Source organism: Lepeophtheirus salmonis, chromosome 13 (assembly GCF_016086655.4).
Source record: "Lepeophtheirus salmonis chromosome 13, UVic_Lsal_1.4, whole genome shotgun sequence".
In the NCBI taxonomy this organism is placed as follows: Eukaryota; Metazoa; Arthropoda; class Copepoda; order Siphonostomatoida; family Caligidae; genus Lepeophtheirus; species Lepeophtheirus salmonis.
In genome coordinates this window covers 12,737,643-12,809,731 of record NC_052143.2, presented here as the reverse complement: position 1 = coordinate 12,809,731, position 72,089 = coordinate 12,737,643, and the positions used below count along the sequence as shown (strand labels likewise).

The following is a 72,089-nucleotide window of genomic DNA, read 5'->3' as shown; positions in this document are numbered from 1 at the left end:
TATTTTGAAAATCCTTGCCTGCCAATTATTTTTTTTTTGAAAAAAAGTTCAAAAATCCAAAGTTGTTGACAAAAAAATGAATTTTATCTGAAATTTAATTTCAAAAATAACTTTTTTTGGATAAAAGAATCCAAATATTAAATTTTTGGAAAAAAAATTCCAAAATTTAATTAAATTTCAAGTGTTAAATTTTAGGAAAAAAAAATCAAAAATTTAATTAAATTTCAAATGTTAAATCTTCAAATAAGAATCAAAAATTTCTTGATTTTGGAACTGCGAGCTACAGCCCCTGCAGATGCCCCTGCCAATTCCTTTGAAGGTCAGATGAATGCGTATATATTATATAGTGCAATTAGTAGATATGAAGGCAACAGGGATGATGCTAGTCGTCTGATTATACATTATATATGTATACATGCATATATTATGTGTACTTACGAGTATTCTATGTATATACCTATCCAGGAAGGAATGATTTCTCTCTTTCATTCCCCATTTTGGCTCCCTTATTTAGCATTTTCATAATTACAGCATAAACATACTACTCGTACACATATATATGTACGTATAAATCTGCAAGATAAAAAAAAATATATTTATATATATATGAAATAATGGAATTTGGCGCTATATGTGTATAATTTTTTGTTTTTTGAAAATCTATGCGCCAAAATCATGATCAAGATTTGGATTTAAGCCAAATGGGGGGAAGGGGGGGGGGGAGTCTACATTAATTTTTTTAATATTTTTTTTGGCTCATTGACAGATTTTCTCTCTCTTTTTTTCTTCTTCTTTTTTTTCATTTGGCACACGGACAGAGAATTGTCAGTCTTAATCTAAACGTCGAAAAGATGACGGGAGTTGTTGAGAGCGAGTATATTTTGAGGTGGAATGATTATTCTAATAATTTTTTCTCATGTGCTGAGGAGTTGTACCTACGAGAGTCATTAACGGATGTGACTCTATGTGTAGAGGATCGGTATTTTGATGCACATCGATTTATTCTGTCTGTGTCGAGTCCTTTTTTTAGGGATCTTCTCACAAAGATACCTCGTGATCGTCATCCTGTTGTGTTTCTTAAGGTAAGAGAAAACATTGTGTTTAAGCAACTCGTGGATTGCGTTGAACTTGAAATATTCTAGATTGTTGTTATCGCTACTGCTGTTCTTGTGATAGAATTCCTGGAATATTTAAACATTTCAAACTTTATTTATTTACTGATTTAATTTATTTTGTAAGTTGATCAAATGTCTAGAATGAATAGGTTACAAAGGAGCAAAGTCACTTTAAATTACCCGTAAATTAAAATATCATTAAAGGAAGTTGAATGATATTTCTTTCAACTCATGGGAATTTCTAAAACAAAGAGACTTGTACAACTCAAAGTCTATAGACTAAAAAAAAAAAAATAATAATAATACTTTAATATACTTTAGAGAAGAATGATTAAGAATTCTCAATTTGTTATTTTCCAGGATACCCCTGCTTCGGACATTGAACGACTCCTTCGCTTCATGTATCGAGGAGAAATGAGACTTCCGCATTCAGAACTCGAATCCTTACTTGAAACGGCTACAAGTCTTCAAATAAGAGGCCTCACGAAACATCAACACTCTCCTAATGACAATAATAGCACGTCTCGAGTCGGATCTTCACCCAATAGAACAATCAATGGAGGGGAGGAAAGAGGAGAAGATATGTCTACTGAGGATCAACACTCTTCATCAGGAATAAGCGAATCAAACGCAGCAGCAATAATCAAGAGCACTCCTCATAAAAAACGACGAACTGCCTGCAAGTCTCCGTCGCCTCCTCTCCCCGTAGTCGTTTCATCATCACGACATCCCGCATCATCAGGCTCCATGATTCACTCGGATGATGAGTTACCTGAAAGACACTTTCTGGAGTTTAAAAACGTCCTTCCCCCTCGTTCAGAGGTCTTTGCTCGAAATGAATCTGCAGGCGCCGTCTCCCCTCCTCGACAAACAGAGTCAGTGCCGATTTTGTCGGAAAGGAGTGAGCAGATGGGGATAATACCTAATCAAGGAGCACTGGCAGAATGTCGTAATACAGGGACTTGCTATTTCTGTAAGAAATCTTTTATGAAGAACAAACAACTCATGAATCATGTCTGTCCCATCAAACCAAAGATCCTTTTACAAAAGAAGAGTTCTACCTCACTTCGATGAAAGAGGGAGAGAGGAAGAAGGATCCACAGTTAATCGGCATACCACAACTCTTTTTTAGCATTTGGGTTTTATTTTTAAATATATTTTCCAAACACTATGTAATTATAATTCATAATATTTTTAATAGCAAAGTTGAAATTTTCTTTTTTTCTTTAAATTATATTAAAGACACGCATACATTGGCTTTAATTTATCAATACATATTTTGTGCAAAAAAAAAAAAAAAAAAAAAAAACAAATGCATTCTTGTGCTTTTAGCTCATTTGATGTTAAAATATATATTGCTTCATATTTTATGATATCTATTTATACGATCTAAAAACCAAAATATATATTTTTATAAATTGATTCAATAATTTTGTGACTAAGATAATATTTTTTAGAATGCTTGTTGACATTAGGTATAAGAAAATAAGAAAACTATCTCTGCCTCTATACAGATTAGAGTTTTTTTCGCCTTTCCAAAAATATTTTATTTATAATTTTTTTAAATTAAAATGTCTATTTTGTCATTTTTCTTTTAAAAGAAAAGATAGATCTATATTTAGAGTCAGATATATACATCGATATTTAGGAACGTAATAATTTTATGTCAAAGAATATGTTCTTTTAAAATAATATATGTATATGTTGTTCAGGATGATTAAAAAAGATCAAATCTGTAACTAAAAAATAGTCGATTTAATCGATCAACTTTAGCCCTTTCTAAAATTCAACTTTTTATCGCTAGTCTATTTCGTTTTTAAGGTATAAAATGTATGTTTCCATTCAACTCTACAGTTATGGAGACATAACAATTGATGGAAAGATTGTTTAAATTCTCATGTGTGTAAATAAAAAAAAAGTCGGCTTGAAAAAAAAAAAATCCATAGATATTCCAAAAATTTAATTTTTTGGAAGAAATGTCAATAATTCACAGCTGTTCACAAAATATTAAAATTAAAAAAAAAATTAATTTCAAATATTCCATTTCTTCGAAAAAAATTCAAAAATCCCCAGCTGTTCACAAGAAATTAAATTTTTCGGAGGAAAATTTCAATAATTTATAGCTTTTTACAGAAAACTCATCCTTTTGGAAATATTAAAATTTCTTGTCAAAAGCAAATATCCTTTTTTTTAGGGGGGGGAGAGGGGTACATTCACATCAGTCCAATCCCTGTGAACACCCCTGATTATCTACTGAAAAAGTTGACAAAATAAAGTATAGTACTTTTTACTCGCTTAAAATTTTTGAAATCAGGAAAAATAATTACTCAGAGCATCTTGCAGATTACCAACATATGTATACAATTTTTTATATGTAAGCTCATGGGGATTTGTACAATTTTCACATACTTAGTTACTCATAACCCAGTATCTATATAATTATTATTATTAATTTTTTTCTAGACGCAAATAAGAATTTATTTCAACTCACGAATAATGTTAGTTTAATTTTTAAACTACAAAGAGAGTCGTATCAATGCTTAATTATTGTTTTTGGAGTAGGTGTTATATTGACTGAACTTATTTTAATCATAGTTTCTTCAAATTTTGGAATTTACATATTATTTTTTAGTCACAAATATCAAGGTAGCTTGGACAGTTATTTTTGCCCAGATGTCATTCTAATGTAAATTTTATAAGAAATCATCAAGTTTATTAATCAACAATAGTTTTATGTTTTGCAAAGGTTATAGCTTCGATATTTGATTGTAGTGGCGCTAAAGATACACGCTCATCACGAATCAATATGTATATATATATATGTATTTTGTAGGGTTTTCAAGCACCTTCGATTCCAACTTTTTTTTTTAAATCTGACTTGTAAATACGATATACTTTTTAATTATGAAAAAATACAGAAAAAACAATTAAAAATAAAATTATGTCATGCAAAGTTTAAATTATGGATTCATATTTTATGAGAAATCATTCACTAATGAGAAAAAACCGTGGTAAGAATAATATAAAAAAGTTTTGAAATTATTTCGAGCGAATTATTTTTATAGAGATTCATTTTCAAACCTTTGCGCGCACCTCCATGCACTGATTCATGTCCAGACGTGTATAAAATATGTCATGCCAGTATGTAAGAATAAAAAAACCCTGAAGATTATCGCGGTAATCCTGACAATTTCAATAATGTTCGGCAGGAGAGCAACTTAGCTGTCATGATGTATTATTAGATCAGCTGCAAACAGCCGTGATATGAAATAAATAAATATATATCCGACTCCTTATATAGTGAAGACAAAGGCTGGAATTACTCCGATGTCGATTCTCAATTCTACTCCGAGCCCAACAAGTACAAACGCTTATAACTCATGAGCAAAACCTCTTGCTATTCTCTGTCTTTAATGAGTACACACAGTAGTTATTAGCTTTTATCTCCTCAGTCATAATCAATTTAAAAATTGAATTGTTTCAGGGATCATAAATATTCCATGGAACTAAATTTAATTTATATGGAATGAAGTAGAAGTACGTCGTCAAACTTGTACTAAGCGGTCAGTTAAAGGAAACTTATAAAGTAACCGCTTAATGCAGGTGATCTCTTAAGCTAGGTTTCGTATTTTAGAGTCATTCAAATGTTGAAATTATATAAATATAAAAGAATACAATAAAGCAGGGGTCAGCATACTTCTGGAGAGTAGGAGCCAAACAGATATGTAGTGTCATGGCAGAGGCCTATACAGCTATCCATGTAGAGGGTAGATTAGTATGCCTATATTTAGATGATTGTCTTTTTTTATGATAAGATGGCGGGCCGGTCAAAATTTACTCGCAGGGCGGTGGTAGCCTACCTCTCCAATAAAGGATAAAATTTACGGCAGGACAACAATGTAATAACATTCAGACATAGAGAGGGAAGGAAATACGGAAATATATGGAAAAAACATTCATTTATGTGCATGCAATACACATTTTTTACTCTTTAAGAAAGGGTATAAGTAATGATGAAAATCCTGTGTGTTTTTTATCAGGCCTGTTGTTTTGGAACTGGAAATCTTTGGGAAATGAATTTTCTTTTCCTTAGCAGTTGTCATTATTATTTAATTCCTGAATAGTGAACATCCTTTTCCAAATAGATTCAATTATATTCAAAACCTGATTGAAGATTCGTGTGCCCTCATAAAAGACCATGAGGATTTATAATTGTATATTATTTTTTTTTACTCAGAGTATAATTGGGGATCGACATCGAAGTAATAATATCAAATGTCTTTGTTTACATCCTTTTCTCCTTCCTCCCTTGCCACAACTTATGTTTTCTCTCCTTCAAATTTTCAGGGTCACCATGTTGATTTTTGGTTTCTTTTTTTTTAAACATACCCATTCTACATTGAACTTTCATATTTGAACCTATCTAATATTTATGTGACTACAGGCTGAAGATTAATTAACAGGTTTATTATAGTTTTTTTATGGTATGAAATACCTGCGTGGGAACTGGATATAGCCACTTAGTGCAGTGAGACTCTTAAATCCTTTGACCGTTAGACGACGTTTAACTATTAGCATAACTATAAATTTAATTAGACGCACTATTCAATTTCACGTGCAGTACTTAAATCCTACATTATATTATAAATGTAAAAAGGTAATGTTGAATAAATCTACAGTATCATGATTTATTTTGCCAAAATCAAATATAAAATCTCTGGCAATCCTCCTTATTTTTTCTCCCTTTTTTCTCCTTGCATCTAATTACATACAAATAAACTCAGAAATGATCTAAAATTGCAAAAATATAAGGCTTTATCCATAGTATAATGGTAAGAGGTTTCTTTTGATTTTCAATTGATTCAATAAAGAGAGAGAGAGTGAAATGGATTTAGTCCAAGATGTATGGTTGACATGTAACAAAAAATTTCAAATTCTATTTTTTCCCCTTTTAAACCTGATTTATCTACTAGATAATAGTAAAAAAGACATTTTGATACCAAAATCTCGTCTCTAGCTTCAATAATAAGGAAATTTTATTCAAGGAAGTTTTATTTTTGTAAGTTATGCTCAATTTATCTTCGAAATTTCACGCCTTTTTTTCTTAGTGCATATACATACACCAAAATCTGTGATCTAATAAAATATAATATTTCATAAAACACCACAACTTTCTTAAACATCAAGATAATTGAATGAAATTTTCAGGAATTAAAAAAGAATTATTGTGCAAAAGATGATCCTTTTAAATACCTGTAATTGAATTCCTTTAATATGAAATTTGAGTATATGAATTTCTTCCCATACTCTCCAAACAGTTAATAATAGTTATGGAAAAAAAGGAGAGGTTAAAAATTAAGACAAAGACCATCCATTTTGCGGAGTAATAAAGATTGAAGGTGCAAATATCGGAATCAAATTTATGTACGTTGCATAAACAATTTTTTTTTTAAATTTACAAAATACTAGATAAACAGTTTTCTTTCAATCCATTAACGTTAATATTTGATCCATTAGACTTTATTTGTAATTTTAAAGGCTATTTTGAAATGACTTATTTTCCAACAAAAGATGCAATTAAACGAAGCAACGGATTGAAAAAAAAAAACTGGACGAAAGATTAAGAATTTATCAATATTAAATATAATTGATGTCAAATTGATTTCTCCAATGTAAGTAATACACATCCAGTATTTTTGCCAAAGTCTCCAAAACACTTCTAGACTTTCGCACACGCCTTCTGCTAGATTTTTTCTCTTCGTAAATCCGTATTTTGGTACATATGGACTTATGTGTTGGTGGGGACTTTGTTAAATATATTTTATTAGAAATTGAAATTTACCAAATGATTGATTTAAAAACCAATTAAGCCAATAAAATGGACTAATATTTAAAAAAATTATATGGATAGTTGTGTTCGTAAGAGTTGATTTATTAGAATAAATTGGAAAAAAATCAATTATTTTTTTAATGTTATATATTCAATTCAATATCAAAGTCGAGCAATAATGCATAATATATTTGTATTGATTAAAATATTATCGTAAAAAAGTTGATATTCTCAGTCTTACTTGAGCACACACATTAGTTATTATTTTATACTTAGTAGATCATCTTCTCAATAATTAAGTACTAATAATAACAGCTCCTACAGCAATGATAATGAAATAAGGAAGTATAAATCGCTTAGACGAAGAGGGCGTTTTAGGTAGAGTAATATGACTTGTAAGATATATAACGATGAAGATCTGTTTCCTGGCTGTGACTCATGCTCTTAAAAGAAAATTAGTTGTTTTTGGACGAAGACTCAAAGTACAAAAAGAAAAGGACAATTGTTTTATTAAAACATATAAAAATATATTTGAAGTGTGGGATTTTCAAATTTTTGTTCCAAGGATTGAATCCAAAGTGTTTTATTTAAGTACATATTGTTTTTATTGTAGTACAAAATGATTTTTGAAGCCAAAAAATGCATTCAATGTAGAGGAGCACTTAAAAATGATAGTTACAATACACAATTATTATGGTGAACCATGTACACAATATGAACATTTTTTCAAAATGAATCAAGTTACCCAATAGATATTAGATCTTAAACGAGTATCCAGTATAATACTCATATCAATATGATTAATTCATAACATTAAAGATTCATTATGCTATTTTTTTGTGTAATTGTATCCCATAACTAATCTCCTAGGAGGTAGATTAACAATAATTAAGATCATGTGAATTACGACAGGTTGTGCTCTTGGCGATACTTCGGCTTCGGTTCTTGAACCGTTAGGACTAGAACCGACAAAGTCGAACTGAGGCCGCTATATATTGCTTATTGGTCTCAGTACTTGTGCTATTGTACCAGTTCCTATATTGAATATACAAATAAAATAAAATATATAGTATAAAAAATAAATTAACTTGAATCAATAAGACAATTTTTAACTTTTTTTTTGTGCAATTACAGCCTTTTCTTATGATTTTTTTTACGTTCCAAATAGCTAAAGGCTTCTTATGGATCTGAAAAAGTGGTTTTAGGTACCAGACAGTGTAAATACAAGAGAGAAGATGTGGGGTAGATTATGAAACCAGATCCGCTACTAAGCTTGTCGGGACTCTATAATATGATAGCTGTACATTTCTTAAGCCAGTGTTTCCCAAACTTCACTAAACCCAGCTCTCTCTACAGTTACACATTTTAAACAGAGGCCCTATTTATACTAGTTTTCGGAAACCCTGCTGGAGTTCTCTTCATTTTGTATCATCCTTCATATTGTTAGGTTGCGTTATAAATATTAAGCTGTTTCTTCCGTGTATTTAATCCGTTTTTCAAATAATAATATGTACCTTTTCATATTTTATTCGTATACCGTAACATCTCTTTAAAGACTATAGTAAATGAGTAGGGATATGCTATTTCTCCCATTTTATTTCGTATTCAATCATACAAAAATAATGGGACTTAATTTGCCATCTCATATCTTTCAATGCTTAATGGAAAAAATAACAGAAAAAAAAAATTACTTAAATTAATATTTATGTGCTTAGACATCAAAAAATATTTTTTTTACATAAGTATTATTTAAATATATAATATTTATTTACATCCCCCATTTCAATTTATTCAAAATACAGCTAGACGTTATAAAATCCTCTACGCTGATACATAAAACAAAAGAATAATTAATTTTAGTCCATACATTTTGAACTTTTGGATTGGGATGGTGTACGCCTGATTAATTTTAACTCGAAAAAAATAAAATTAATCTTTAACACACAATTTTTTTTTTTTGTGGCCTACAGAGAGCAACATTTCATATACTATCAATAAGCCTTGATACTTAATAAATATATCAAAGTATATCTGCGAGCAATAAATTTTAATAGATTTTAATTTTTTATTATTTTGAAGTTGTATGTCTTCACGACGAACTATAATTGTTGTCATAGTGACAAAAAATGAGGGATTTTTTGACATTTAACGAGATTTTTGTCATTTTTTCTCCGATTCAGAAATATATACAGGAATAAATAATATATTTTTTGAAGTGTCGGGTAAAATGATTGTGGTAAAAAGGTTGCGGACAAAAACGTTCCGCTAATTTCGTTGTGTTCATTATGATTATGAGACAAAAACGTTGTGGGTAATATCATCGTGAAGCAATATGATTTTGAGTAATTTCATTGGAAGGGGGAGGGCTATTTTTTTTCTTCATAACTTAGAAAAGTAATAATTAGTCGAATACCAGTAATAAATACATAAGAATTAGAATCGTAAATTAAATATTATTTTCGCCATGAGTATCTAGATTCTGATTCCAGAAAAGAAAACGATTCCCGATTCTGATTAATCTCCCCTTGGCTGAAATATATGGTTTGATTCAAGAGATGAATCAAAGAGATAATCCTTAATAGATTGAAAAACCTAATCCTTTGTCTTCAAAACTATATTTTTTACAAGGGCCATACTTATACTATAAAATTGTTAAAACTTATAGCGGGAAATACAATTATTTCAATTGTTTTGGTGAAATATCTTTTTTCTGTCGTTTTCTGTTGCAAATAATTTCCAGTATCATCATTCCATGTATTTTATCTCTATGATAGATTAATAATTCCTGTGTGTTTATGCTAAGATTTGAATAAAATATAAACGATGGTATGTAAAAATGAATTTTATTTGTTTTCCTAACATATTAATTAATTTTATTCAAACCACATATTATTAAAGAAAAATTTGTCTTTTAACCGGAGCCTAATTACTATGGGTCTTGGGCCTGTCTACTTTGTTGACACCAGCATGGCATCAACTTCCTCATTGTTATTATTATTTCTATGTATTGTAAATAATTGGTGTGCTTCCTGTAAAAGTAAAATAAGTGTTATAAAATAAAGTTCAATGCAACTTTAAAAGGAAATAGATAAAGATCTAACAACTGCAAATTGTTATGTCGGTCCTCATTTATTCTGTTCAGTCAAGTCTTAGAACCGGTCTTTAGGACAGCCTTGAGATTGGTACTTCATATCCATGGTCCTTCAGACATTCAGATCCTTTAGTCAATGGGACTGGCCCATAACAATCAGTCCTTGAAATCTTTCCTTTAAAATGTTGATGGTTTATTAAGCCAAATAATATGTATGAGATATTCATTAAGAGTAATGCACAATAAATCATGGACCAGATAATTTCCCGATGGAATGCTTTAAGAAATATTGTATCTTGTTGGCTCCTTTATTAGAAATAGTTCATAGAGAGGCATTAAAAGTAGGAAAATTTGAAAACAATCCTAGGGTATTTCCATTATATTTCAACAAATGATATTTACCCTTGGTTGAATTACGTAAAAAATATTTAAAAGTTGCATGTATGCAGTTAAATTTATACTTCCTAAAAAATAGTTATAAAATCGGCGAAACGCTTAGCGAGATATGTCCCTTTTAAAAAAATTTAACACTAGGTTTCGCTCACATATTGAAAAACTTTTATCACTGATTTTAGAGGTCATACTAATGATAAAATATTATTTTGGTATCAAATTATCTGTTTTTTGGGGTGAGGAGATTGAATTCGATATTATAATTGGTGTAAAACTAAGGGAAAACAATGTTTTTCAATGATCATATTTAATGATACTCCATGCATCAGTGTAGTTAAAATAAATTTTCAGCTTACTGGGTATAAAATTGTTTGAAAATTTGTTGAAATATAATGGAACTACCCATTACTGACGGACGATTAATCTTGATTCCTAAGCAAGGAAATGATCCTAGGTGGATCGAGAATTGAAGGTCCATCGCCCTGATGAACATTGCCTATAAAAAATATTGTGGAATTCTAGCTAAAATAATTCAAAAGATTTTGACATCAATCATACATCCTTCACAAAAAGCGCAAAATGACAGGAAACAGAGAACTTAACTCCCAGATCACCAAGATCCAAGCGACCGTTTAAGTGCCCAATAGATAAAGAATATAAAAGGACCAAATGTTCCAGCACAATTGCACCAGCGGGCTATAAAAAAGGTAACTTCCCTTCAAGGGGAATCCATCTTATGGTTAAGAAATCGCTAAAGCAGAAACTGGTAGTTTAAGATATCAAAGGTCAAGATATCAATTATCTTGCTGTTGCCATGAACTGGGGCAAATTTCGTGTAAAGATATTATCCATCTATGGACCTAATAAGGACAAACCAGGATTCTATTATTCTATTTTTGCTAAACTAATCGAGGAGGATGATAGGAATTATGGGGATATGATTGTAATGCGAGATTTTAATATGGTAATGGACCAAAGAAGAGATACAAATAATTACATGAATGAAAATAATCATAACGCAAAAAAAATAAAAAATCGATAAAGAATTTATGGGTACTATAGGTTTAAAATATGCTGCCACAAAATTTAAAGAAAAGCCAATGCATACTTTCGAAATTAGAAGGTGATATTACTTAGTTAAGAGTTCAAGGCTTGAATATTTTTTTGTGTCCTCTCACTGTTTCCCTCACTGGAAGATTATAATACATTACCAAAAATACTTTCCGATCACAACTCCATAAAAATTAAGTTGTCGAAACTGTAAATGTACTCATAAATCTTTTAAGGGATAAAACGGCTGACACCAAAATCAAAGATAACATACTTTACATTTGAGCTAGATTGAGGGGTAGAGAAATAAAGACATCTTCACATGCTTTGAAATTAATTTTAGATTCTTCAAGACGAGAATATATAAAACTTTGGGCAAGGCTCAGTAATAAAGGAAATTAATAGAAAATTGGTTGGTTGAAGATGGTGGTACTATTGAAAAAGCAAAATTCAGGGTGAAAATGTTTAAACACCAAGGATGTCTCTATCAAAAGTAAACGTAATTTTTGAGCAACTTAAGATAACACAAAGTAATCAAATGACCAGAAAGCAAGTACATTATGTGTTTGATGCAAATGGAAAACTTAAAGTAAATCCCAAGGAAATTTCTTCAGCTGTGGAAGAACATTTTCAAAATAAAAACAAGTCTATCGATTTTAGAGGAGAAGAAATGTGCGAGAAACATAATGTTCAATCGAAACATAAATCAAGGAATCATCTCTTAAAAACATGCCACAGAATCTTAAAGATATTAAAGATTCTCTTGATAAACTTTTAACCCAGAAAAACTTAGAAAACATAATGCAATATAACATAAGAATAAATCCTCCGGACCTGATGGTTTTCTGATGGTATACTTTAAAAAATATTGTATTTTGATGGCTCTTCTATTAGAAATAGTTTATAGGGGAAATTTGAAAAAATATTACTGACAGACGATTAATCTTGATACCTAAGCAAGGAAAGGATCCTAGGTTGATCGATAATCAAAAGCCCCTCACTATGCTGAACACTACCTATAAAATATATAGTAGAATTCTGGCTAAAAGAATTCAAAAAGTTTTGACATCAATAATACATCCTTCCCAAAAAGGTTTTTATATAGGTTCTATATATGGGGGATATTCCTCGAGGAATAAAAGATTCAATACAAACTGAGGAAAAAGGTAGCCTAGATTTAGCGGTTATGGCCATAGATTTCAAAAAAACCTTTGATTCAATATCACATCAATGGATAAGAGTATGTCTCCGGAATAATGGTTTGGGAGATCTTTTTTCGGAGATAGTAGATATTTGTCTAAGTAACCTCCAAATATTCTATGAAAAGAGTAACAATAGATTCTTAGTAAGTAAAGGGTGTCGCCCAGGCGACCCAATTTCATTTTGATCGGAATTTTTTTTTAAATCCATATATATATATATATATTTGTACAACTATATTACAACATAATTACGATATTTATTCAATAAGATTAAACACACGTGTTAACAAACAGGTACTCGTACTTCTAAATTTATATAAAATATGCTGTATTTTGGTTACAATGAAATTTATTTTTTCCGACCCAACACCAATATAAATAAAACAGAAATCCTTTTGTCTTAAAATCAAGTTGAATTTTTTTGGTACCATATGTTAATCATTTCAAAATAAAAATTGTTGGACGTCTCTATATATAATCTTCCCACAGAAAAAATAAATTATGTCTTCGATAGACCTTGCCTGAGTACTACCAAATGGTAGAGTGAATAAATAATATTAGTTACAAATATAATTGCAATTATTATTTTTGCTTTTTTAAATTAAATTTGATTCTATTAGTTGAGCTCTTATGTATGTTATGACATCCTGATAATAACAAATTTTTAAAGCCAAATTAAGTTTGATTTTTTCTACTTGGAATACGTCATGGCATCAGAGCACACAACAGAGCTATGATATTAGAATATTACTTATTTAAATTTTAGCAAAAGTGTGTACATATTGATAGTTTTTTGTTCTGTTTCCGATCTACAGAGTCCCCATTCTAGATTCTTTGTTTAAAAGCAGGATTACGGGAAAAATTACTCACCGATTTTGTTCAAACTTTGATGGTAAGATTAAATATGTTACTAGTAACAGGTGTATTTATTTTGGAAAGTCAAGGTCACAAAAAATGTTAAGCACGCATGGTCGAAAATAACTCATAAAAAGATTGAGAAATTGGAGCTTGATGCCTATAAATTAAAAATAATATATGTAGATCCATATGTCAAAACAAATTATGGTTGGTGGGTGTTGTTTTTTTATTTATTTGTTCATTCTTTAATAGATTGTTGTATGGATAACATTTCTCTCTGAATTATAATTTTTTTAGTCCATAATTATATATTTTTTGGACAATAGTACTATTACAATTACTCCCTCGCACCTATGAATTGTCTTTGAAGTTCCCTATACAGGATGAAGTACCGTAAATACTGTAAAATGAATAATTTTACCTAATATTTTTATTTATATTGTTAAATACCTACATTTTCATATGTGTACCACTGACTATCTTAGAAATAATTAGTAAAAAATTATTAAAAATGGTTTCCTTTTGCCGAAATTACAGCTTTGAGTCTGTTAGTGAAGGCATTGCATCAAGCACGGATCATTTTCATAATAATGTTGTTCCATTATCGAATTAAGGAGGCTTTCAGTGTATCCTATTTTGAATGAGGTTTCTTGCATGCATTGTGCTCCCAAATGTACCAGATTCGAAAATCTGTCGGATTCAAATCTGGACTGGATGGAGGCCAAAATTAACAGCTCCAAAAGGATACAGAGACTAAATGAAAACATACATATACCATCTTTTTGAAAGGTCTCTTCTTTGACGTAGGAATTTACCCATGGAGGAAAAACTTTCTCAAGGATGGTGTTTACCGACTCTAAGCTGTTAAATTTGACTCCAGATGGTACAAAGACTAAGGTGGCTTAACTCATGGCTCCCTAGACTGTTTTCTGTGTGTCTGATATATTCTACGGGATGTATTAGATCTATTTTGAGAGTTTCAATTAGCATCAACTGCAAAAAAATTGTAATCACTATAAATAATGTTGGGAGCTATGCCCGACTTCAACAGATTCAGGATTTTTTTACTTTAGTTGACTCCATTTTCTTAAGTTTAACCGAAAGAAGCTATCTCTTCAGATGACGGTAAGGGAAAGGTCATTTTTCAACAGTTTGTTCATAGTTGTGAGGCCCATGCTTAGCTCCATGTCCATTGTACGGAAGCAACTTTTTCGTTTTCACCGAATTCTCTCTCGTTAATGTTGTTCGTAATTATTGCTGTTTGTGGTTGACCACTTCGAGGACGACATTTGACTCTATTTGTGTTTTTATATCTAGGGTGAATGTTATGAAGGTTCTACTAATTTTCATGACCTTTAAGCCCTTCAAAATCTCTGGATTACTCTTCCCCAAGAACTGAAGCTTGACAACAGCATCATGTTTACAAATATTACTACAAAAAGTATCCCATTCGTTATAGGTAACATTTTTTCCAACTCTATCTATTTACTTAAATCTCTTGAAACCCCCATTGGTTACATCTGACTCAACAAGTCTGTTTGTTAGTTGTCTACTTTCCCCTAATCATCTTCAATTGTAAAAATAATTCAAATTAGGCATAGTAAGGCATTTATAGAAGCAACAAACAGTAAACCTCAAATTAGTTTCTTAATAGTTGCACTAATTAAACCATTAAGAATGTAATGATGGGATAATAATTCTTTCCTTATAAGACTCCTTCCATTATATTAATAATTTAATACAATCAAGTTTGATGACTCCTCATTAAATGCTTCTTAAGGTTCTTTATTCTGTATTTGTAAACATATTACGTTTTTCACATTTGACGTTACATTTTCCTTTCTTTGTCCGTTTTGCTTTTGTACTTCATATGGAAAATTTATGCAGAATAGCTACTGCGTTGTAAGAAACAAGACATTTCTGCAAAAAAAAAAACAACATATGTATGGTTAAGCCATATTTTTTTGTATTTTATAACATAATGAGACACTCAATTGATGATATACTTAAAATATTTTTTAATCGACTCTCCTTGTTAGCCAGTCCCTATAATGAGAATGATTATATCCACATATAAAAACATATCAACATGAAGATAAATCGTTCAGGGTAGGACATACGAAGGGCCAAAGGGCAAAAACAATTGAAAAAAATTTGCAAAGACTGTCACTCCCTATGGATTATGTTTAACAGAAAAGAAGGTAAAGATGAAAGAACACCCAGTTCACAATCGCACAAAGGTTAGGTACACTCTCTGGGACAAAAAGTGTCGGAACTGTCAACTTCCCAGTAAAGGGTACAAAGTGGAACAACCACAGAATCAGTCGAAACAGATCCTGAGGCAGAGTTACTGGATAGCAGCAGTTCCAATTCAGATATAGATGAAGTCGAACATGTTTTAGAAATTCAGTCAGATAACGATAATATCATGCAGAGACAGACGCAGCCTCAGCTGCATCAACGAGACAATCTGCGTCTTCGGATTAATCACCCAACATGTGAATTCCAAAAGATCAGGCGCCGATTTCAAAAAAATGGTATAATACATTCAAATGGGTCGAAGGAGACGGAGAGACAAATAACGGAAGTAATGCTGCATTTAGCCACACTTGGCGACAAGCTTAACTGCAAAATGTTCCAAGTAGTACCGAATGTGAAGAAATCTTCAGCAAAAATGGATTCAAAAACTGGATATATGCTATCTATAAATTTCTGGAACACGAAAAGGGTGAAGGCCCTCGACTGTTGAGCTATGTACAAGATGAGCAAACTCTGGCAGGGTGAGAATGTTACGGTAAGGAAAGACACTAAAATGCAAGAATAAAGTAAACAAAACACCCAGTATCTACTAACAATAATAACCACGTTGAAGTACTTGGTGAGGTAAGGACAAGCTATCAGAGGACACACTGATCAGAACAGTAAGCCCATGCCATTAATTCAACTTTGCTATAGATGACTCGAAAGGAACCCTTTTTGGACATCACATCAAATACAGAAAACAATCTTAACTTTATGTATTTGATAGTTATGCGTCGGCTAGCTGCAGACATAAATGTGATGTCATTTGCTATACTGCAGATGAAACTGTTGATATCTCAAGAATAGAGCAGCTCTGCATCTGTGTTCAGACTGCATGGGATAACATGGTACTGAAGGAAAACTTCTTAGGGCTATACTTACTAAACCAACAAAATACCAAATCGATTTTCAAAACAATAAAGGATGCCTTGACGAGGCACAATCTTCCACTGAGCCTATGTTGTGCAGCATGTTTTGACAGACCCACTTCGTTTCAAGGCAAACACACTGGTGTTACAAATAGACAGCAGGAAGGATAACTAAGAATCACAGCAACACACTGCTACATACATTCAGTCAATATTATTGTGCAAGAGATGGTCAAGCATGTTCCCAAGCTTAAAAAACTTCGTCACAAACTCTGGCCAACATCAAAGAGCAACTGCCGGCTGTGAAGGAATCCTTGATCACAATAGAAGACATCTAGACAAAGATACATCCATGAAGAAATTTTAAAAATTCTTCAGTGTTCTAGTGTGGATCGAATATTTAAAAAGTTCTTGTGTTTTTTTGAATTGTATCAGAAAGTGATGTATTGAAAAACAATTTAAATTATGATGAATATATTATAAATATAATATGTAAGAAATACAAAAAGTTACTTTAAAATTTCCATTCAGTGCTGGTTATAAAATAATTATATTCTTGGTATTTTGCAGAGAGAAGAGAGAGGGACAAAAGAATTGTTTTTACATCTAGAAATTTGTCCTCAGAGGAAACAACGAGATTGCGTTGTCTTGGTGGCCTAAAAGTTATATGTTTGTAAGGCAAGTGAATATAATAAGTTACGAATCGTCGTACGTTAAATAATTTCGTACATATAAAGATCAAGACTTCTAAATGTCCTTTGATATATGAATACAGTGAAGCATCATCTGTTTTTTTCATTTCTATACATACAATCATACATAGCTTAAAATCAAAATCCTTAGTTAATTAGGCTTGAATTTTTCTGGTATGAACAAAACAAATTCATAAGAAATTTTGAAAAAAAACATTTTATGCTAATAATTGTCATGTATTAAATATAACTATATTAATATTAGACCCTTATCCAATAGAACACAGCCAGACTAATCCTTAAATAATTTATCAAAACAAAGGCAATTCATACTCCAGTACTTCAGTAGGTCCTCAAGATCACCAAGAAGTCGGTCAAGGTGTCATACGTCTTCCAACAAGATAGGATACCCGCCCACACAGCCAATGCTGTGCAAGACTAGATGGAAGAGAACATGAAGTTTTGGTCCAAGAACTTCTGGCCTCCCAAGAGCCCTGGTCTGAATCCTTTGGATTTCTCTTTCATGTAGCAAGTCAAGTCTTAGGCCTGCAGATCACTCGACAGCACTGTCATCTACTTGAAGTCCTCTGTGGAGAAGTAGTGGAGGCTCATGAGAAGGTTACGATCGTAATTAGTTCATAAACTCATATAAATAAAAATATTCATATTCATATGAAATAAAAACGGTTTCAAATGGTATCATTTGGCCCAATTTGAGTTTTGAAATTCGTAAATTTTTTCATTAAGGTTCTTTTCCTCTAAAAAGTGCATCGCAGAGAATAATTGAAAGCCAGGCTAGATAATACATACTTTTTCTTATTTAAAACTTTGTATATTTAAAAGATCTACTCATCCTCAAATCATAATTTGACAGTAAAATGAAGTTACCAACACGCAATTACCGTTTATGCAGGATTTTTTTGATTTCTTTTCCCTTTAATTGGTTAGATGGAGTTCCACGGATGAAGTATAAGTAAACATTATAGTATAACAATTACTCCATCTAACCTAGGAATCTTTTGGTGAAATCCCTATAAATAAAGAATATTTCTTTCTCTAGAAATCACCGTCAGGATTTCTATTTTTCTTAATGAAGTCAAATGGTTACTTTATGAAAGAATTGAGACTCAATCAGAATATTTTTAAAGACTGTAGACGGCATGCTATTTCTAAATTAATTCGTTATTATACAACTAGAAATATTCTTTACAAACTAATACATCTACCCTTTCATCGTTCTTTTGCATCCTATTCGTTACAAGTAGAAAATGTTGCTACGAGGTTGCAATATAAGTGGTCGAATTGAATTGTAGTATTTTATGGTAGTAAACGTCTGAAATACTCCGTCAGTGATGTAATTCACAGAGGATCAATCTTGCGTACCCTAAAGAAGGCTTACCTTATGAAAAATGTTGTAAAAGACATTAAAGCTTCACGATTATGTGGATTTCTAGAAATGTAAACAGCGACTGTGAGAACATTGTTTGATCTTGGGAAATAAAACAATTGCTTAACAAGAATGACAAGTCATTATTATAAATGCCAGTTTAGAGATTATTGAAGCTGGAGCTTCTACCCTTTTCAAACAAGATCATCTTGGAAAACAAGGAAATCTTTGAACTAATTTCCTATCAAAAGAAAGGAGACATTAGCAAGAAGCTTTTAGAGCCATTCCAATAGGTGAAGTTTGTGATGAATAAGACACAATTACTGTTATATCCCCCTTAATGTATCTTAGAAAAAAGGAAATTCTCATTACAGAGAAATAGGTTTTTGTCAGACTGTTTCCTAATGAACAAGTTGATGGTATATAACATGATATCTAGAGTTCTCAATCTTAAGAATTTACTCGTGTGACAAATTAATATTAATTGACAATATGAATAGTCTTTACCAAATCTGCGACTATTATTTTTTAATTATTGAGGAGATAACAGAAGGTTTTGTGGAATTTTTTTTTCCAAGTAATCCTGCAGACTTTCCTCACGTTCTTACCTTTATTGTATCACACAAACTTTCCTTAAAATAAAAACTGAAAAAAGGCCCAAAATCATCTGGTAGTTAGCCAAATGAGTCATTAATACCAACTGCTATAAATCTTTTTTGTATTCCCAGACTATCAGTCAGTTGTTATTTTCTATTTTAACAATTTTAAAATGACATACTTTCTAAATAGCAAAGAAAACGGTTAAAAATACACGACATAAAGTGAACATCATTTCTAAAAAAACAATACGATATAAAAAGAACTTGAAGTTTTAGTTAGCTTATATACTATGTACAATTAATCAAGCCCAAAGGAGGAGCGAGGACTATGCATCAAGTTAATCATTGAGTCCATCTGTAGAGGAAACAAGGGTTCCCCTTTCCTCAAACTTCTCCTAAAGATGATTTTTTTTCCCAACCAACTTATTGAGGCCTGAATGAATCTTTTAACTTTTTGAAACGTGCATAGTAGAGAAGAAGGAGGACTTTTGAAATGATTTGTTTCGATTTTATTGAAGTTTTTATTGTAACATATATTTATTGTGTGACATCTCACCAATCAATCAATAAGTCTTGGAGATCAATTTTTGATACAAAACTCCAAGAGCCCAAAAGCCAAGTTTTTTTTTCAGTAATTGAATTTGAATCCGATCAGTCAAATTTTGCAATCGCCACCTTAGCAAGGAATAGTAAAAATATTAAGTGTGCGTTAGAAATTAAGAACATTACGCCAAATATATCATTTTTTCAAATTATAACGCCTTAATTAATGTGTTATGATATTGACATATTGAACATGGCTAAGTTCTGTAACTTTCCTGGTCTATCCTACAACAATATATTTGGTTTTATTAAATTTTTTGAAAATACAATGGCTGGGAATTGAATTTTCACAGAATTGTTCGTACATTGATCGATGCACATATATCATAAAAGATGTTCTACATTAATCAATGAAAAAGCCAAATCAAAATATAATTCAAAATATAGAATGAATTATATATTTCCTTAGGTGCATAAATCTGATTCATTTTTAATTTTTTTTATTTTTAAATTGATATAAAAGTTTGATATGAACCATCTACTTGGTTTGATATATTTGAACGCTTTTCATCATTTAGTCTCTTTCATCTTTCCTTTCCTAGAACTTCAGAATATTTTTTTTCGCAAAATTTCTAAGTACTCTTCCTGAGTGAGGAATTAAGGGTGATTTATTTTTTTCAAAGGAATTCCGATACTTTAGAAAATAAAATTCAAATTATATATTTAAGCACTCCGTTATCACACTATTATAAATGGATTATTTCTACTGTGTTTCTTTGTCATCTGTTGTCGTTTTTTAATTCTTCCTTTCACACGTGATTAACTTTATTGTATGACCCAATCTTTCCTCCTAATAGAATCAGAAGAAGAGGAAAAATTTGGTTGGTAGAAAAGAAATAGAAATATTTACAGCTGATAACATAATAATATGTATATTTTTGTGTTAGCGAGGTAAAGTCGTGTTCAGTGTTCTGGTTTGACTGGTTAACCTCAGATTATTTCTTTTTAGCTGTAAACAATACACTACAATTTAATGACAAATAATTTAAATAATTGCCAACTGATTTTTAGCCTTATTCGTTTATTGTTTGGAATAAATGCTACAAGGTACAAGGCTACAAGGATGGAGAGGCCAACGGTCTCTGCAGTCTTCTCATCATTGACATCAGAACGAAAGAAATCGCTCACGAAGTGCTTTTTTTGTTGTTTCTCTGACAATTTCATACTTACAGACATGGGCTAACAACAAAACTTGTTTATTTTGGTTTTACCTCTCGTTTCGTATCGTAATGAAATATCATAATTTGAAATAACGGGGATAAAATTGTATTTTTTTTTCTTAATAAATCTGGTTGAAATACCCGCCTTAGACAATTTGCACCAATTTGAAATTATTGCGTAATATCAAACCCGAAGGCATAAATTTTAGCTCGCCAGAATTTTTTAATTTATTTTAACAAGATTTAAAGTTTTGATTTAACTTTTGAGTAAGAAAAATGTAATTGTACACTTTTCTGTGTACCATTTTATGCCAGTTTTTTATAGCGACATTTATTTCACATGGGGTTTTTGAATGATTTAAGATAAGGGCTGTTAAACTTATGATCTAACTATAAGATGTAGCCTCCGAAGTGCGAAGTAATTTTAGCTTAGATAGCAATAAAACTTTTTTCCCCTAGTTTTTAAGCCAAAGGAGTTCATTTGATAGGTATAAGGTTAATCTTGCACTAAAGAATATAATCTAAAAAGTCAGCTGTAACTAATAGATATTGCTCCCTTGAGTGTAATAAAAAGGATGATATCTCCTGAAGTATCAGTAGTTCTTTTTTTAGACTTTCATAAAGTTGAATGGAGTATTAGATTAAACAAGAGCAGTCAAGTAATATTACGAATGTCTTTAAAGTATATTAAGCTTATGAATGATTAAAAAAGACATAGTTGACAAGTCATTTCCTTAAAAAAAAATGTCATTCGTAGATAACTACTTGTAATATTTGACAATGTTATTTTATTTTGGTTGAATACTCATTCAAAAAATTTTACATACATACAAAAATACTCATCTTTTTCTAAATATATTTCTAAGTAGGTACATTATTCGGTTGGTTGGTTTCAGGGAAAAACTTTCACGTTATAATACTTTAGAACCTTTTTGTTTAAACTGGTGTTATTTTTTAGAAACAAGGCTTGACAAAATGTATTCTTTAATATAACATTTTTTATAACGATGGTGGTACGAAGACAGGATGAAATGTTTTATTGTAGTCTTGTCTTGTGCAAAGGAGGATGATAATATATGAATATTATTTTTACTTTGGATTTTATATAACTTTTTACTTGCACAGAGGTGAGGCATCCCTGTGCTCAGGGGCAAAGTGGCAGAGGGGGCCTACAGGGTACATGACACTAGAGAAGGGGCAAAATTGAGAGGAAAATATAGAAATTGCAGATATTTTAAAATTAAAATTCCTTTAATTTAAAAAAAAAAAATTCTTTAGAAAATTATAAATAATAAAATCATTACTTGCTCGTATTCTAAGACTTTTGTTACCTTCCATGTAAAAATTGTGCAACTTTAAGTATTTTCTGTACTAAACAAAAATTTGGTTTTAGTTATTTACTTGTCTAATACAAATCGTGTTGACCCCCAGAAACGAGATGAACAAATCGTAAAAAAAAAAAAAAGAAGAAAAAAAAAAATCTACCATATTAAACTAATACATTCTATCTTCGAGAAGCATTAACACAAAGAGGTTCACTCCTAACTCAGTTTTGTCAATCGGTAGAAAGACAAAATATTTAAATTTGGAAAAAAATAGGTCTTTAGTTTCTTTTTGGCTTCTCTAATGTAATAATAATATATAATTACATATATAATTTTATAATATATTTTAAATGTTGTGGATTTTAGAAATCAAAATATTTTATTTAATTTTTATACCATTTTGTCACCTTTTTTAGGCCAATTTTTCAAAATTTTGTCAATATTTAGTTTAATGACGTTGTTTGTGTTAAAGTGATCTTTGTATCGTTTTCTAAAAAGTCATTTTTCAGGTGAACCATGGATATTCTATTTTCTCAAGAGGCCTTCATGTCAAATATATATATCAATAGCCGAAAATTAAGAGTAACATCCACTGTATCCAACACAAATACTCTGTGGAGGGCGGAGGTTAAAGTAACACACACAAACTCGTCGCAAACCTTTTATTATTTAGTCCCTCATATGATAGGGCCTGGGCATAATCAAAGTGACAAAACATAGCAGTTAGTTTGAGGATATTTCCTTAATTACGAGAAAATTTTATCGCAGAAGATGTCATTTTTGAGGTGCCACAGATCCTATTCATTATCCGTATGTAAAATTTTCTTTCCTAATTCATGAAGGTTATGTCATTAGTTAATTATAAAGAAATTCATGACACTCTCAACAATCCTAGTGAAAAAAAGTATTCTCGTTCCCAACTATATTCGGTAAAAAAATTGTCATATTATGAGAATTGATTAGTCTCAAAGACCCAATTATGTAATTTCCTGTAAGTTGTACTTTAAGGTCATAAAAGTTCCCAATTAATAAAAAAATACCGATTCTTTCAAAAGACTATATTGGAGCTAAATAATGTCTTTTATATAAAGTCAAACCTATATTATGTGGCTAACATTCCTAGGCTTATCAATATATCTTATAAATTCAAATATAAAGTACACAGTTGACCCAAAATGAATTTTATGAAATGATTCGTCATTTCATAAAGTAGGAAAATATATTAGCGGCATATTGATTTTGTGTTAAGGCACCACATAGGCATGACATTTATACAAGAAAATAACCTTTAATCGTACACACAAAGGTCCTTCTTGGACGCGTTTTGATTTGAAAATCTATAAAATAATAATAATAAAAAAAAAGATTCTTTAGGTGTATTGCTTAAAATTATCTAGTTAAATCAAGATACAGGATTTTTATAAGATTAAAAATTGTAGATTATAAGTATATCTTTTAACAATATTAAAATAACATTACTTTTATTTGTCTTTCATTATGAATATTTTACTCTGAAAGATACATATACTCTTTTGGTATCGCATTTACGCGCTTATATTTTGTTTTTTTACTTAAGTTTTTACTACTCAAATCTTGTTTACATAAGCTGTCATTTAATTTCTTAGAAATACAAAGTTTTAGTATATTTTATGACAGTTTGTAAATCATTGTTACTAATATTTTATTCATCCGAATAAAATATGTAAATGAATAGTATTCTTATGTCTTAGGAATTCTTGTATATATTAAATAGTATAACTCAACGAAATTGGACCATTGGACACCAATAACGATTTTATATTATCCTTATAGAATATTAGCTTGTCATTGCAAACCAAATAAAGTATTTCTAAAAAAAAACAACATATTTTTGAACGAAAATTTAACACGTTCATTTGATTTATAAGTAATTTTCCAAATTTTCCGAAGTTGGTACATTGTGTCATTAAGGGTTAATGGATTATAAAGTGATTACAACAGACAAAATAGTGTAGAATATGATGGAAATTATTGAAATATACTGAAGAAATCCAAGGTTTCACATTAGTATCTTTTTTGATGACGAAATGAGCATAACAAATATTATTTTGTATGATAATAATAACCAAATATATCTTTTAAAAAAACCTGGAACATCTCACATTAAGATTTGCCTCGAGAGGCTCTTAAATTGGCCATCTTTCTCCCTAAAAAGAATATGCTAAATAATTTAGCTAAAAATGAAATAGATAAAACACATTGCCAAGGAAGTGGTTCTTGTACACCACTCAGAATTTTAAAATACATTCTGAAAAACAGATACAACTTTCCCCTTCCATGAAAAATCATTTTTATGTGTCTAATCCCCAATTTAATGCTTATAGTAAGTTCAAGAATTTTGTGTAAAGATCTTCATAAAATTAAAATAGGGCTTATTTTGAATTTAAAATGTCTCACAGAGACAAGCCATTACATCAAAAATACGTCATTTAGAGCATGAAAAGAGATATGTACTTTAAAAAAGTATAGGAATGAAGCTTGAGCAGAAAAGGCATGGTCACTCTCAACATGTCTCACCATCTGTACTTTCAATCTGTGAGTAAAAAGGCAGGAAATGAGCAATATCAAGCGTTAAAAAAGTAAGTAATGCAATTGCCGATATTAGTGGACGTCCATAATAATCACCCCAATTCAACATGAATGCTAAGTTTATTAAGCACATCTAGGAACAACACTACTCAGCCTCTTAATACGGAAACCGTCCTTCAAATTCAATTTTGCCGTTTTTTCTCTTCACAGCTTCGACTTCCTAAAATATAATGTCAGAAACAAAGTTGTGAGTGCTAAAAAGAGTAAGGAAACTCTCAGTTTCAGTTTACGAGTAACAAAGACGATGTGGTTGTTTTAGACAAAAATTGAAACCCCTATTAATGAAACAAAAAAGCAAGAATAAATAATTATTCATTAATGATCAAACCTACAAATGAAAGGATCATAAATAAAATATGGTATTTTTAATAATGTATAAGACAGTTCTTGTAGTCCAAAGTGATAAATATGATAAAAGTTTTTTCTTATTGGGCATAAATGAACTCTGGAAGTAAGTTAATTTGATTATAGTATATTTGATACTTGGTTTCATAAATTGAGATTTGGCAGTAAAAATTAAAAATCAAGTCAAAATATTTATATAGGAGTAATATGTAGTACAAAAAAGTATATTTATTTACTTGCAACACCTTTAGTACTAAAATACTCATAACGTGATACATATTTGAGCAATTTTGCTCAAATATTGTTGAACATATACACATAATCTTCAATACTTAATTTTATAAAATTCATATATCCTAATTTGATTCCATAATTTTACAAGAACGACATGAAAAAATCATTTTTTTAAAATATTTAACAGATTTTCAAATCAAATGTTTTAAACAATTAATAATAACATAAAAAAAATGTAAATTGATCGCTCTTGATACCATATAGTTTTTGTAAGCCTGAGAAGAAGTTCCTAAATTTTGGTGGGCTGCAGCCCCTCCAACCGACTTCCTGCGGAGGCCCCTAAATATTTATACTAGCAGTAGTTTTTGACATTGCACGGAGTGGACAAAAATACCGTTTTTGCATCATAATTTAGAAGATAATTCTCTAAGAAATCCGTGGTGTTATTCTCCTAGCCCTCACATTTAGCTATTCATTAAATACTTAGACGTGTTTTTCTTTCTCAAAAACAATAATAATAATAAATAAAAATTGATATGATTTGATAAGATCTGATATTTTTTAATTTTGATATAAAGTACTTCCCTCTGTTACTTTTTTTAATATAAGTTGAACTAAACGCCTGCAAGATTTAATTTATTTCACATAGTATATTATACTTCTTTTAATTTTTATACCGGGAGCAATATTTGCATTGCTCCCCGTGACGTCTTTTCATACACACATAAATTATTTTCTATTCGCTAGATGAATCTTAAGCTGAATCATACTTTTTCGCGACAATAAGCAAGATTTTTTTCATAAATTGAGATTTTTCATTCAATTCAATCAAATGGTAACAACTCACTGAATAATCCGATTGTATTCTATACTCACTTAATGAAATGTACTAATTTTCTCAATGGATATCCTTTTAGAGTAGAAGGAAGCAAAAGTTGATGTTATTATAAATACCTAGGAGAGCAAATTTGTTTTATTAAGTAAGAAGATAGATGGCGGGCTAACAATGAGCTAAACGCAATTTTTGCTTAATTGTTATTTATTAAATCACACAGTTCTAATACTGTAAGCACACACTAAAAAATGAGCCTATTATATAAAAAAAGAAAACAATTTTAGAAACGTAGAGAAAAATAAAGTTGTTAAGATTAGAAAACTGTTGGTATTATTGTTTTTTTCTTTTTATAGATCGTTGTGTATTCAAAGCCTCTTTTTTCTTTAAAGATTGAATTATCGCCTGCTTTTCGTGTATTATTTTAAATGAATAATAAAATTCCGTTTATACAATACTTATTTATGCATGGAAATAGTCGCATGATGAATTTTTATCAGTTTGTTAGCAAGACACTCGTTTCAAAGTAGACTCAAAAGGAATTTCATTAAACAAATAATGCAAAATCTGAATATTTATATTCATTGATGAATAGAAAACTTCCTAAAATATTAATCTAATAACCAAAATTAATTGGTATAATATTAAAGGAGACGAATAATTAGGGTTGCCAAGTTTTTTAATTGTTTATCATAAAAACAATTAAATTGAATGAGTGATTTTTGGCATCAAAAACTATGTTTTTTATAAGCAAAAAATCATATTTAATCTCACTTATGTATTCTAATAAAAAGAAATGCCAATTTATTTTGTGAATACCTTTCATTTAAATAAATGGATTCTTAATTAATCATTTGTAGATACGACAAAGCTTGTTATCTTTGTCTTCAACTTAATTAAAGGGTGGACCCTATAAAATAAATACTTTCATATAACTTTTGTATTTATTTTGATAATTGTCCCCTTTATCAAAATTAGAGCTTTGAGTTTGTTAGGAAAGGCATTGCAGAAGGCACATCCAAGCTCAATTTGTTTGATGTTTCTTAAAGGTCCTGTCCTCCAAAGTGGAACAAATTCCAAAATCCATCGGGTTCAAATCCAGACTGGATGGTGGCCCATAATGGAAGGATCCAAAACTCAGAAAGATGTGTCTTGTACACCCCTTGCGTCATATTAGACGTATAAGAAGGAGAAACATCATGGTGACAGGTCATTTCTCCCCATTGGTGTTACCGTACTCTAAGTTGTTAATTCTGACTCCCGAGGGTACAAAGACAAGAGTTTCCTTACTGGAACTTAACTATCTTTTCTTTGATTTTGACGGAAAGAAGCTGTCTCATCAGATGACAGTCAGGGAACATCTTTAGTTCATTCTTCACAAGTTTTTTCATTGTTGTGCAGCCTATACCCAGCTCTTTGGCCATTTCTCAGAGGCTCCTCTTCGGATTTCACCGAATTTTCTCTCGTATGATTACAACAAATGTTTTTTTTTACTTTTTGTTGATAATACATTTCATACTCACCATGGACATTTTAATTATGTTATCTCGAAGTGTCTATGATTGATATAAGTTTAAACATTTGTTACAGTATTTAGAACTGTAAAAACATGTTAATAACAGTTGCCTATTATGTGATTTTGGGAGGAGAAAATGAATTTCTTTTGAATGGTGATTGTTAAATCAATTGCAGGTATTACTAACATATAAGAACATTTCTTTTTTCTTTTAATTTGTTCATTATTTAATCATTCGTGACGGTTTAGCATCTCTTTTTAAAAGAAGAATACTCACCTATCTTTTCTGTAAATTAATTTAAAATACATTATAAAAGAAATATAATCATTCTTGAGAACTAACAACTGAATTTGTACCCTTTCCCGTTTCTTTTCAATAAAGGTAACGACATTTCATATAATCTTTGGAAAAAGTAATTTGTTGTGAATGGATTGAAGGATTTATTGCAGTGTTAGTTTTGCAAGCAATTTTTCAATTAATCACATCATCTTCTTGTCCAATACTATGTATTTTACATACATAGTAATACATGTCTTTGCTATAGAAACAACTTTTTGTAGCACGATAATATCCCCTTGATTAGTGAATGGTTGGAATTTTCTGATTAAAAAACATTAAAATCCATGTTGATTTATAATAACAACTTAAATTGAGCCCCCATAGAAAGCTCACCTCCCTCTTTTCCTACCAAGGCAAGTTCATCCAATGCAAAATTTTCATGAGGAAAGTTCATTCAACGCAAGTTCATCACGAGGAAAGTTAATCCCCTACAATATATAGGTATATTTGGAATACACATGTCGCAGTGAAAAAATCAACTGTGGTGTAGTATTTTATTCTACTTATTTAATTCAATAATATACTCATTATTTTAGTAAAAACGTTCATAATTTAAATAAATACTTATTCCTAATGAACCATTTTAAGTAACCCTTACCATCGATTGTAACAAATTTGCTATTTCGCTTACAAGATATTTCTATTTCTCTTGTGGTGAGTGTCTCAAAGTTTATAAACTTTTATTTTATATATATTTTGATATTGTAAAAACATTTATTTGACTAAAATATATTAATAAATTAAATAAGAGCCGTAGAACAAATAAATTAGCTAGGAAAAAAAAGAAAATTTTATCTGAATGTATGACAAATAGCCTCGGTGTGTACTGTATATAGTGCTTTTTGATGTATATCACATACATATATTTTGGTCTAAGAAATAACAATATAGTATTCTTAATGAAATATTGCAAGTGCGTAGATTTAGCAGCGAGCGTTTATATAGGGTGGACTTTATATAGTGATCCCTGATGAATATTATATGGATATTTTTGATCTAAAAAATAACAATGTAGTCGTATTGATAAAATATTGTATGTGTGTGGATATACATATACAAAGAGAACTGTTTCTGTTTGATTTTCTTACTGCTCTCTGATGTATATCATAGTTTGCATGAATTATTCAATTATTTATATATAATGTATTTTTCTAAAACTGTATTGTTATTTTTTCATTCTTTAGGAGAGAACACATATAAATTGATATAAGTATTGAGGAGTAACCTATGATTGTACTTATATAAAACGAAGAGTAGGACTGAAAACTTCTTAGGAAATTATATTCTATACCATATAAGAAATGTATCTTTGTTTGTTGATTCCTAATTACTCCAAACCATGCCGGGTACAACCGTTAGTATATTAATGTTTCTATGATGATTAGTAGATCTGTGAGATTTGTGAAACGGGACGATTGCAGAAAGTTCTTTTTCTTGGGAATCCAATTAGCTATAGGCACAAAAAATATATTAGAGTTGCATAACAGGATGTCAATTTTTGTGTGCAAAAAATCAATCATTTTTATATAATTTATTTAAGATATTGTAGACATAAGGATTATGAGGGCTGAAAGTGTTTTTTTGGGGAGAAGCAATACTTTTGTAATAATGAAATGAATTATTCATTGTTTTTGTAATTAGGTTAATCAAGTGAATTATTGATTATTTTGCTATTAGTTGAGATTATTTTATCAAAATCAAATCTCACTTATTGCGGAGAAATGAGAGATTTTGTAAGTTTCAGTAGAAGGGGACCGTTGCAACTGTCGTAGTATAGTTTATTTTTCTTTATTATTTTAGAATACCAAATGCATAGACTACCTATGCAAGGAGGACAAGGCCCTGATAATGGTTTTGTTAAACATCCCCATACACTGTTTAGTGAATATTTTCGATCTATACATACAATACTGATCTTGGATCTATAAATAATATGAATTTAAAACATATAAGAAATCCAAAATATCTTTATATAAAAAGGGTTGTAAATAATATGCGCTGTTATAAAAGGCGAAATGACACTCTTATGTTACATAATGTTGGATTTTGGTCTGGAAATCCTAGATTTGTCAAAAATTGTTATGATTCTAACAAATTTGAACCAACCGGTCTTGTAATAAAATTCGTATATTTGTTTTGTTTTTTTGAAAAATAAATTCTAGGAAAAAAATTGACATTTTTTTAGAGAACTTTTATTATCGGAGACCATTTTTTTAGAAAATGAAAAATTGGTTTGAACGGACTTTTACAGCTCTCAGCCTAATACTTTAAGCTGATTACCAATTTTTTTTACACTCAGTTTAGTTCAGTAATCTTAAATATAGCTCTAAATTCATAATTTTCAGACATTCTTCTCTCTCTATAAAAATTAAGTATATCTGACTTTTTGTCTCACTCATTCTTTCTCCACCTTTCACTTTGTGAGTTTTTATCAGACTTTACATGATCAATAGTTTCCTTTTGTCTTCGTCTTGAAATGAACCTTTCAATTACGAACATATTTTTTTTTTGCTACGTCGAATATAATATTTTCATTCTAGGATGAAAATATATGGTATGTGGGTTGCAAATTGCAAGTATTTTTGTTAAGTAAATACAATAAACCGAAAATTAACATGGTTATTGGATACATATATATTTTAATTCTTTTTGCGATTCTGTGTATATGTATGGCTCTTGATGTATTTCCATTTTTCTGTTAATCCTCCACATTCAGTTTTGAAAATGCATAGAAATCCAATGTTTGTTTCCTTGCCGCCACATAAAAATCTCTACTTAATAGTTTTGGGTCATTTGCAATAGCTTCTACCTCGGCTATTGTTACATTGGATATGGCAGACACCAGCAGATGTTCTAAGTGCGAAGTGTTGAGCTTTGGAGATTCCTCGAATGTTTGGTGAACATTCCAGTTTTAATATTTCGAATGGTGAAGTACACGCTGGGTAAATTAATCATTACATACTCCTTGGTAATTTAAGATAATTTGTTAAAAAGAAAGTTATATAAGCTTATGGGTATAAATGACCTTTAAAACAATAATTGCATACCCTTAAAAGTAAAAAAAGTAACTCCAGGGGCTGCCAATCGCGGAGTTGTCATACCATATAATATAACTATAAAATTCTTATAAATTGCTGAGTCAGAAACAAAATTTTGACTGTCCTTCGATGCACCTCTCGTAGCATAAGGAAACCATCGTATAAATAATATTATTTTCTGTCCGGCTCCTTTAAATCTTAAGTATTCATATTTCAGATAAATACGATTTGATGTTGTCCAACTTCTTGGCAATTAAGGTTTTGGTTATGGGTCACTAAGTTAAAGGTCTTTCTCTTGAAGCAAATCACCTTTTTCCATTTATTATTTTACATGCGTTTGATTGTTATTATTCATTAATTATGAGAATTAGAGCTTCAAAAGGCTTCCTAACTCTTTTTTTCCAAATCTAAGGTTGTGATGCTGTTTATTTCATCGAAAGACCGACTGCAGTTTTTGGCCATGTGATATCCCATCTTTCATTTATTAATGTGTGGACGGACGTTGAATAATGCAAAATACCATCTTCTACTCGCATATGCGTTCCAATAATTTCTTTATTAGATGGAGATCTTTCGTTTTTATAGCTGAAGATATATTGTTGGACATTTTGAGATTTTCCTGTAGTCTTTAGAGACTATTTTTAAATTCACTCCGCTGTCACCAAATGTTGGATACGGATACATAGTTGTGAGAGGAGGGTAGTTGATTTAATAATCTTTATTTTAGACACAAACGTTTTTTATATTGTAGTTACACATTATTATTATTATTATACAGTTTGAACTGGGCGTGTATTATTAAATTTGGGGGAGAACTGTTATGTGTAATATCAGACTGTTTTGAATATTTCGCTTCATTGCCAAAAATGGTAAACCTGACAATTTCAATCTTTATTTATTTTTATTTAATTAATAGAACAATAGTATATTTAATGACGAATACATATTTTTCATTTTAATAGAAGTTTGGAAAAATTTATTAAAAAAAAAGTTATAATCTGTCTTAGTATATTGCAATATACAAGGTGCATCTTATATATTTAACAACCAGCACGATTTTCTTAAAATAGATATTCTCCTAAGCATATCCTTCAATTTTAATAAAAACAATTGCAAATAAAAACTGAATCATTTTTTTAATTGAATATAATCGCCCTTGGCGACTCGACTCGACTTGGAAACGGAAAAGAAGGTGTTGATGACAGTCCCATTTAGTAGATTCCATAATTCATCAAAGAAACTGGACATCAGCTTCGATTATGTATTACAAGAGGATCTGTTGGTGTGTTTCTCAGCTAACCAAAGAAGTCCATGGTATTGAAGTCTAGTGAGGTTCGAGGTCAAAAACTGGATACAAAAAAGACAAAAAATAAAATCTGACAACCAGGTCAACGTTTTCTTTGCAGTGTGGTAGAAATCTGAGTCTTGTTGCTAGACGAATGACCTTCAAACTTCAACTTCCTCAATCTAGAACTTGATATGACCTTCCTGGACCTTGATGTACTCATTGTCATCAATTGTCACATGCCACTGGGGTAAAAATACGGTGAAAATCCGTATCTCTATGGCAATCTTACCCCATCTTGTGATCTGCACGCTCTGCTGTTGATTCATAATCACCTCGGGATACTTCCAGTTCCTTCCTCCAGACAAAGAACCTCTCTAGGTTTAAGTAGTCATAAATCTTAACATTTTCTTGTCAGCTGGAGATCTCAACAAGGGCACTCTTTTCCACGATAGTGGAACAAATACTTCGTTAATCGATGTCCTTTTTTTAACTGACTCCAGATATTTCTGGCTAGCCGCCAAATCAACAAACAATATCGTACCTATGCATGCGCTAAAAGTTCGTTGTGATACAACGGCCACACTGTTATAAAACGATATTAGTACGTGTTTTTTTATTTCTAGTAACTTCATGCCCAATAAATTTTTTCCCTGAAAATTTATCCCGGACATTCCATTCCCATCTTGAAGAGGGATATTTATTGACGTCATACGGGTTGTGTTCAAGTTCCAGCATGGTGTTATAAACTATGTTGCTTGTCCTCATTGATATATATATTTAGGGTTGGGAAGGGGGCATTAAAATTAAATTTCATTTTAGGTCTAATTTTTGAATACAAGAGCATATTTAGAACAACTAATTTTTAATTTTTGGCCAGCCTTTCAATTTGTTTAGACAACCTTGTAAAAGTAAGTGCTCTTTTTCCCTGATACGTCAATGAGTAGTAATTTGCTGGGCTTCAATTTGTTTTTCTTCAATAGGAAAATAAACATTATATTCTTATGTATAACTTGAAAAAAAGAAACATAAGTGGAACTTTTGAAATTCAGGAACATAACTTTAAAATTGAAACAAAAACGCATTTTGAAAATTTCAAACTCCCAAACATAACTTTTCCATCAAGATACAACAGAAGATTGAGTTAACATATCACCCAAAGAATGGGACACTCTAGTACACATTCTAAAATGTACAATTAGTATAAGTTGACCTTTTTGTGACCTTTAATATTACCTTAAAGCTATATAACTATTGCTTTAATTATAATACCCTAGGACTTTAATGATCAGGACATTCGCGAGTTGGCGACCAATTTTAATTTTGTTTCAGCCAAAATACTACCAAGATTTGTAGTCAATAGGCAATATTGCCTAAAATTGAATTTGCTCATTTTTATAGATCAACAAATCCCTCCCCCCCCCTATTAATATGGGGATTCTATTACAACTCCCTATTGAAGATATATGATGACGCCATTTTTAATTTATAAACACCCAAAATTATATCCGCCCCCCCTTCATCACTTGTTCACTGGCTAGTCCCCTCTGTACAGCGCTACAAAAAAAATCAGAGTTGTAAGCGTTCCATTTTTTCGTTCAGCCATTAGGTATTTTCGTTCTATTTCGCGTTCCGTTCAGTGTTCCAATCATAAGGTAGTACCAGGCTATATATACATACAATAGTGCACTTGTTAAATGAAGCTGTACAGTTTTTGAGGTATAAAAAAACGGATACTCCAAATGAGATTGCTAAATTAGACTGAACGTAGAAAAAAAAAAAAGAATCCTTTCATGTATGTCTGGGCGCCAATTCTTTTTTTTATCTGAAATATCTATGGGAATCATACAAAAATATTTCTGAGAGATAAATATGTTTCTGACGGTTTTGGTTATAAGAATTCAAGAACAGAACATTTGAACACCTATCTATTACTATCTAATGAACTTTTTATTTTCTTCGTATCTTTCGGAAAATGAAGGAAAAATTGGTATGATGAATTCTGATTGATCTGCAATATTTCTGACTTGAGTAATGAAATATCAATAATTATAATTATATGACGTTCAAGTTAATTCGAGTCTTATTCTAGACCACTAATCAAAATGAGAAGTGATACATAAGTAAAGAAAATGTCACTATATTACGTGTCTCTTGATTGGTTTCCGACAATTAGATCTTCATTTAATCTATAAGCCTTTTCTTCACAAAGAGAAAGAAGAAGGCCCCGAAATTATACTGTAGATATTCAATGGCATAATTAATTCCAATTGTAGAACTATGCTTCATTTAATATTAGGAATATGTCCACTACATAAATAATGATGCAATCATCATTCGAATAGGACTCTTGGCTCATTTAAACCCATCATATGTAACGCTTGCATTATACATTTTTTGTTCAAGCTATAATATAAGGTCATAACATAATTATGACAGGTCAGCTATAATCATTACAAACTTTTATAGCTTTTTTTTTATTGCAATAGACACTTACAGTGTGCGAGTTGAAATCGTGGACTTGGATTTAAATCAATCAAAATTACTAAAGACTGAATAATAGATAGCGTTATTAAAAGTAGTGCCGATTAATAACAGAGAGGAACACTCATTTTGTGCAAATGATTTAAAAAGGGTTTTTATTGATTCTGTATCTTGTTTTGAACTCGATATATTTCCATTTTTTAGATGAAAAATGATGAAAAACAACAATCTTCTTTAGAGCCTTATAACTTATTCATAATACATAGTGATAAGGAATATTACAACTTATATTATTAAAAATATTTAATGTATAATTTAAAAAAAGATTTATTTAAAAAATATGCATCGCCCAGGATTTTTCTTAGATTTTGTATTTTTGAAATGATCCCATTTTGAAATATTACAATTATCTACTCATCGTGAATTCACAGCATTATTATTTCGACTCTGGTATCTCATTGCCAAGGAATAATACAAGGTATGATAGTTTTCGTGGGATGAATTCTCCTGCTATCGTCCTTTGTGGAATTCGGAATCCGAATTGGAACTTCTCTTGAGATGGATGATCAATTTAGAAATATCTTCCTTTGATTGCTTCGATCTTCCTTTCACGGGCATGACGTAATGAAATTAGCATTTAAATCGGAAAAATATGATGATAATGTTGACTATTTTCTAATACACACCCATAAAAAATGGATTCACTTTTTTCATAAGTTTTATTAATCCTACTTTTACACACACTCCAAGTCCCCCCCAAAAAACGTTGAAGTTACGGTTTATTTCACCCTATAAAGTACGTGGACAAGACCTGCATCAATTTAAAATAATTTCTCAGAGTATCATAAAACCAAGACTGACAGCAAATTTACGTCAAGGAAAATTAAGTCATTTTGTACTTTTGATGTAGGAGTATGTGGCATTAGTTGGAATTTTGTTCGACAAAATTAAGGGATAGTTATTTTCAGTTTTTATACTGAAATCAGCCTTATTATATATGTGAACAGTTTTGTTTATTTTAGCCATTTATTTGGGGGAATTTTGCTCAATATTTCAGTTTCTAACACTTTCAGTTTTTCCTTGAAAATTTTTGTGCCCACAAAATGTTATTAGGCCAACGTGGAATTCGTAACTTCCTTCTGTACTATCTTCCTGGAAGAGATATGCCTCTGTCCGAACAAGATCTAATGATTTTTGGAAAGTAAACTACTAGTAACAATCAAATACATAATTCAATCCATAATCCTAGGGAGATCATTCTCCTTGGGTCGACCTAGTTGCAGAGAGCCACTGTGTTGCAACTAAATGAGTGGGACATAACTTTTGGAGAGGGGATCTTGAACATAGTGGTAAAGAACTTGGCCATCCAACTTCTGCACACAACTGATTCGTTCTTCCGCTTTCTTTGGTTAGCACTTGTCCAAAAACAACTAGAACCAAACTTCATTTATGCTTACATATAGATGAGATTGGGATTTTTATAATGTCCTGATGAAACATTATCAACATATTATTTTAATTTTATAGAGAGGAGTGGTACTTTTCGGTTTACTTTTGGTTTTTTTCTGACATAATTTTCCGTGAAGAAAATTTGTTCTCCATCTTGATTTTTTATTATGCCCTGAGTATATAATATACGTCGATGCATGTTTTGCCCATGTATCTTATGGGATAAAAAAGTTAATTTACCGGTTTTTCAGGGTACTTTTATTGGGATCTGACCTCAAGTTTCCAACTGATTTCTTTTTGCCAGTCTTGGTTTTTTATGATGTCCTAACAAAGTACTTTACATTGTTGCAAGCTTTTTCCATGTACCTTATGGTTCAAATAAACTGTCCGCAGGCTATTTTCTGGGGGTTCTGGATGCAAGACCCAGCAGAGGAGGGGGGTCAGGCCCACAAACAAAAATTCAATGTTCTTGATAATATTTTATTCGATATAGTTGAACTTTAAACTAGCTAATATTACTTTGTAATATTATAAGAAAGGCGTCATTTGTAATTGATAGCCAAAATTTAATTAAGGAAATAATGTACAAATACGAGTATAATACAAGGGATCAAAAAGAATTTGTATTCCTGCCCCTCTGGAATACAAGCATAAGTATAGTATAAGTTACACTGTATTACTTACTACTCCGTTTATTTACCAAAAATAATAAATTAACAAATAGCCATATCATATTTCGAGAGAGGAGAGAATCGACAGTTGACAACAAAATATATAAGGTATTTTTGTGTTAGCGAGGTAAAGGCGTGATAGGTATAACCAATTATGGACACTTTAAAAAAAAACTTTAGCAAACTAATTTTGTTTAAGTAGAGTATCAAAATTAACAACTTGAAAGAAAACAATTTAGTCGAACAAAGCAGGATTCTTAAAAGAAAATTAAATTATTATGGTAATTTCCACTTAATATATACTCGTACCATATACAAACATACTTAGTACCTTAGTTTATAACAAATACAAACTATAATGAGTCTCCCTTAGATATTGAGAAGTATTTAAACACTTCAAAGTTTACAAAGAGGATATAAATAGGCCTTCACAAGTTTTCAAAACGAATATATTAGATAGGATGGAAAGTTATACGGTCCCACTAGAATAAAATCATATGGTTTCAAGTTAGGTTCAACCTGTAATCTGTCAGATAACTGGTGCGTGAGATATAGTAGCATTAAGAGTAAAGCAACTTCCGTTATTGCTAAGAAAATGGATAAAAAAGAGTTTTCTGTCTTTAAGAAGTATTGCCTCTTAGTGAAATAAAACAACAACTATCGAAACCAAAGCTTGCCTTAATCAACATTATTCGGACTCTGCACTAGGGAAATCAAGCATTGAAATATTGTTGTTTAAAAATAAACGATTAAAAATGAGCGTCGAAAACAAGGGATGTAGTGAACGTCTGAAAGATGGAGTTACTGACGAAAACATCAAAAGAGTCAACAAAATAATTTGAATGACCGTAAAGTGAAATAATATTTGAAAATGGGAAAGTTGTGTGCAAAATGGTTTCGCATGAGGATATTAATTATCAAAAGAAACAACGTGTTCATCATTACGAGCAATTTTTAGGAAAACTCAACCATAAAAATACGAATTTTTTAGACGATATTTGACTATATGGAGACGAAACGTGGCTCCATTACTATGCTCCAGAGCCAACAGACCGTCAGCCAAGTGGACTGCAACAACACAATTAACCGAATCTAAAGCATGGAAATACAACTACAGTAGGCTGACAAGTAGGACATCAGGATTCTGGGATATGCATGGAATAATATTAATGGATGACTTTGAAAAGAACCAAATCATGAACAACAATTATTGCATAGCATTTGGAGCATTTGAAGGATTAAATACTAAAAAATAAACCACTTTGAAGAAAAAAAAATATTGTTCATCAAGATAATAAATACACCTTGTCCCAAAATCACTCAAAACGATGGCAAAATTGCATCGATTAGGTAACGAATTGCTTCCCCATCCCCCGTGTTCTCCAGATCTGACCTCGAGTGACTTATTCCTTTTTGCAGACCTCAACATAATGTTTGCTTGAAAAAATCAAAAAGTAATGGAGAAGATATCGAATAAACTGATGCCTATTTTGGATCTAAAGAGAAGTCGTACAATAAAAATGGCATCAAATAATTATATGACGGCTACTTTCGTTTAATCGATCTCGAAGGTAACTTATTTGAAATTTTTTTGTAAATTAATGTGCTTTACGTCTTTATGTTATCCTACGATCATTTCAGCCAGTCTATTACATGTGTTATGTTTAGATTATTCTCAAGGCGATACAACAAATAAAAGTGTGACTCCAAATTATAAGATAATACGACTTAATTGACTTTTCACATGGATAAATCTTATTGTTTACTCAACCTTTCATTCGAAAAGGAAAAAAGGACAAAATCAACTCATATACTATTGAATATTCTTTATTAAAAAGGTTCGACTCCAATTTTTTTTATGTTCTGACTAAATCACGCAACCTGGGGAAATTATTTTTTGAAAAAGAAATTATTTTGGGTAAAATAAAATGAGTTTTGTATAGTTATAAGACTATAATACTGAATCGTGGGTATCATATCATGGTTACATTGCGTGTTTATAGTTAAAAATTGCTCAAATCAATATCTTGATACAATGCTTGCCAAACTCCACAATGTGTCAATTCTTTGGGATTTGAAAATTAATTTTTCTAATTCAAAGGAAGATAATTATTAAGTGAAAGTGTGATTGGTTGATTAAGGAAATACATTTACCATGTAATTGGATGCAAAAGATTAAGTCATCAACTTCCTAAATAGCTCATGGAAGAAAATTCACATCTCAGTTTCAATAAAATCAAAGGATTTTTGTTGTGTAAAGATTGTGGTAAACTATTCAATCCGAGAATGTCATTGGTTACATATTCGAAGATCATTTATTAGTTTAAACTTGAGGGGTATATAGGGCAATATTATAAAGATATTTACTTCGAGCATTTTTTCAGATTGTCATCGAAAAGTAAATATTATACCCCTCAAACTAAAAGAAACTGCAGAGTTAAATATTAAAGGTTATCTAACCAAGAACATAACTATAGGAGAACAAAAAAGATTTTTGTGGAGTTCCTATTTTGCGGTTACAAGATACGAAGAGTTTGAAATAGAGAATTTTAAGTCAATTGATGATACTGGACCTTTAATATAATTATATTTCATCCATCAAACTCAAATAGACATTTTTTTTTGAAAATGTTGATGTTTCTAAAAATATTTAGAAAGATCTTCAAAAACGAGCTAGTTGTTGGCCAACTACGGTTTTATTCCTACTACTAAATACTTTACCAACTTCACCAATTTTTTTTTTTTTTTTTTTTTTGATAATTCTTATACAACGTGCGGCCGTTGTATACCAACAAACTTAGAACGCAGGCAGGACGTTGTTTGTTGTAGCCAGAAGTGTATGGCGGGTCAGTTTAAAAAATTAACATCGCTCAACAAAATATTTATTCCACAATCGTGGAAAAGGTCGAGTATCCTTGTTGTGATCCATGCGGGACACTACAATTTTGAGATTGCAAACTGGACAGATAGATTCTTTCTCTGAAGAGTCAGGAAGGAACTGAAAGAGTATGAAAAAAAAAAATTACACCTATGGTATGTGGAGTGATAACCTCAGAAGATCACGTGATGCCAGTATATTTTCCCCTATAGCCTTAAGGTCAATGCCAATAAGCACATCAAAACCCTGGATTGATGAAGATGTAGTAGCTGGGAGATCATTTGTCTAGCAACAAGACCATATTTCATGCCACACTGCAAATATAAAGTTGACCGGTTTAACAGATTTTTTTTGACTTTATTAGACACACTGTTTGGCCTCCAAGCTCTCCGGCCATCAACCCCATTATTGACCCCAAAGGCGATTATATCGAAAAGTAATTAGATTAAATTTATTCAGTTTTTATTTGCCATTATTTTTTATTAAAGTAAGAAAATTAAATTAGGAAAAATGTTGTTGGTTGTTAAATAGAAGTTGTACCTAATATATTATTTGTTATTTAAATATATAACCATTTGGGCTCTACGGTAATTATATAATGGCAATATTTAAAGATTTGCAAAATATAATTGGATTTGAGTAAATCTACGTTTAATAAACACATAAGAGGAAAGGCGAAGGCACGTTTTAGTCAACAACAACGTTAGTAAGTAATGTGACTTACATAATCTTTAAGAACTCTCTATACATTTTGATCTACAAAATTTAACGTAGAATGCATTCAAAAATAGGAGGTTTCATGACAACAAATCCTTTAAAATTGTGCCTCTCGACAAATCCAATATAATATGTCCATTGTAATCCTTTTCTAAAAAAGTAGAAAGAAAAATGTCTTGAAATAAAAAGATAATAAGTCAAGTGTCGTCCTTCTTCCCAATTATTATCTACTATTTAATAGTGAAGATAACTGTACAACATAGCCTGTTTAAATTAAAACTCGATAAATCAACGCTCAAAGCCCTAATAAGAAAGAATAATGGGCAAAGAGAAAAGTAAAAATATATTGTAAATTGGCATGTTAGCGGGAAAACACGATGTAACAGTAGTACCTTTAGCCCACAATTAAAAATAAAAGGCAGATGACAAAAATGCATTTTTCAGTTGCTATGATTAATAACTTTATAAAAACATCTAGAGGTGTATAAAACATGTCTAAAACGTGGGAGCGACTTTTTCTAATTATCATTTTGTACTGACTTTAAGATGTTGTCATTTATTGCTTATTTCTTGAACGAAAAACATCTAACCATGGATGTTATTATTAGTACAAGTGCTCATGAATAGTCGTGTAAATCGTGTGTATTTTTAGGAGAGTCCGTTTTTTGGAATGGGTACTCTCAAGAATAAATTTTCTTTTCTTTAGCTGTCGTCATTATTATTTAACTCCTGAGTAATGAACTTCCTCTCCTACTACATTCTGTTGTATTCAAAAACTGATGGAACATTTGTTTGTGCTACAAAAGACGGAGAATAACCTTGAAGACTTGTTGGAGAGTTATATGTGTAAGTCCTTGTTGGACCCGAAGTAGAATTGAGGATGGACATTAGAGTAATTCCAGCCTAAATTTCCTTCCAATATACGGACTGGGATTTTTGTTTATTTCCTTCCTCCTACGGCTGCTTGCAGCTCATCTAAAAAAGTTTATGGGAGATCCACTGCTCTCCTCCAAGACATTCTTTAAATTTATCAGGATTACAAAGCCAATTCTTTTAACATGCCCATAATATACACGATTTTCATCGCTACTCATGAAGGACGGAGAGTAAAAACGAGGGATTACTCGAGAGTTATAAGTGTCAACAAAACATTGTTTAAACTGGCAGGATTACCATATAAATTTTCGACAGGACATGTGTTATGCATTTGTTGTCCCTCAATCTCACTAAAGGATTGATTAATGAATTATTGGGAGATTATAATAAGCGTACACACTGACATAAATGATTAAAAAATATACATAAAGTGAAGTCCATTGCAGTCATTCCCAACCCTTGGTTTCCAAGCTCTCTCGTGTAGAGTTGCCTCATAAATAGGTTAAGCATCGGTATTGTATAATCAGTTTTGCGCATAATGGTGGTACTTGAAAGCTGTGATATTTATCAATGAAAATTTTATTAGAGGAATTGCTATAGTTTGTAAGCTATGTTAATTTTGTCAGATATAAACTATACGAAATGGTATTTTTGAACAAATATTTTTTGCATGTCGACTCTGTGTCGAATAAAAAACGAAATAATTTTATTAAATGATTCATCTGACCATAATAAAGTTTTTCTTTTCTAGACAAAATAAAGACGAGACTTAGGCATATTTGCAGAAAATTTATGTTGTATACCTGAAAATTTGAAGAACGTTTGAGAAGACATTAGAGTAATTCCACCCTAGAGGTCCTTGTTGTATACAGAGAAGGATTTATGTTTATTTTCCTTCTCCCACGGCTGCTTGCAACTGATCCAATGTAGCAAGATGACAGTTTAGTTGTCAAGCAGTCCATTAGAGGAAGGAATTAAACACAACTACTTATAAACTAACTGCATATATACTGGAGTGACTCCGATATCTATTCTCAATTCAACTCTGAGTGCATCAAGGATTTATATACCTATAGTTATCTATCTTTCATGAGCAGACGAACTAGTTATAGTTATATATTCCCTTCTCAATAATTAAAAATAAAGAATTTAGCTTTTGAAAACTACAAAAAGTCTTGCACGCTTTTTAAGGCATATTTTATACAGCACTAGATTTGTGCCAAGTTGTACCGACTCAACCTAAATTTGAGCCAAACTTAAATTTATGACAGTTTAAATGTATCAAAACCTTTTTGTAACAATATAGAAAATAGTTTTCCTAGAAGGCCTCAGTCTTACTCTCCGTTTTTCATTTGCACACTGAATACTTGGACGTACTCTCCTCAAGAATGAAAGAATAATTAAAGTGTGAGAAAAAAAAACAAACACTCTTCAAGATGAGCCATGAAGAACTTTAGCCTCTAGAGCGCTGCCTGCCTGAGCTTTAGCTATACAAGCACATTCATATCGCTCATCTTAATCATATTTTATATAAAATAATGATTCATTCAAAACGTCTCCAAGATTTCATTAATTTGATTACATGACAGTACGGTTTACACACAGACATACATCTTTTGCTTTACTCTCAAGATTACTTTTAAATTGAATCAATGTTTCTTTTAAAATACTTTTTCACGAGAAATTATAAGATTTTTCGCAAAATAACGGATGTTTCACTCGATTCAGTCAAATTGTATGAACTGACTCAAAATGTAACCCATGGTCACATAATGAAATGCCCTAATTTTCTTCATGGAACATCCTTTTAGATTAAAGTAAGGAAGAGTTGATATCATTATGAATACCCAATAGTGCACGTTCAGACAAACTTTGCTTTAATAATATAAATGTACTCCTATACTAGGTGTAACATAGACAATGATAAAATCAAGTAAGTACGAATGTTTTATATGATTAAATACTCAAAAACTAAATTTTTTGCAACAAATATTATATTAACATTATACAAACCTTTCATTTAGCTTTTTATTTTGAAATGGTGCAAATAAGAAGTGGGCGAGTTTTTTCTTTTTGTTATTTTTTGTTTTTCTTAAAGGTTTTTATTTATATTGTTGATATATTTACTCAAAACATAAATAAACATTATAATTTAAAATTAGACCACTTAACCAAAGACCTAACAATAGCTAAACTATAAAAATACAATTAACTAAATAAAATTCAACACAGATAAAATAATGTAACAACAATACAGTAAAATAAAAATACAACTCCAATCTAGGACTTCACTTTCTTTATGAAAAGTTCATATTGCCGGACGATCCTCCTCAAATTTGGATGGTAACGAAGGGAATCGGATATCCGATATCTTATTACATCGGGGGCATAGTCTCAGGAGATACCTATCATACTAGGAATTTAGAGAGAAAAAGCAGCATAGCTCCCACATGCAGATAAAATGATTGCCCTCAGTTTGCCAGCAAACTGGTTCATTATTAGTCAGCTTTGCCACTTAATAGGGCAAAATACATTGCTTGACTTTTCTGTGATCGTTTTCTCTAAAAACCAAATAAATTGTGCCTTTAACTTCTCTATAATCGTACTCTGTTATCTGCATATTCAACAACTAGAACTTTTGTAGTATGGCCACAAAAGGGCACTCTACGAATGAATAAAGAACCCTAATAAAAACTTCCCACAGTCCTTAGAGGGCAGCCCGTGGATATTTGGAATTGATAAGCGAATTTACTTCCTTCCCCTGTTGAGAACAAGCTCCATCACCAATTATTGTCTTACCTTCCATTATTATTAAAGTACTCTATATATAAAAAGAACAACTTTAAATGGTCTAACATGAACATAAATAAATAGAATATCAAACTTATTACATCCAGATATATTGTCTCGTCCTCACACGTACTACACCACTACTCCACGGCGGGATTCCTTTATTCTTATTAGCCAACACTACATCAACTTTAAAGATTTTACATAATTTTTGAACACCCTGAATACTTCTCCACTATATGAAGACGAAAACTCTCATTTTCAAGTGCCAAGGGCTTGGATGTGTATGATTGCTTCCGGATCTCATTAGAGGAAAACGAAATTTTCCTTGAGTTATTGAGTAAGAATTTTACACTCCATTCCTTCTCTCCAAACTTTTGGGATTTTCTAGCCCTTTGAAAAAAACTCTATTTTAAGAGTTCTGTCTAATTATATCCATCGTTGAAGTCGAGTAATATATAGGCTTACCATACCATATAATCCTTTGCACCGCAGCCCATGAGGGAGAGAGTGAACTCAAGTACTCGTTGGAGAGGTCTGAGGTGAGCATGGCCCAATTATATATATATGAGATAGTGACTACTGATCTGCATTCGAGTTCAGGTATAGTCGATAGGTCAATAAGAACCCTGTTATAAATTTTAAGCAAAACTGTAGATAAAAAGAACTAACCCTCCGCCCAGATCCTTTCTCGACCTTTTGAGAGGCGGAATATAACTTTTATGGGAAATACATATAAGTTGCTTCTCCTCCTCTTTGATTGCAAAGTCTGCTAAGGTAGGCAAAGATGAAGTCTTATGTAATACCAAGGGGAAAATGAAGTTATTATAACACTCAATCTGTGTCTGAAGATTCAAGTGTCTCTCTAGTGCAATTTTTTATATGCGTTAGACTGTAGTGAACACCCATTTCTACTAAATTCCCCATATTTTCGGTACTCTATACCCAATATAAGTGCTCCTTCTCTAATATAATATCCTGCAACTTTTGTACCGCACATTGGACTCTACTCCCTCACTGGTAAAATACTTGTTTTCCTTTTATTAATTTCCGAACCAGATCATTTTCTAAATTTACCAAAAAAAAAGACACAATTACTTCAATTCTCTTGATAAGTTGGCACTATATTTACATTTAATTGCAAAAGCTAACACCTCAATTGTCATAACAAAAAGTAAAGGAGCAGCCAGACAACCTTGACGACAGCTATTTCCGAGGAAAATTGGATCACTTTATTTTCCTTTTAATGTAATTATTGAAGTCTCATTGAGTAAAAGTGCTCTAATTGGGTTATAAATACTTGGTCTTGGTAAATACTTTCTTGTCGTTCGTAATATGGGGTTATGGGAAATGGAGTCAAACGTTTTCTAAAGTCCACCGCAATAATGGCACCAAATTTTTTTCTTTTTCAATATCATCCATTGTACAGGGGATGTTTCTTTCAATATCTGCCCTTCTTCTGCCTTTAAGAAAGCCTTTTTGATGCATACACATTCTCTTATTAAGGATTGGTTCTACTTCATTGGCAACCACTCCTGAAAGAATTCTGTATGTGTCATTCAATATTGTTACTGGCTGCCAATGACTTACGGTATTTGCCGTCTCCCTGTTATGGTATCAGAACTATTTTGCCTTTGGTAACTGACTTGGGGGAGCCTTCCATTATTCTCCATGGATCTTCCTACAAAAAGTAGGATTGACACAATTTCTTCCCTAAACGAGGAAAATACTTTCCCTCCAAATCCATCAGGTACAAACGCTTTATTGCCTTTAAAATTATCCTTAATATATTTGGCTAATAACTGGCTAAAAAACCAAAGGTGTAGAAGGCTTCCTATGTTTTTTTAGGAAAGTTGACTCTTGCTTCCCCTACAATGGATTGAATGTCCTGATGGAAACAGGGTAATATTTCCTCATCTTTGATCAAGACTCTACTATGAAATATGTATATATATTCTTTTTTTGATTTGGGAACTTTGAGTAAGGTTACCCAATTTTGATTTTTTTAAATCTAGGAGATGAGTAGTTATCTTAAAGCACTTTTCTTCTTGTTTCCAGCTCAACTATATCTGATTGCCTAAAAGAATTGATGGTGTCTGAAGTAAAAGTTCGCCAAAATAAAGATTTATTCTTCAAGATTTCATCGGTCTTCTTTTGAACTATATTAGCATTCCTCCTATGACTATTTATAGAAACCCTTGAAGAATCAAGGAGGCTATGTCTAAGAGAACAAACAGCACTAGGAGGCGAAAAGGAGGCATGAAAACTATAATTTAATTTAGACCGAAGGATTTGTTTAAAATCTTCCTCCTTCAGAATCCAATTCGGGAGCCGAAATAGTTGTGGAGATGATATATTACGAATCTCGAATTCAATGATCTTATGATTTGAGGACGGCTAAGAAGAGTACTTTGCTTTTTGAATCTGAAAGAATAGTACAGGTGAGAGTAGAGCAAGATCAGAGGATCCTAGAGGATTGAACCCCTCTTCTCCAAGATACGCAATGTTATGCCACTCACTACTACCAATGAACTCTCCAATAAAAATAGGATTGTCAACTTTTTTTTTTTATATGAAGGTTATGATTCCTCTTGAAATTCCATATCCATTAAGAAAAGGAATCTGGAAGACAGAAAGAGCAAGATAATTCACAAGACAAAGAGACCACTGATCTTATATCTTATAGGCAAATTATATCCTGTATAAAAGTTAATAAATGTTTCATCAAGCCATGTCTAGGCCAATGATTTTTCTTATTCATATATTCAAAGAGTGAATAGGTTCAACTCTGTCTGGGAAGTAATCTGTTATCTGCGATTGCAATTTATTTCGACTGTTAATATTTATTTTTGTGTAGAGATGACAACCAAAAACGCTAGCTATGAACCATCTGTACCCATAAGCTGCTTCTAGGGAGTTTCCCCCCCTGTATGGGGATAAAACTAAATCAGATCTACACCTTTTACCGGCTGACTGAGAGCGAAGTCTCATGTTCATAACTTGTTGTGCCTCTGGTCGAGGTTTATCCGGTTTATTTGGCAAAACAATTATGTTGTCATCAGTACTCGAGCTCTTCCTCGACGTCACCCTCGGCGGATACAATTCTCCAGATCTATCCAATTCTGTTTAAGTATTATTACCATTTTTCTTCCTTGCTGAAGAAATCTCCTTATGACACTCGCCCATCTTCGTTTCTACGTCTAAACAAGGATAACTTTATTTATATAGAGGGAGAGGAAAGGAGATTCTATTCTTTTCACTTGGATGTTTAAGCCGCCAAAATAATAGTTATAAAAGAAGAACACTACTATAAATTTAGGTAATAACAGTTGCAAATTATAACGTGTTTTCATCTTTTGAGTTTCAAGGAAGATTCTTTGGTGGAGCTAGCGAAAATCCCGAGAAGGTGCTCAGTTCTTAGATGTCGGTTTTGGTATCGCCTTAAAAAAGGAGAGTCCAAAGTTCTGGATAAAATGGAAGGTAAAATAACGTTCCATCAATATCCGAAAGATCAAGATAGACTCCAAGTGTGGAAAAGGGTCATTTCAAAAGATTAGACAAATTTATCCCAATGATTTAATACTGATAATGTCCGAATGAAGAAGCGAAAAGGTTCAAAATTGACGAATAGAAGAAAAAAATATGACGCATTCTTTGATGGTTCCAAAACTGTCCTTCTTATTTATCAAATATCAACCACATCGAAGGAGCGGTAGAGTAACTACTCAAGCACGATTCCAAGAAGAATATTGATAATATTTTAAATGTTTTTGTTTGTGTATATTTCAAAATTCATATTCACAATTGAGGTTGATAATCTTTACATATATATTATTTACTAATATATAGAGATTAATAGTTATGTATTTTATCCTCTACTCGAATGGAAAATATGGGCCAACAGTTTCTTGAAGCGGATAAAGTTACTTCCATCGAAGAAATTAAGGCTCAATATCTCTCTTTAGATAATCGTCCTGCTAATATACCAATCGCAGATATTGAAAATAGACTCCTATTTGCCAGATTTCATTTTGATTTTGTTCATAGAAGAACAGTTATAAAGCATCAATTAGAAATATTGCGCGACATGATATTCAAAATGGCCCATGGGAATTTTTGATTACCTCTCAGTAAAGTGCATCATATAATGAGCAAGAAATGGACTATCCAATCATTGTCTCAAGTACTAAATATCTTGTTTTTTTGAACAGCTGCATAGTAAAGGAGGAAAAGAAGATGGGCATGTTTGCATTTACATTTTATGTAAATAATACAACTTAACTGCAAATGATTTTGGCCCAAACATGCAAGAGGGGGAAAATAACACTCCGTCCATATAAATAACGTACTCCTTGGTCTAAAGTATTATCTCCATATGTAACATCTAGGGGTAATCCCGACGGAGAACTAGGTGTCATTTCCTCATTTTGATCAACTTGTCCACAGTTAATATCCACAGGCGTGTCTAGTACCGTACTTTTCTCTGCTCCTTTCAAATTATCCTCAACTATCCTATTTTCATCAATATTTTCAGGGTTACTATCCTCCAATCTAGACTCATCACAAAAGGATAAATTTCCTTCACTACTCGTAGGGAGATTGCCACCCTGGTCTAGTACCATACTTTTGTCCACTTCCATCAACCTATCCTCTTTTTGATTTTTGACAATCTGCCAATGACTTTTTCAAAGTGCTCTCATAGTCCATAATGTTTTATTAACTTCTGATCACAATACTCCTTTATATGCCCAAAGTTAAAACAACGTTGACATTGAATTTTTGAACCCGAAAATTTCAGTGTGATTAGACTACCCTTGACACCTATAATCTGAGGTAGAGATGACGGATGCTCTAACAACTCAATAATATACTTACTGTCCCTCCATTTCTCCTTATAACTTTCGTATTTTTCCTCTGTTTTTTTGTTTGTAGGATTCCTTCGTGGATAATGATTAAGTACTTTCCTCCAATTTTTCATCCATTCCACGACACTTAGCTCATCCAATCTCTTGAAAGTATTTACCAGAGTGATTGTCAATTTACGTTTACCATCTGTAATTCTTTTTTCCATGCCTTTCAACTTGAATGATACTGTTTCATTAGTGCCATCTACACTACATACATGTCACAGCTAATTGTTGCCTATCTCCTCAGTTAACTTCTTAAACTTGTCTGGGCAACTGTGTGTTGTTGTTTTTTTAACATGCCCATAAAACAAAATTGATTTTCATCAATTTATATGTATAGCAATCAAATAAATATATAAATCAGTTGTGCAATAGATAATAACTTGTAGTGGGATACTGCAAGATAAATTTTGCTTCTAAAGTATTTTGGAATTTCCTAGAAAAAAAATCGAGGAATTGTGAGCTCTACTTTATACTCGGCTTAATATTCGTTACTCTGCTGAATACTTGATACCTCCTTGAATACTCGTCAGTTAATAAATTATATTTTGTAAATTATTATTAAAAACTCGTCATTATAAAATTATTTTTCACTTCTCTAATACGTAACTTGTTTCCAAGTTGTTCAGAGATATTTCATATGGTAAAGGCTTTTGTTTCTCAGTATTAGTTATTATCGTTTCTTCCAGGATCGTATGCTTTTGATTAAAATTAATCTGTACTCTGAACTACAAAGATCTCATGAATATCGTCCTCTGAGCCTCCTCCTCTCCCAAGATTATGATATATTATTTTTATTTTACCTTCAGAGAATTTCCTATAATGTATCAAAGGGAATTGACCTAGGATTTGTAACTACACATATTGAATTTAAAACTTTAACTTTTTTAAATGATATCATTTCAAGTATATCAATCTTAAATTATATTACAAGGGAAATACAAACTGAGCTCTCTGAGTTGAATTAATATACATTATTAATGTTCTCTTTTCATTGAATATTTAAATTTAGTAATAGAGTTTACAAACAGGTATGAATGCTGCATATTAGAGAATTTTTAGGTTCAGAAAGAGAATTCTCCTTCCCCTTATATCTTACAGATGGGCATGAGTAGTGTTTATTTTCTTCATTTTATGCTTTAATTTTTAAATAGAAATTCACTGACCTGATAAAGTCTCATTTTTACTTAAATATGCATAATGAAGTCAGAACATATTTCATTTGAAACTTTGGAAATATTGAATATATATGAATTTCACAACATTGGACCCAATTACATTTAACATGAGTCATCATATAATATCTTAATTTCTGTTTAAATTTTTTCAAATATAACGATATAATTGAAGTTTATCCACTCTTTAGGTCTAAAATTAATTTTACCTAGATTAAATAGTGAATAAACATTACTTATTCACATCTTTTTATAGTTACATATATTCTTGGATTATTAAAAAAAATACATATAAATTTAAAAAAAAAATAAAATACAAATAAATTAATGCTTGGTTCATTATTAATAAAAACTTAATGTAAAATTTTATATGAAAAATAACATAAATATGTACTAAAAATTTAGTATTGTTGCATCACAACAAAAATAAAAATTGAAAAATTAATAGTAGAATATGTCTTAAACAGTTACATTCCTTCTTCTAAAATATAATATCCCAAATGGCTTCAATTTAATGTTTAAATGCAATGTTTTACATTTTTAATATCCTTTTTCAAATATTTACTTTGCAAATCACACCCTTCGCATAAAAAAACACATTTTCTTTCTTTTTCTATGTAATTTAAACACATCCGTTGCACATTCATATGAGAATTCTTATTTTGGATCAAAATGGGTTGATAAATTACTTGTACAATTAAAATAGCATGCTGAGTCTATAATAAAGAAGGTATGGATTATAAATTAATAAAATTAAACAATTTAATGTTGGGTGATACCTTAATAAATTAGCCAATTAAGTTGAAGGAGTATCTTCTCCCAAATAATTAGATGGTGAAGAATCTTTGGATAAAGTGAAGGATATATGAGAAGAATTGAACGGTGGTAAGAAATCGTTATGTTGAAGAAAGGTAATGTTTATTAATTCTTTGTTGGAGAAGTTCGTTTCATTTTTTATAGATTTAAAAAAAGTTATTTCTTTTTATTACAATAGAGCAAAAGAAAAACATTCTTCATAAGATGTTCCATTCTTTCCTCCGATAAGTTTTTCTTTTCTTTATAATATACTCTTCAGGGATCGAGAGAGGCAACAAAATTCTATGTTTTAATAAGTTCACAATAAGAGTTTCTGTGCTATCGGACCATTTTTTTACGTGTACAACTCGAGGAGAAGTTAATATTTAATGTCCAATCAACCAAAGGATTTTTTTGCATCTATTCTCTGAATAATGAGGCCAATTCTTGAGAATGATCATAACAAATATGACAAACATCGCTTCACCGTCCCATAATACCCAATTTGGGACACGCAGTCTTCCAATGACGAATAAAAGTGGATACACTGTAATATTTATCGTACCCTTGATCAAAACATAATTCTTTATAATGATTATATACAACCTCCCTATTCCAATGACTTTGGAAACAAATTGCTTTAAGTTCATAATGAAATACAATTCTTCCCGTTAGAAAAATATCATGATCCTTCATTAGGTTCTCCAAAAAATGTTAAATACCTTCTCTTCTTTCATTAATATTTCGATTGTACGGTTTATTAGATGGATGTCCAGTTAACTTATGTTCCTTATGAATGAATCCATCTTTCAAATAATGAGTGTAAAGTCCCTGAAATCTGGATTTTTCCATAGCCATGAGGAAAGAAAAAGTTGTCAGATAAATTTTCCAAACACTAATTTTGAATTTAATTTATTGATTTTCCCTTTTCAGAGGACCAAAATGTCCAAACACATAAGCTTTATGACTGAATGGAGAAGTAAGAGACATTTCTAGGCATTGTCCCTGCCGAAAAGTAACACATTCATGATCAAACCAATGAAAACAAGGAGTTTTGTTTCCTAATAGATCCAATAGTCCTAGAGAATAGGAACAACCATTTTCGAGATACTTTTCAATTATACACCCACATCAGGAAATGTAACATCTTCACGCTCCGAATTTCGGATTTCAGAGATATTGTCAGTAGATAAACAACAAATTGGGGAATTCATTAATTAATAAAATATATTATATCAATTGAATATGCCAATAATATAAGTATAGTAACAACCTAGACGGCGCCAAATCATTTTTCTCATGAGAGTATTAAGTAGCTTTCAGCTGATTCATTCTCATTCACGAGTCTGATTTTTATTCAACTTTCGAGACTCTTTGAGTGATCTGACATTGATGCGACTCATATTGAAATAAACTTCAGACTTTTCCCTTTCAATTGACAAAAATTTTATCCAATTTTATGGATTCGCTCTATAATTTTTCGAACGGCCAAACTTAGCATTTTGGCCGTCTCTAAAAACACCCAAACTACGTTCGACGAGGTGCATATTAATAAATTTGAGTCACTTTCTTCTCTCCAAAAGAAGAACTCGGAACTGGAGTTGCTCCTATCAAGGTATGAGCTGGAGTTGGAAAAAAGTGAACTTGTTTTGCTTTCAAAGAATCAAACAATTGACCATTGCATAGTTGGACTCAGAGTAGAATTGGACATCGGAGTAATTCTTACCAATGCCTTTATTTATTTCCTTCTCTCCCTCTTCTCTTGTTACAGCTGATTTGATGAAAAGTCAATAATACTCTTCAAATTGTCAAGGTTACCATATTGATTTTTGGTTTCTTTTTTTATTCTGCCCATTATAAATACAATTTTCATTACTACTTATAGCAATGTTCGTTTTAGAAAGGGAATACTAGTAAGTGTCTGAGTATTGCCCTTAAATATAGAAATAAGTTTCCAAGACAAAAAATATTAAAATGGGTAACGTTCAAGTCTAAATAACCCTTGCACTTATTTTTGCCTACTATTGCCTTTAATTAGTGATATGAAATTGTTAAAATCGTTAATCTAATAGACCAAAAGTTGGAAAACATCCGAGTGTTTGAAAAAGTATTTTAGCATCTACTTAATTGCAATTTTAAAGGGTGTATTGATCTACTATGAAATTATTGCTTGAATTAGTAGCAAAACCAGTGTATCTAGCTTCAAAATAAGACCTTAAGCATATTTGTATGTAGATCACTTCGAAAAAGATGGATATAAAAAGGTTAAAATACTTTAATCCAAACCGACAGAAGCACTCCTGACATCATTGAAGAGCTAGAGATCTCCCACTTTACGGTTTACTTTGTCCATAAACGCTTAGAAAAGGGGGGTGGGGGAATTATGTCCAAGCTACCAGATATTGAGAGAAGCCCTTTTGCCTCAAATGCAATTGAAACTCAGTTTTGAACGTAGTCGGTGCCTATTGAATTTTGTTCAGCATCAATGAAATTATATTTAATTTTTCTCAAATGAGAAGACATTCAATATTGATCCTGCTATAAATTGGTAAAACCATCGAGGAAAGGGTTTTCCTAATGAAATGTACCATAAATGCAAATATCCCACATCATTAATTGTTGTGTGCTGTCGTGTAGTACAAGATACCACCAATCTGGGTTGACAAACGATGCCGATTAAGAGCGACCGATTACCTCGTGGTCTTGGAGAAAAAGGTTCTACCGTAGATACACTAAATCACTAAGTTTAATTGGGTATTAGTATTCCTCTAAGACTGAAAATATTGTTCAAAAGTGAATGGGTAAAATATGAACATTTGATTGAAATAACTTTTAGCTCAACCCATTCAACTACTCTATATTGTCGTAAATGTTGTCTAAAAGCTGCAATGATACAACTTTCCTAAAATTAAAAGTACTCTGATACTAAATAGACTTTTTAACAAGGGAAACAAATGATTGCATTTTGGATTTCTTTTTTACCGTAGAAAGAAAACAAAGGATATGTTGTTACTTTTTTTAGCAAAATACCTTTGTTTCACATTTTTCTTTTATTTCAAAGCCTTTTTTGGATAAAATTTCTTGCGTTTTCAAAATTTATAAAGATATTTGTTGTAAAAAACGAATGTGGGCTTTTACAAAATAGTAAATCCCTGTGGAAGGATATTCATTTATAGCTCCATCTTTTTTCAAGGTGAACTACTAATATGCTTAAGGTTTTATTTTGAAGCTAAATACCCCGGATCTTTTTAAAAATTATTCACCCTTCTTTTATATGTACAAAACAGTTAAGTAAATAAATATACATAAATAAACATTATAATTTAAAGTTATAACATATTATCATATAAGAACTTTCAAAAATTTCTATTATTTTATTTTGGAGTGCTACCAATGGATAGAATTTCACTTTTTTGTCCGTCGGGATAAAAAAAGACAAAGTGGCAAGAGCTTTCTCGCGCTTTTGGTGGTTTACAGAGACTATAATTGAGGCTGGTGGTGATTTTATTTGATAGGATAAATCAAAATCCATCAAGCTTTGAGAATCTGATTTTTTTTTTAAAATCTGATAATTGGTAGGCAAGAAAATTGCGATAAGTGATAGATTTAATTCTGTTTGCTTTCGTAAAGGTCAAACATAAAAATTTGTCGAATATGTTATGTGATTTTAATATTCAATCTTATTCCTCATTATCTTTATCAAAAGAACAAGTAAATTAAATTACTTTGTAACTGTATGTAAAGAACAGTTTTATGACATTGCAGCCATCTTAAAAAAACATTTTTGCATACATTGTCTACACAAAGAAACCAACCATTTGCATTCATGTTTTTTGAAATAGCGGAATAAAATAATGTATATTGTGAGTAAAGAATAAATCATTTATTGAAATTAAATATAGAAATATTTTAGATTTAAGTGACATAATAAATTATTAGGACACATAGGGAAGTCAGATAGGAAATGTATTTTAAAATATATTTATAGGTTTGGAAATCCCTTGACGTTTATAGAGGAATTTATTGAGAATAGGCCAGTCATTCAAGAAGTCTCTATAAAATATTTACATCAGTAGAGTATAGGAGAGTAAATCAAACATCGGGGACTAGACTCTGGCCTCGAGGAAGATGATTGTCGTCCTCGATGGCCTTGTGAGACAATCCTATGCGGATGAGCACTGCTATTTCAATCCTCTACTCGTACTGTGTGCTTATGGTGGCGACTAGGACAATGTTCTTCTTTGCAGTCGACAGCTAATTATGTATTCTACAACATTGTTTATAGTAAAATTGTAAAAATGACTCTTAAGCTCTCAAAATTTGCATAATTGAGATGAGGAAATAATAACGGTTGGCCTGATAGAATCTCTCCACACTCAGCTAATTAAAAGTGAGCTTGAGAAAAAGACCAAGATCAATCCCTCTGTTGTTTTTGGTCTCCAAATGGCTTCCAAGGCTGGGTTGGGAAGATTCAGTTATCAAGAAAGTGGGATGGAAATCGGGTATGATGAATCCGTTTACAAACTCAAAGGAGAAGTGGATGAGGTACTGTTTTGCCACATTTACAGTAATTAAAAATAATTGTGAAACAGATGAAACAATAGACTTTGCGCATTTTGTAAGAAGCACACAGAGTCATACTTTCATCTCTTTTACGAATGTGAAATCGTGGAACATGTGATAAAGTTAGTTCAGAAAAAAATTAAGGATGAAAACGGGCGGGAACTTTATTTAAAAACTGGCTAGTTGCTATGCATACCAAGACTCTATCCCATTTAAAAGTGGACTTTAATCTTACAAGGATTATATGCAAAGTTTACTAGGACAGTTTGTTTGGTAAAACTCTGCTGGGGGCATCCGCTCTGGATGATTACATATATAGACATAAGGGATATAAATTAAGGATTTTTTTCTTTTTACTTGAAATTTTTTTAGTCAGAATGAAAAAAAAATTAACAAAAATAAGAGTGAATTTTTTTTTAAAGATTTATTTTAAAAAGAAGGAAAATCGGACGAATTATGTAGCAAAGGAAAAAATTAATACTTTTAATTCTTTTCCAAGCAATTTTATTTTTTATGAATAGTTATGGATTTTGAAATTTTTTTCCAAAAAACTTAATATCTGAAATTTAACTTTACAAATTTTTTTACCAAAAATTTATTTTTCTGTGAATAACTGATGATTTTTGAATTTTTTTCCAAAAAATTTAGTTTTCTGTGAATAACTGATATTTTTGAAAAAAGATTCCAAAAAATGTAATTTTTGTGAATAACTATGGATTATTGAAATATTATAAATTTAATTTTTCAAATTTTTTTCCAAAAAAAAATCCAAAAATGAAGCAGCCTTCCAAAAAAAATATATATATATACATATTAGTATATATCATCCTGCAGACGCCCATGCATAGAAATACTTTCAATTAATACAATTATCATAATAATTTATCAATTTACTTAAATCTACATATTTGATTTTTCAACTCTCCATTAGTGAACATCCTTTTTATAACAGAGTTAGAGAAATAAGTAAAAAATAAGCTAAAAACAAGTGTTTATTTACATGAAAATAATTAAACGATTATATTTATAAGTATCATTTTATAACTATTTCATACATTTTACACTCATAAATATTAATTAAAAACGCAAACAAAAATTACATTAATTTTGAGAAATCGAAAAATAATCAGTTGTTATTCTTAGATAATTTAAACAACATGAGTTTGGGATTTTGCCAAAATATGATTTAGTATTCTTAATTTTATTGTCAAAAATAAAATTTTAAATATTCATTCTCTTTGTGGAAATTTTGGGAATCAAATTTGTATCCATCAGGTTTGATAAAGTTCCCTGTATCTACTATAATATGATATTATACTTTATGTATGCCCCCTAATAAAAACTCATCTAGATAGGTTATTTATTTCTTCAAAAACTGAGACCGATACAGACTATAAGAATTATGAGTTACGCAGGGCTATGTTTCATTCTGATCAGATAAGATTTCTGGGCTCCAGAGGGTAAGTTTTTTATCACTTGATTTTTTTTTATGAAGCAAGATGGATTTCTGTTGTCTCAAAGTTTTTTTTAGGTATAGGTTTACAATTTGAAAATGCACAAAAATAATTCCAAAAAATAAAAACCAATTAATTAACAACAGAAAAAGGGAGAACGTATATTGAATACGAATTAAAAAAAATGATTAGGAAAAGAGTATTAGGGAGTTAGTCTTAGTATGTATCTTCATAATGGTTGAAGGAGGAGCATAATTCTAATTATATTATTGGCCAGAGGGATGAAAGAACTTCAAATGGTGTCTATCGACAAGTTTTACTCAATCCTGGAGTTATTAAAAGAAATAATAAAGTAATTCTAGTCCTGTGTGTATATATATAATAATTTTATCTACAGTATTATATTTTTGTAGCTACCGCTGTACACCTCAGTCTTCATATTGTAAAAAAATATAATCCATGAAATCAAAAAGAAAAACAAAGGCATTACTTGTAAGCAAAACAGTTCATTGAATTCACTAAACATCGAGTAAGAATTCCTAAATTTACGAATAAATTCCAAAAATTAATGGGATATGCTTACATTTTTGCTACAATCTGCATAAATAGTAGTTTGAAACAACATCTTCATTTCAACTCAAACAACTTGCAAGACTATTATGTAACTTTTAAGAAAGCACCACTCTTCTAATGTTTACTTAACTAAAAGGAATGGTAAATTTAGGTCTTACTTTAAAAAGTATATTATAAATCACTATAAATACGTGCGTACTCTGAAAAGTTATCGAACTAACAATGATACAAGACATTTTCTCTGAATTTTCTATTTTTAATTTTCAACCTCAAGATAACATAAAACGTTTGCTGGAATAGGCACTTGAATTGCCTAACTGTCAAGGGATGCTAGATAGATGTGACTAGCTTTATTGACATCTTCATGTTGATGTCGGAAACTTTTCAAACCACCCTCTTATATAAAAGAATGAAAAATTGTGTATTTAAAAAAAAAGATTTTTTTAGAATGAGCTTAAAAAATCTGTGGAGGAATTCATCTTTTTAGATTTTGAAATTCATTCATGGAGGTAAACAGGTTAAGAGCTGCTGGCCTATATAAAGGGTGTGCCAAAAGACCGTGTCAAAAAATAATAGTCAAAGAACAAGTATTGAGAGAAAATTATAAAATTTTATTAAAAAAAAGAACTACCAAAATTTACACTAATTTTGTAATTTTTCTCAAAAATTACTCCCTTGGAACCAATACAAGCCTCAATAAATGGAACCAATATGAGACTTTTCGCAAACCTATTTTACTGTAGCCTTGTGCATGCTGATCGACTCTTTAGACACAGATACATTCAGGGCATCAACATTGGGGTGGTAGGCTGCACACTGCACCTGCCTTGGACTCCTCGGTGCTCCACATAATATAATTCAAGGGATTCAGGTTTGGTGAATTAGGTGTTTAAAGCTCCTTTTGTTCAGAATTTTATCACATCTCTCAAATTTTTTCTCATATTGTTAGGCAATCAGCCCTAAACTTGGTACAAGTTCTTGATTTAAGGCCTATTTTATGCGTCATAACGCAGCTCATGACATTTTTGTCAATATTTAACTCCGAGTCTTGTGGAGAGACAGAAACATTCGACAATACACTTGAGCTTGTCTCCAGAGTCAATGCGTGCAGCAATTTTTTTCCTTAGCTTCTCCACGATTTCACAGTTCGTTTGCTTATTAAGCTAGGAAGACACTAAGGGTCAATTTACTTTTCTGTATGAGAAATGCTCAATTTTAAACGTACATTACTTTATTGATAATTGAAATAATTGGCTGGAACTTTTCGTACATACTGTAACTCCAAATAAATCGAGTGATACTGGTTAAACAATCAAGTTTTATCCATCAACTCTATTTCCAAATGAATTCAAATACTCCTTTTCATGATCCAAAATCATATTTACAAATGTATAGACAAACAGAATACGTAGAATATCGGATATTTAATTATTTAGTAAACAAATAAAAACACAGAATAACTAATTTACTATGTACACACACATTTAAAATGCAAATAGGTTAATTCAGATACATTATAATTCAACTACTTTACACGGCTTCAGCCCCCTCCTTTAGTTCATCAACTAGAAGAACTGAGGAGCAAGAGGTTAATCCATTCCCTTGATCCCTTACAATAAGCACAGCCTCTTCCCCTTCAAAATCTTCACCATCGATGAAGGTGGGATATTTTTCACGTTGTACATAGGAAGGTGTTCTCGAGTTCAAGGTAGAGTGAAAGTTGGATGAGACGAGCCAAATCACAATTGCGACATATACAACCACAGCTAACTAGGAAAAAAAATTGAATTTTTAAATTGAAAATAGGATTGGAGTGACGTTGAAAGCCCTTGAATGTCCTTATAATATTTATTTTTTTACAAAAACATTATTATACATTTTTATTTATTATGATAATTAAGTAATCACAACCATGATTAGACAAGGGCATCAGTAGGAAGGATTATAAATAAATAAATATATATATATTTAGGGAGGGCGCTTGTTTAAGGATTATTCAATGTGTCTATAATTAAATGCACATGGAATAATCACACATGCAGCTAAGTTTATTTTTCTTTGTTTCCCCTCTTCAGGGAAGGGAGTAAAACATTACATTGACTTTTCTTTTTTTTTTCTCCCTTATGCGGGAATGATAATTATGAGTGATCATTCCATAACTAAGCTGATAAGAGAGAGATACTTACAGATATGTAGATAATAGCATGACTGGTTTGATCAAATGTCTCTGAATGTAGGAGAGCGTTGCTGTGGGAATTGAGGAAATGATGATGGCTATGCGAATGAACGAGAGAGGCGTGTTCTAGAGTTGGAAGTAAGGCTTTTTCACACTCTTCTTTGTTAAGACTATAATATAATCATAATGATATTATGTATTAATGGAAGAAGAGGTTTGGACAGTTGTATTATGTTTGTTTTTTTAACATAACTAGTAAACAGTCTTATCTGATCCCATTTTGTTTTATTACTTTTCACAACAAGTCTCATCCTTAGTTCGTTATGAAAGGAAAATATTTGTATTGGAGAGATGAAACATTCAAATAAATTCATTATGTCCAGTCATCACTGATGAAATTAACACTATCATAAAATGTACTTAAAATTGAACAACATGATGTAAAATTATCATTTTTGTCTACTTTTAGTCGAGATATAAACTGATTTGTCAAAAAAATACAAACTATTATCATCCCTAAATAAATTAAATAATAGCAGACCTATTTTTCAGCAACAGTAATAAAAATAGGGTGAATTATATAGCTCTGCTATTTTTTGGAGTTGGAAAATGGAAGAATACATATTATTTTCCTAAGCTTTTGTAATTAATATTTAATTCTTGAGGAGTAAAATTCCTTTTCTACAATGTTAAGCTATCACTGATGTACAAATGGAACTTATGTGTGAGCTCATAAAAGACGGAGAATAACCCTGGGGATTTACAACGTTGATTATTGGTTTCGTTTTTATTTAAATCCTCAAAATTCTTCCAAACAGCAACACTGCATATATAGAGGTAATATGTATACTGTGCTAATTTTGGCCTTCTTAATCCGCTCAGAGCAATTGAACCAAAAATAAAAAGTGTTGCAACCATCAACGGTTTCCCTATAGTATTTTTTAATCGAGATTCTAAAGTTTATATAAGGAAAATACCGTATAGAGTTTATGTAAGGTTTCTTTATCACACATTTAATGACACAAAAACAATCCTTCCTCTACATATCTTTTATTCATAGAAAAGGTCTATTTTCAAATTAGTTTTCCTAGTTGGCACTTATATAATCAAGCTTGATTATAAAAAATATTCACCAAAGAAGCCTTCTAGGGACATATAAACGCAGATGGTTTGAAAAATATTCAAACGTTCATTTCGAATATATATGCATATACTACATTTGTAGACATTTTGGGCAAGGGATGAATATAATATAGTAAATAATCAATTATATGAAACCTAAAATGAGTACCTTAGATTAGTAAATACACTGTTTAAGTCCAAATTAAATTAAATTTCACAAATCAATTGAGGAAGTCTCCATTTATGAATGATCTACAACAAAAGTATAATGTACAGAGACATGACTACTTCCACATTAACTAATATTAAATTGTTCTAAAAAAAGTAACCAGAAATAAGAATTTTACCCTTGAAAAGTAAATAATATACACAATAAATAAAAATATAAAAACAACAGAACAATAACTTTTCAGCAATAATTCACGAAACCGACCACCGTAAAAATTAACTGCAACGAAATATGAAATCAAACATTAATTATAAAAAAAAGCTTTATCGTTATAAATGAAATTATTGACCCTTGTTTTAAATATTTTAGGTCAAACCTTCAAATTATGACTATGATATAGACTTAAGGATAAGTGGGGAGCGCGAATTCCACATGTCCGATTTATGTTAAAGTATAACGATATATGTATTTTCCTTTTATTCTTGAGAAAGAGAACATCCAAATATAAAGTTGTATCTACGGATGTGTGTGCTCATTATCGTCAGAGAGTAACGCTGAAACACATAAGTGTAATTCCTTGCTATACTCCGATTAAAATTGAGTTTCTGTTTATTCCCTTCATCTTCAAGCTAATTTAATTAAACGTCATGACATCATCTCAAAGATTATTCAAATTTTGAGGGTCACTATGTTAATTTTCGGCTTCTTTTACAACCCTACAGATATGTATTTTTTCTTATAAAATAATTGTTCATGAGTCATTTTTTAGCATGAGAGTTCAAGTTCAAATTGTATTTTATGATACAACTAAAAGCAACTCGATTATACGGAATCGCGAGTACGAAGCCCCATCTTGATTTAAACATCATTAATATCAAAATTAAATCCGAGTATAACTAGATAAATGGTATTTAAATAGGGATTATAATTTTTTTTAAACTAATGCGAGTTCATTTCATCTCTTTAAATGTGTTTTGAACTCGAGTCCATTATTTGAGTCTTTTTATTTCACTTAAATCAATGTTGTTAGTAAAAATGGCGTCAATAACAAGTTTTTGTAAAGGGAAATGCATTTTTATATGGACATAAGTCTCAAAGGAGTAGTAACACCGTGACAAAAGTTCATTTATGTACTTCAGAATGCTGGATTTTTTTGCCCAATTGCTCTAAAATATAGGATGAACTTTTTACCAAATAAATACAAAGATTATTTTGTTTAATAACGTGCACATAATTTATGTTTGAAAGGAAAATATTTCGCTTTCAGAAATGTCAAAGCATCAAACCAGATTCAAAATTAAATAAAGCTGTTTATCTACATTTACACTATAGCTATTTAATTGTAAAGATACATTTCTTTGTGTTTTGAAATATTTTCTTTGTTCTTTCAAATGAATCTATTGAAATTGGAGAAATTAAGCATGATTCTGATTGATCCTCTATAGACGCCCAAAAATTGTATATAATTATAAATTGATTAAAATTATTTGAAAAGACATATCGAGGCCAAATACAGTCTTACAAATCAAATCAAGGTTGTGTACCTTGACTCATTCCAGAAATTTGAAAACAAGTCCTAAAAATGATCAAAATATGTCTTTCAAATATTGCGATGAATAATTTAATTGGTCATTTCTCTGTTTCTTGATTTTTGTTCAAGAAAGTCTTTCTGTTTAATAGATAGATAATATATGTGTAGCAGGGGCGTCAGCAGGTGGGTAGGATGAAGGGGCTGAAGCCCCCATCATATATATATATATATATAAATTGTCAACGCTAAATAAAATTATTGATTTTTAGAGAAGATTGAAAATGTTTCAGGCTTGCAAATTTATAATTCCCCACCTCTCCTTTTTGACCTAAAAAAATGTCATTGGTCAAATTCAGCCTTTACCATGAAAACATTTTTCTATAAATTATTTCATTAAGTTTTTTTCTCTATTCTAAACTAAAAAGTCCACCCCAAAATAATAAATCCTCTGGACACCTCTGTATATTGTTTTCATATATTACTTAACTGTTCCCGAAGACAAAGTCGACTCTTTAAATTGATCAGACTAATGTTAATATGCATTTTTTTCATTGAAATCCAGCTTCTTTGACAAAGAAAATCCTTGCAATCTCTAATGTGTCCCTGGATCCTTCTGACCACACTGATGATACAACGTGAATGATAATAATCAACTCAGTTTCAACACCTACATAGTTTGAATGTCACGTACAACAAATGAAAAAGTATACGTTGACTGCCTACACATAAAGAGAGTTCTAAGAAGACTAACAACATAAGTATGTATATTTCGTGGAGAACGTTTTTCAAACAGCATTTTCTCTTGTTAAGAGCTATATACGAACGCCTTTCACTATATTTTCTACGTACATACATACAAACTTATAACTTTTCTTCATCTATTGAAAGGATCGTACTTAATTACATACATACAATATATGTATATTCTAACCATTATAATTGAAGTCATATATAAGTAATAGTTGCGCTATTGATTTAGTAAATCCATAATAATTAAAAATATTATTGTGTGTGTTTTTGACCGACTCTTCCAGTAGATGCCTTTTTTTGATTCAACATACATACATTGTCAATTATCTATCTATTGTCGTGCATGCATACCTACTTTTTAAATTTGTTATATGCATGGAACATTTTTGTGTGTAGAAAGTACAACAAAGAGACTCGAAAGGTATGGGATCAGGTCTAAAAAAAAAAGAAAAAAAAAGGAGAGTACTAGACAATTGATCAAGGAATTATGATCCGGATACTTATACCTATTATTGTTAATTAAGGCGGGTTACCATATTTAGGATTCGAGTTTACCATAGAGAAATAAATATATAAAGGCGACAATGAAAATTGTATTGGCAGTTTGGCATAACATGGCACTAGCAGATTAAAATCTTCCGTGAGCTATAATGAACTGATGCTTGAGGAAGGGATATTATGTAATATAAATATAGCTTTTATTTAAAAATATAACTAAAGTAGAGAACAGGGTTATTAATAAACAAAATATATATATGAATTAATGAAGAAATTATCAAATGAATCATAAGGAAATACATTTATTTACTATCATACAGTATGAAACTGACTTCCGATAAAGAATTAAAAAAATGAATAAAAATCGATTTTTCCATCCTTGAAGTGTCTTTATTTCCAAATGATGGAATTAATAACATATTCTTATTTTAATGATAATTTGTATTAAAATAAAGTTAATAGAAATACTAGATTTTACATAACGCTTGTACGACGAATGTTTGACTTCCACCCCTCTTTTTAATATTGACGTCATAGTGTATGAGTGGTTGTATGTTCTGTCAAAATCTGTCTTTCTTGCCCAGCAGTCGGTACAATACATCAAATTGAAAATTATAGACATGGTTACGTCATAGAAGATGATTGGTTGCGCATTTTCTTAAAATCCGTCTCCCCAGCAGTTAGTACGACACATTAAATTGAAAATTCTAGCAAACCCGATTACATGATGGTCTAACCTTGCATTTCTATTAACCCTGGTAACAAACAATAACAAGCAATAGAACTGCGAAATAAAACCATGAATTAAAATTCTAGAATAGAGTTAAACTAAAGTATTGCCCAGTACTTTATAAATTAAACTATTACAAATATTAAACCTGGCTAATAAAATATACAGACGATTCAAAACAAAAAATAACTGGATAAGGAAATTATAGATGGTCGATAAAAATAAATACCGATATCAATAAAAAGCACTTAAAAATTTTACCTTACAAATCAAAATTAGAGACGTGGATGAAAACAAAGCTTGATTGCTTTTGTTTCAACTGTTATGTATTTTTGTAATGAAACATCATAGGGAAAAGATTTAACCACCGTAGCTCATCGACAGCGCACTCGGAATACATTTGATGTCTTGATTAAATGTGCTTTCGCGCCCAAGTAATTCCTCGAGAAAGAAATATTCTTTATTTATAGGGATTTCACCAAAGACTCCTTCTAGAGGGAGTAATTGTTATACTATCATTTTTCCTTATACTTAATCAGTGCAACTCCATCTAACCAATTAAGGGAACATTAAAATAAAAATAAGATGGATAAAATCGTCATTAAATGCTAGAGCAAGTGTTGGGCCCCACTCTATACATATAATAAAAATATAGGTAGCTAAATATAGTATTTAATCATATCACAATAATTGTATTTGAGTTATCTTTATTCTTTTTCGAAATTGTATTGGATGTGCTCCGAGCTGCCATCATGACAGGTAGGTACGCCATAAACACGACCTTCACCGTCAAGAGCTGATGTGTCGAGGCTATTATTTATGGTGAAGGATGACATATTGAGTAAGGAACATTTCATCCTTCATATAAGAAATTCCCAAGGAATATAAAGCGATTATGACCAAGGCTTTTGAGTACCGAGTCTGATTATATTTCTAATATGCGGTTCAATGATTGAGAAAATAATTTTGATGATAGAATAATATAATCAAAGTAGTATGTACTCAAAATCCCTACAAATGGTAAATTTGTACTTCTTTTTATCGATTAGGGACGATAAAATTAAGATTATAAGAGGAAAAATATCTTATTCTTTCCATTACAATAGCTAATTTTTACATCACTATATAAATAAGATTGTATAACGATGTAATAGCATATTTTTAATATATGTTAGGGTCACATATATAATACAACTATGGAATGGAGGGATACAATTTTTATAGACAGTAAGTTTTCAGTCCTTTTATTTGCTGTAATAGTTCCCTTTTTTCCTTAATATTGATGAAAAAAACGGTTTTCATTGTTATAAACTTGGCTGACATCAATAATGCTTGTGTAACATGAAAACACTCTATTGCTTGAAGGCTAAGAAAATGTAATCTCAGTGGACAGTATCAAAAGATTTAGACAAATATATTGTTAACTAATATTTTTGTGGGTGTTTTTGACAGTGTCTTTTCTCTTTTTCAGCATTCAACCTTTAACATTCAACTTAAATGTATGACATAAAAACTTGGTTTAAATCGTAATGTGACATTTGTATAATTTCAATGATATTATCTAGTGTATCTGCTATTTGACTTTTACCTATTTTACTATACTCATTAACTTTAATGCCCGATTTTTAATTCATTTAAAATAATTATGAGATCAAAGTTTTTTATTAGATGTCATTTAACAATATTTTGGTATATTTAAATTTACACTTTACATAGGTACACTGAATACGTCTGTTGAAGTATGTTTATACTTACAGAGGGGTACTCAAATCTTTCAGTAGCATCTACAATTACGATTTATCAGCGTTGATTTTAATATCAAGGTTTCATTGTACAACCAAACGACAGCTACAACAGAACTAAACAAGTTTGATCCCATATCTTTCTTTTAAAAATGTCCGAGTAACAGCACAAGGCTTTTATTTTGAATTTTTGTTTTTGGGTGACTTGACATTGTTGACACTAGCCAATCACCCTTTGTAATTATACAGCTCCACTGTTGCTGAAACATCTTCTCCCCTCTGTTAATTAATTTCTACGCTCACGGACATGGGAAGAAGAGTTTTTCGGAACTTTTAATCAGCAAGGCACAGAAAGTGCAATATTTATTTATCACTGCTGATTTTTTAGTGTAGATAGACCCATTCGATATCGGAACCATTTTTTTTCATAGGGTGCAAAAGGGTTCCCAAAATGTTTTAGAATCCCTGTGAAAATATAATATCTCCAGCCTATTGAGGGACTTTTAAACAATTGATTCACCACTATTCAACTTCTGAGATTTCCCCATCTTCAATGATTCCCCCATGGTTTTTGATGTAATTTTCCCAAATAGAAAAAAAGATAGAGTCCGTAGATAGATGAATGCTTTGCTACGAGTCTAAGGATATGAATATAGTTCAATCTATTTTTTTATGAAGAGAGCACTATTTTCATGCTAGTAACATTTATAAGAGGAATAAACTAAGCAAATGCCGTATAGCTCAAAAATTTACTTACTTATCTCAGCTCATCAGACAAGCATTTCAATAAGTTTTATTCAATATAGTCCGAAATGCTTTGAAAGGTGAAGTTAATTCCATTTTTTTATTAAATAAATATAACCATTTGACTAGATAGTACAAAAGAGAACTAACTTAACATAACTTAGAATGAGATAAAAAACAATTTATTAAAACAGACAAACATTTGCTTCAAAAGGGTTATCGTTAAATATCAAATTTAAGAAATTTTGATATTCTTCTTTTATTAAAATACACAAGCAAAATGGTATAAAAATAATATTCAATAGTGCATAGAGTTCATAAAACGTACAATCATCTTCTCCAGTCCAACTGGAATAGTGATTTCTTTAGATCTGCAGGTGTAGACTGCCAAAGAATTTTACCAAGTGGTGCCTCCACTTTTTATAGACTTATCCTCCAATAGAGGGCGCGATAGGCCAGTCTGTGCACAAGAGTTTATCTCAATACTTTTCTGAGATGAGGTTATCAACCATTTGTATAATAATATTCACTTTTTGACAATAAAAGAGAAAATGAAATGAGGTTTCTACAGAGGTCTTAAAAAAGAAGCAAAAAATGTTTGATTTGTTCGCATATAGGGAGGAAGTGAATTAGTTTCATTAATGCATATCAAAGGCTAAAACAAATAAAGAGGTTATTAAGTTAGTCTCTTGTCTCTCTGGCTCAATGATTACACATTTTTTCATCACTGCGCATCTTTTTTTCTTTTCGATCTGTGACGTCAATAAATACTTTTTATTTTTGTATAGATTTGATGGTATTTTCTCAGCAATTTTTTTTTTTTACCCCCAACTTCCATTAATGTTACAAACTGTTTTTTTTACATTACTTAATATATGAACATTGTACATATTTGTCTTCAGACAATTATTTTCATTTTTTTTACATAATAGCATCCCATTTCGTGCAAAAAAAAAATTGAGGATTTTTAAAACTTAATAACTCAGCGTTGATTTTTCCCCTTTTACAGAGAGCTTTGAGTCTCTTCGTTTCTTTTAGGTTCAATTCAATACCTTAGAGTTAATTATTATGACGCAAGAACAATAAAAATTAAAGATTGTAACTTTGCTTCTCACCAGTATATTACAAAAAAAAAAAAGTGTCTAGATAGGTTAAGGATCTCGGAGAACCGCCCAAGAATGATGGTCCAAGAAAATTGACACCTGCAACTCCCTGAATGATATTATTATTTTATATAAAAATATATAAGTAACTTACGTTGAGGGTGCTGGGAATTATTTTTTTTTCACCTCCTCAATCCACAAACTGTCACGCCACCTTGTGGATCATATATATATATATATTTTTTTTTTTTTTTTGGGGGGGACAAATCTGAACTTTGTCATGACCGCTCTAAAAACCATAGTATATATGTCTAAATAAAATTATAATGATGTTGGGCACTCAAGAATAGCAATACTAGGATTTACATCCCACTGATTTGAATATGTGAAATCATTTCATTCATTCAACAATAATAAAAGACTTTGAATATATTTGTCAAAACAAGTTGAACCAAAAGATTAATGAAATGCTTTTGAGCATAATTATATCTTTTGAATTGCTATAAATTGATGGGTATTGTTGTTTCTCTTCATTCTTTCTCCTATGATTGATAGCTTCATGAATCTATTAGATATATTTACTTATGTAAGTTTGGTGAATAGAACGAATAAAAGGCTTTTTATAAATGTATATATAGACATGTTGTCTTTTTCCTTTACTTTTGTTTAGTGCTCCTTTAGCTGGTTGGATAGAGTCGCACTGATTAATAGAAGTGTATGAAACTATGAAACATGTCCTAGAAAGCGTGAGCGGTTTTTTCTAATTGGTAATCTGAACAGTATTTTTAATTTTCCAACAAAACTATATTTAATACAATTTTGTCAAAAGATAGGCAAGAATACTTACTTTAGAGAGTGAAGATAACTTCACTAATGAAGAAAAAAAAAAGCACACTCAACAACCGTATTTCCTTGCTAGCTATACAAAAAATTCTCAACACTGTTATGTATCTATTTATATAAATAGATATATTTTTTATATATGAAATAGCAAAGGGTGTAAGGGTTATAGAAACAAAGAATGAAGGTAGACGAAAATAACCAGAGAGAGGGATGTAGAAAGAGACAGAGGGAGAATAGAAGAGGAAAGAGGGGGGAGAAGGAGAAAGATATATAAAGTGAAAAGGGTCATGACATTTTATCTCAACTCTCGTGATGCATAATATATATACCGCCGTTATGTAAAAATAAAAGACACAGAAAATGAACGGGGGGGTCATTCTGACAATTTGAAGAATCTTTGGGATGAGAGCAGCTTAGCTATCAAGATGTTATTATTTATCAGCTGCAAGTAGCTTTGAGAAGAAAAAATAAACATAAGTCCTGTTAAATTTACATTAGCAAGAACATTTTGGCTAGAATTACTCCGATGTCGATCCTCAATTCTACACCGAGTCCAACCATGACTTGTACTTATAATTCCCGAGCAAACTCTGATTGTTACTCTCCGTCTTACATAAGCTCTCCCACTAGTTATTACTTTTTGCTGATATATTTTGTCTTCTAAAATTAAATAATAACGATAATAGCTTGGGAAATAAAAATCCGCTAGTATTCCCCAGATTAAATATTAATAAACATCGTATACATTACTACATCTGACCTAGGAATTGTCTTTGAAGCCGTATATTGACTTTTCTAGTAGCAACCAAGTATCGAACCTACGCACATTGAGTTCAAGAGAATAATTTAGCCCAAGTATATGTCCTTGAATTATGCTATTACTTAAAGGTTTGTTTCGACCTATCAAGGCATTGGGCTTTTTAGGACTTTTGAGAGATACCATTTTAATGTCTCTCTACATTTGGATCTTTAACAAGTGTGAACTTTTATATAACACATAAAAACTATTGATCTTCTTATAGACAAAGACTAACTAAAAAAAGTGTTTGATTTTTTTTACAAAAAGAATTGATTTGATTTCTTTTAGGGGAAAGTAATTTATAATAAGGGATACACCAATTAATTAGACTGCTAAACAATTTTATTTAATTACAATTAATTGAGACGGCGAGTTCATGAGTGTATTTACACCAAAATATATGGAAATGAAAATCAAAACAAAGTTTGTGGTCTACAGAGTGTTTATAGAAAAATATATGTTTTACAGCATCTACAGGATTTAGTGTTATTTTTTGCATTAGAAGATCTAAATAAAAGGAAATAACGTGTAAGAACAAAGAAATGGCGAAAAATTGGCCTTTTCATTAAAATTTGAACCAATTCCTCATATCTCCCAACTTCCAAGCCATGGGTAAGGCTATTTATCTTCTTATCTTCTTGTTGGAACCATTAAAAATGCTGGACACACTGGAATGGATGTTGCGCCTTCCAAATTTTACAAAAATGGAAAGTAAGATTTAGATTTAAAAAATTAAGAATCCAAGAATCCGATTGGCTGACTTCTGAGGCTCTTGGTGAAATGAAAAAATCATTCATCAAGGATTCACCCGTCATTTCTATTGAAAATACCTACAATCAAGATGATTGGGAGGGATAGATTGCATTGACATCTCAAACTGATATTCAGATTGTCGGAGATGATCTGAATAGTCACTAACCCCAAGCATATTCAAATGGGTGTTGACAAAAAATCTTGTAACTGTCTCCTCTTGAAAGTAAATCAAATTGGGTCAGTCACTGAATCTATTCGGGCCACAATCTTGCCAAGAGCAACGGCTGGGGTACCCATGGTCTCTCATAAATCTGGTGAGATAGATGACGGATCTCGTTGTTGGTCTCTGCACTGGTCAAATCAAGAATGGAACTCCTTGTAGATTTGAATGTTTGTCTAAATACAATCAACTGTTGCGTATTGAAGAGGAGTTGGGGTACAACGCTAAATAGTTCAAAATGCCCTTTTAATGATCTAAAGGGATATTTTTTCATTAAAAAAGTTAATTTCTATATTCACTATAAATTCGTTTTATCGTTTTAAAAGAACTTCAAAGGACTAAAAAAAATAATCTTACTTTACTGAATGTATTACACCCGTACTCGAAGTAAAACCTTTTCAAAAAATATAATTGTAATTTAATTCATTATGTTAGTTTTTTTGTTTTTTTTCATATTTAATTTATATTAAGGGTTGCCATTTAAATGTATAATTTCCCCGTTAGTAAAAAAAATCATCCTTTCCGATCACAAAAGTAAAATTCAATATAGTTTCTCGAAAAAGTGAGGCATACAAATTCATAATTAAAAAGGAGCACGTTCAAAAAACTCATATTTTTAAGTTATTTAAGATTAATTGCATAAAAAAAACATTTTTGTATATTTATTAAGCTATCAAGTTTTATTGAGAGAACTGAGTAGTTGATCAAATTTAAAGTCATCTTATTTGTTTAAACAAAAAATCAAGATTGTTGCATAAAATAAGAGCTGTATCCATGTTATTTAGCTGTTCATATAAATAAACAGAAAAACCATCAAATAAGATATGGTGAAACAAGAGGGAAAACGGCAAAACGTAATTCTCCTGGATGCAGGGCTAAAGCAA

The 72,089-nt window shown here is 30.8% G+C and overlaps 2 protein-coding genes and 1 pseudogene across 2 annotated transcripts; 2 read left to right on the top strand and 1 right to left on the bottom strand.

Annotated features, from left to right (window-relative positions):
- Positions 1–694: 694 nt before the first annotated feature.
- LOC121128207 (uncharacterized) lies at positions 695–2,862 on the top strand. Its single transcript, XM_040723782.2, has 2 exons — positions 695–1,082; positions 1,476–2,862. Exons 1-2 carry the CDS (start codon positions 852–854, stop codon positions 2,187–2,189), a joined length of 945 nt encoding a protein of 314 aa, XP_040579716.1. The 5' UTR covers positions 695–851; the 3' UTR covers positions 2,190–2,862.
- Positions 2,863–56,972: 54,110 nt separating this feature from the next.
- On the bottom strand, positions 56,973–63,771 carry LOC121128575 (uncharacterized). The gene is made up of 3 exons (XM_040724169.2): positions 63,511–63,771; positions 60,212–60,371; positions 56,973–59,795 (listed from the first exon to the last, which is right to left on the bottom strand). Exons 1-3 carry the CDS (start codon positions 63,573–63,575, stop codon positions 59,556–59,558), a joined length of 465 nt encoding a protein of 154 aa, XP_040580103.1. The 5' UTR covers positions 63,576–63,771; the 3' UTR covers positions 56,973–59,555.
- A 7,048-nt stretch (positions 63,772–70,819) lies between these two features.
- On the top strand, positions 70,820–71,437 carry LOC139906981 (enolase-like; annotated as a pseudogene).
- Positions 71,438–72,089: the final 652 nt, after the last annotated feature.

Coding starts and splice junctions, on each gene's coding strand:
- LOC121128207 (XM_040723782.2), top strand. CDS start 852: ATGACGGGAGTTGTTGAGAGCGAGTATATTTTGAGGTGGAATGATTAT. Junction 1,083..1,475: donor ATCCTGTTGTGTTTCTTAAG/GTAAGAGAAAAC, acceptor GTTATTTTCCAG/GATACCCCTGCTTCGGACAT.
- LOC121128575 (XM_040724169.2), bottom strand. CDS start 63,575: ATGAAAAAAATGCATATTAACATTAGTCTGATCAATTTAAAGAGTCGA. Junction 60,372..63,510: donor CGACTTTGTCTTCGGGAACA/GTTAAGTAATAT, acceptor ATTATATTATAG/TCTTAACAAAGAAGAGTGTG. Junction 59,796..60,211: donor ATGCTATTATCTACATATCT/GTAAGTATCTCT, acceptor TTTTTTTCCTAG/TTAGCTGTGGTTGTATATGT.